Raw genomic sequence first — 62801 nt, 5'->3', positions numbered from 1 at the left:
GTACTATGGTAGTATAAATATGTGTTTTATCTTTATAGCATCAGCCATGCCACATGGCAGTCATGAAGGAAGGATTTACTCACAGGTATAGTAGTAGTGGCAGTGTAGTATACTGTCTGTCCACTAAGTACCAACAGTATACTAGTAACGTGAAGAAGTCTAAGCGCGCGTACTCAGAGCTCTATATGTTACTGGTACCTCTGCACCTCACCCTTGGAGCACAAAAATACCGTCCTAACTCAATGTAGCTATCTAACTACAATATTGGGTAGTAAAGACGATATTCGATTCCTGTCCATCCTACGTAGCTTGATTTGACTGCCACGTGCTCATTCCGTATAGAGCGAGCATAAGAACATAAGGAACTTCGATATTAGCGATAATGACGCATCAGTTGTCAACCAACTCTACACCCACAGCTGTACAATGTCAATGCTTGTATACCATCAGAATTTGCGGCATGTACTGAGCATTGGGACAGAAGTCACAGCAATTTCTGCCTAGCAACAGCACTAAGTATTGCCCAAACTCATAGAATTAGATAGCAGTGTTTCAAATCTCATTGTCACTCGATCAAGCTACATGTGGGCACAACTGATCTACGACCAGATTGAATCCCAGCAAATCCGCTTCAGTCTGAAACTATGGTTGTTCTTGTGGCAATATGACGCACATAAGCAACAAAAGCAATAATAACATTAAGAAGAACGGAAAGAACAAGGCGGCTTGAAAGCTTCCTAACGATATTGTACGGTTGGAAAGAGCCTACACGAAAGAACTTGACCACTCTTTGTCTTTTATCAAGAACGGTCAAAGGATATTCAATCAAATACAACCTGACCGCTGAACTGTGAGCTCGCCAGATGCATGAGACAACGCCACTCTGATAACCTTGGGATCAACACAATGCCTACGGAGTACACCGAGATCGCTCTTGCAGTCGGATACATCCATTTACTGCCCTTCTTCCTCGGCGTGAAAATCTAAGGCGTGGAGTCAAACGCCGCGCGGTGATTCTTGTGGCACAAATACCGATTCTTCATATGAACAAGATTGGACCGACATTTTCCATGGTTATTGACTTTTTCCAGGACCGAAGAATGCTGTTGTTCTCGAAAGGAGAGCGGAAGCAATGCCACTTCAACCTTCACATGTATGACAAAGACTGCTAACCCACAGTAACCAAGCCCAAGACTTCTACCGGAGAGGCCGATATCGCAGGTCCAAGGTCTACTTACCTGCGAAGCTGGGCAATGTGTCTTCCAAGTCCCGTCCATATCCTTCATCTACTACAAGAAAAAGAAGTCAGACCGAAGTGAGCAAGCCACTGAACGTCGTAAGCCTGACACCGCCTGTTGACATAGAGTTGATGATCGGCGTTTAACCCAGACGTTTCTCACATCTACAGACAAAGTGGCGTGTAGAAGTTCCATAAAATTAGGTAGTTTAACCGGGTCTTCTCCATCACTCCCATGGAGTGCTTCTAAGCCAACCTCGGTAAGCGCCAGGCGACAAAGACGATCATCGGATGAAGGAGCATGATTGGCCCGATGGCTGCCTTGATAAGAGGGCGCCTTATCTAACGGAGCTCTGACCTTGAAAGGAGCCGTAATGTATTTGGGCGGGCGGTAATATCTGGTATCAGTTACCGTCCCTAGGCCTTACCTAACCACCTACGCAACCGATCTTTCCTGGTTCAGGAGGAGTCAGCCGAGCAAACCCATGGTTGGCTTGAGCACGCGACTCGGCGTTGCCTGGGGACCGACCACGCTGCTCAATGGCAGGTTTAACATACCAGGTACCTGCAGTACAGTCAGTCATCGAAGGGGAGCTCTTATACATGTATGCAGGGTCATTTGATTCGCGAAAAAAAGGGAGCTATCCCATGCTAGTTGCGGAGGATGCGGGAAGCTCTTCTCCCGTGTTCAAAGACCGGGTTGCCATGACATGCGGTAAGGTAGCATGGCTAGTTACATGATGAGATGCTTAGAGACCGATAGCTACGCACTCCTCCATCGGGAAACGCCCTACTCCTTTGACTAACGAACTAGTCAGTTAGTTTGCTAGGTTCATTGAGTCACCGCCACGATCTTGCTTTCTAAGGGACATTTACAACTGCCATACCGCAGGAAATGCAGGCTGCGCCCTAGTCGCCTCATTATTTTGGAGCAGGATCCGGTCCCTTATCGTCTGCGGGTACCTTGTAGTCTCCTGCTTACGTAGCGACATAGAAACTGTATTCGTTTTTCGTAGGTAGTATTGCCCGCATACTGTGAAGTGGTAGCAAATGGTTTCTCGGGTCTCAGGTACTCAACTTCCGGGAACACGCTACAATCTGTCAGTCCAACAGGGAGGGGAGATGGGGGGCAAACTGCCAAGAGGGGAAGAGAGAGAGACCCGAATATGGGTACATGGCGCCAACATGGATCCATTCACACAGCTTTCCCTGTCGGTGGACAGTCGAGTCTACCCCAGGTCCCAGTTTCTCCGACCGCGCTAATCGGGGACGATCGACAACCAGTGATTCTGCTGTGTCATCCGGGCGTATGGCGTAAATTACCGTATGCCGGTTGCATCATCACCTGCTGCCCTTGCCTCTTGCTGAATACCGTCCGCCATCCATCTGTCCTCCTCTCCTCTCTTCATCTCCAACCTCCCCTTCTTCCCTTCCTCTCCCTCTCTCCTCCATCTTTATCTTGCCTATTTCCATCTTTCTCATCTCTCACTTCCTCTCAGTCTCTTGTACACTCCCTACTCACCCTCTTTTTCACCGGGCTGCTGTGGGTTTCACCTTAAAGCTATCCATCATGAAGGGCATCCTCGGCCTTTCCCTCCTCCCGTTGCTGACGGCTGCGTCGCCCGTCTTCGTTGACTCCATCCATAATGAAGCTGCCCCCATCTTGTCTGCCACCAACGCGAAGGAGGTTCCCGACTCCTACATCGTCGTTTTCAAGAAGCACGTCACTTCCGAGCTCGCTTCGGCTCACCACAGCTGGGTGCAGGACATCCATGACTCTCAGAGCGAGCGGACTGAGCTGAAGAAGCGGTCGCTCTTCGGCCTTGGTGACGAGGCCTATTTGGGTCTCAAGAACACCTTTGACATTGCTGGTTCTCTGATCGGTTACTCTGGTCACTTCCACGAAGATGTCATCGAGCAAGTCCGCAGACACCCCGATGTGAGTTACACCCCTATCTAAGCATACATCGTTATTTCTTAGATAAGCTACTAACCTCGGCCAATGTAGGTCGACTACATCGAGCGGGACTCCGAAGTTCACACCATGGAAGAGACCACCGAAAAGAACGCCCCCTGGGGTCTGGCTCGTATCTCTCACCGTGATAGCCTGACCTTCGGTAACTTCAACAAGTACCTCTATGCCTCCGAGGGTGGTGAGGGCGTTGATGCCTACACCATTGACACTGGTATCAACGTTGACCACGTTGACTTTGAGGGCCGTGCCACTTGGGGCAAGACAATCCCTACCAATGACGAAGACCTCGATGGCAATGGTCACGGAACTCACTGCTCCGGAACCATGGCCGGTAAGAAGTATGGTGTTGCCAAGAAGGCCAACCTTTATGCTGTCAAGGTCCTCCGGTCGAGCGGCTCTGGCACCATGTCCGACGTCGTTTCTGGTGTCGAGTATGCCGTCCAGGCTCACATCAAGAAGGCTAAGGATGCTAAGAACGGCAAGGTCAAGGGATTCAAGGGTAGCGTTGCCAACATGAGTCTTGGTGGTGGCAAGTCCAAGACCCTCGAGGATGCTGTCAACGCTGGTGTTGAGGCCGGTCTTCACTTCGCCGTTGCTGCGGGTAACGACAACGCTGATGCTTGCAACTACTCTCCTGCTGCTGCTGAGAAGGCCATCACCGTTGGTGCCTCGACTCTTGCTGATGAGCGTGCGTACTTCTCCAACTACGGAGAGTGCACTGACATCTTCGCTCCTGGTCTCAACATCCTGTCCACCTGGATTGGCAGCACCCACGCCACCAACATCATCTCTGGCACTTCCATGGCCTCTCCTCACATTGCTGGCCTGCTGGCCTACTTTGTCTCCCTCCAGCCCTCCTCGGACTCTGCGTTCGCTGTCGAGGAGCTTACACCTGCTAAGCTGAAGAAGGACATCATCGCTATTGCCACCGAGGGCGCTCTTACTGACATTCCCTCCAACACCCCTAACGTAAGTCATGCCGCTGTTGATAATTATAAGAGAAACGGGCTAACTCAAGATTTCAGCTCCTTGCCTGGAACGGTGGTGGTTCCGAGAACTACACCGACATTGTTGGCAGCGGTGGCTACAAGGTCTCCTCTGCTAAGAACCGCATCGAGGACCGCATTGAGGGTCTGGTTCACAAGGCTGAAGAGCTGCTCACCGAGGAGCTTGGTGCCATCTACAGCGAGATCCAGGATGCCGTTGTCGCATAGATCAGAACTCGTGCTTTCCAGACGTAGATCGGAAGACTTTGGTTTTTTTGAGGTATGGGATGGTTGATCGGACATTTTGGCGCTGGTCTCTTTTTATTGTGTTTGGTCTCGAAGACGCCGATGCATTGACTGTATCGGCTGTATCACTCCGCCCCTGCTTATCTGTTTGGTTCATTTTTATGGTAGTATACATGTCCGCAAAGAAGGTTTTGTTACCTCACTTAGAATGTTCTGGCTCTATAACAGACTGACAATCTCACTGGGTTATCTAAGAGATCTGCACACCGCTTAGTAGAAGGGAAAGGTGAGGGAGTAGACATTATCAGTCTAAATTTACGTTACGGTATGCCGTAATAGACGAGATTACTTACCTTGCGGTATGTGGATGTGTTAGTCTACAAAGGAGCTAATCCCTAGAACTGGTACTCTCCAAGCCATATCGATCTAACCTCCAACTCTTGTATATCCTATTGGAGATGCAATCAGTCCCATGACAAGCAACTAATGACATCATTGGTCACGCTACGGGGTCATACCGAAACGAGCTGTGCCGAAGTACTGAGTACTCCTACGAATAGCCACAGCAGTGCACACATTCTTTCAGAGAGCAAGAGAATAATAAAAAAAAACATCTATAACGGCTTCTAATGTAGAATAGACAGATATGTAATAGTAGTAGTTAAAGCATACATAGATCCTCACAACGCATGCTAATATAGATAAATAGAGTGATCATCTCAAATTGATTGTTTGTGCTGTATACCACCTCTTAATGCCGCGCCTGCGCTATGCCACGATGAAATATAAATAATGGGGGAAAACTATGTAAGTAGTAAGTAAGTAGTAGTAACTCCAAGCGCCAAAAATATAGGTGTTAAGAAGAGGGGTGGCGACATGATATGGCTTTCTTTATGGCTTGATGGGTTGAATGATTCAAGTAGCCTTGTGTTCGTCTTCTTCTTCCTCGTCACTGCCGGAGTCCTGATCTTCGTCGTCGTCATAAACATCAAGGTCCTCATCGGAGTCGCTACCGCCGAAGACGTCGTCGTCTACATCGCTCTCAGCCCAGAAGTCGGAGTCGTCCTTCTCCACGGGTTTAGAGACTGATGTGGTGGATTCGTGGGTGGGCATGACGAATCCCTCGGGAATGTCGTTCTTCGACTCTTCCACGTGTTTTTTCACGATCGATTTGTATTCGTCGGGGCTCTTGCGTAGCATGACGGAGGCGTCGACGTTGGCGGGGGAGGAAATCTCGGCGTCGTCGAGGAGGGAGAGGATGGAGATGAGCACGGATTCGACTCGTTGAGCTGGTGACCATCGCTCTGAGGCTAACTCGCCGGACATTTCATCCTCGCCTGGGGCGTGGAGAATGGATATGCAGAGCTTGCCGTCTTTGTAGATGTTCGGGTGGTAGAGGGGGCGGACGAAGCGGAATTCTAATAATTGAGATGAGTGTCAGTTATGCTGTTCTGTCTTACTGTGTTGTTGCCACATCGCTATGGGTGGGCAAAAAGGGGTGGGGTGGTGTGATGGAGGGGGGCATGTTGTATCGGGAGAGACGCTCGTGAACTCACCTGGCGGGGAGTAAGGGTAGTTACTCGGGAATTTCATGATCGCCTTAAAGTAGCCGCCATAGTATAGGGAATCCGGGTTCAGAACGATTAACCCGATCGTCCAGTGTAGGAGATTCTGCTCGTCAACCTGGAAGGGATATCAGTCAGCATTCTTGGTGTGACTTGAGTGTGGTCTGCGATGGGGCACATGATGCGATGGTTTTATGGTTTTCGACGTATGACCAGAAGTAGAGTGGTATTCGGAAAGATATACGTACATCGATATTTACCCACGGCTCTTGCGATAGCGTCTTATATTCGTTCATCAAAATGCGTTCCGCCATGGTGATGATCTAACAGGGGCGAACGATCGCGTGCCGTCGTTGAGCAATGATGATGGCTAGACTGGAGGCCCAAAGGGTCGATAATTGACTCGGCAGTCAAGCTAACAGGTATCAGTTTTCCTTTCCTCTTGTTCCCCTCTTGAAGTCGAAGTGATCAGGGCTGGATAGGCGCTGGATCAGGACGAGATCAACGGGTTTAAAAGTGGTTGATGATCACACACTAGTCCCGCTGTGGCAATCCATGGCATCCACGCGCAGCGGAAGGGCCCGGGGTGGCGTTCCGAAAGAAAGCATTTTGCAGCAGAATCTGAATCTTCCTTAGGTTAATTAATCAATACTTGTCATTGTACATGTCGATCTATGGTAGTTGTCTGGGGAAATCTTAAGATAAACAAGGACCAGGGCGAAAGAAGCCAGAGGGCCATTGTTCTTCCACAGGATTGTTCATTATTCTTTTCTTGTCCCGCGTAGCCGACAGTGGGGGGAAAGAACCCAGCAAAGTGGGGAATCCCCTTTCAATAGAACGAGAATAGTTCATGCCGTTGAAACTCTTGCCCCATTCAGCATGGAGTGCTGGTTGTCGGCTCCAACCGTTATAATAACTTACGATATAAGAACAACGACGTTTAATCCGATAAGACAAGGAAGATCCTATCGCAAGCACCAACCACTTCTGCAACAGAAGGATTGTTTCGGCCGTTGTTGAGACACACTGCGACTTCTTCCTTTGCTGACCAATTCAAACTCTACGCGGTTTAGCTGCCTTGCGTCCTTATCTCGGGATACCCGCATCTGAAATAGGCCGGCCAGCCAGACACACTGTAGCGGGCGTTATCGCGCATTGGGCGACTAAATTGGCTCATTGTCTCACAGGCTCCAGCGTCGGACTAATGAAAAGCAAGACCGTCAAGTGATCAAAGACTGCGACCGCTTCTTCTCCGACAGTTTGACATCTGACTCATCGGAATATTCAAAGCTCATAGGCAGGAGGATGACGAATTAGTCTGTTAGATGGCAACAAAGGGTTGACTCGCTTGAAGTTGAGTCGGTGTGACGGGCAAGGGGCATGCAGGATGCACGGACTCTCTCAGACGCCCTAGGGCGTACATCTGGATGTTTCTTGGACCCCTCTCTGCTTCATTGAGTCACTGACAGGGACTTGAATGCGAGGTGGAAGGCCTGGATGGCGTTGGTCATGCGGATAAGCCATTTTCTGCAGGTAGGCGTACAAGCCTGATTGGGTTTTGGGAATGTTGCGACGAGATACTTTGGCACGTCAAGTCATCCTTCCACCCTTAGGAGCATATACTACATACGCAGTGATTGTACAGTCATTAGAAAGCAACCTCGACCCTGTCTCCGCAACGTGGGCTTGGGGTGGGACGGATCTCCAACCAAGGGAAGAAGGGCCCTGTTCTGCGACACTCCTTCACGATAGAGTCGCCAACTCCACACATCTCGTAGTTAGTTTGCTTCCCCAGTAGAATGGTGACGGGTATAAGATCGAAGGATGCCTGTCGACCGTGTAGGTAGCAGATCGATGGTCATGAGGGGAGGGTTAATGAGCCAAGCGTGAGAAATGAACCGGACTGTTTGTTAGTGCAGGGAGAGTGTCTCCGAGATACACTAGGCTCCGAAGTAGGCCATTAGTATCAGTAATGGAATGGGGGAGGTGACTCAGGGTAATCAGGGACGATAAGCACGAGTCATCTTCAAATTTCTCGCTAACCGGCAAAGAAGACCAATGGATCGAGAGGAATAATAAGGATTGACTCCAGCGTAGTAACCCGTTGAGCTCCGCCGGGGGAAGGTCTGGAATCCTTCTGGCTGCGGGCGGTGGATGCGAGAACTAGACAGAAGGCGACGAGGAGTCCACCCGAACTAAACCAAAGTGAGTTCCCGCCTTAGCTTACTTTCTGTTAGGTTGCCAAACCGGCGTGAGTTCCCACTCGTCATCGCTTTGCTGCTGCTGCTGCTTCCTTCTTCCTCTTTTACTTCTTCTATCTCCCCTCCTTCATTTTCTCTCCCTTTTCTTTTTTTTTTTTCGGTTCTCCTCCTTTGTTTCCGACCCTCGTGCTGGCTCTGACTGCATGTGGTGTTTGCCAACTTTTTTCTCCCGGCAGTCTTGGTAGTGTCCCTCAGTCCCCCGTCGGGCCTTTGGTTCGTCTGCCATTTTCTTTTCCTCCTCTCCGCCTATCACCTTGGCGATGCTAGGCTTGCCCTGCATTTATAGTCCGGGAAGCAAATACCAGAGTATCTAGGCTTGAAAAATATTCTATAACTCGATTGGAATTTACCCATTTATCCCACCAGTCTATCGACTGGTCCCGAGTTAGGAGCGCATGCTGTTCCTAAGCTTTGGTGCTCACAACTTCTTCTTATCCGCCCGCCAGCCATGGCGGTCGAATGCCACGGGCCCATCTGGGCTATCGATGATGTCTCCCGTTGCTTCCAACGCAAGTACGTCAACCAATGTCGCCTCTATCATTATTCTCACCTCCGGAGTCGCCAGCTAACGTCTAACCGTCAATCGCAGCTATCTTCAAGTAATATTTCCTCTCACAGCCTGCGGGCTCTCATTACTATTCGTCATTTTTCGCGTCGCATACCAATGCACCGTTTCTCGAAAAAGCGCCTCCTACAAGTTACTAGATCACAATGCGGTTGAAGGCGACTCACCAGTTGCAACTTTGGATGATGAAGGGGAGGAAAGCGACCTAATGCTCAGCAAAGCGGCACAATCCGAGTTACCGACATTCGAAGTTGATCGTCCTCGTGGAGAAATCGCAACTTTAACGCTGGAAATCCTTGCGCTCGTAGGAGAAGTGGCTGTTTTCGTGGCTGTCCTTTCCACAGGCGTTTGGGGTCGCCAGGGTACTCTTCCCGCCATCGCCAAGCTTGTTTCCTGGGGCTACATACTGTTCCTGGCATTGGTTCGATTGCTACTTTCGACGCTCGACCTCCATTCATCTCCCAGGATATGGAACCATACGGCATCTTTGTACGGACTGCAATGGATTCTCACCGTCTTCGTGTTTCGCTCCGCCATTATCCACCCCTTATCGAATCGCGCTGTGATCTTCAGCTCCATTGAGTTTGCCTTATCTACTTTGCTTTTGCTCATCGCGGTCACCACCCGTAGAGGAAACAAAGTGGTTTTGGTATCGCATGATGAGGGTCTGGAGCCTGCGAGGCATCCCACAGCCAGCTTGTTCTCGCTGGCTACTTTTTCTTGGCTGGATCCTCTCATTCTCAAGGGCTACAGACAGCCGTTGGAGCTCGACGATGTCTGGGATCTGACGGCGTCTCAGAAAGCAGCCACAGTGTTGGAAGACTTCCGCCGCAGGAATTACCAGGGCTCGCTGGTGTGGAAATTATGTCGGTACTTCTACGGTACCCTCCTTCTCCAAGGTGCCTGGACGATCTTTTCAAACCTGTTCACCTACCTGCCTACAATCCTCCTCCGTGTACTCCTGCAGTATGTGGAAGATCCAAGGTCGTCGACTGCAAACGCCGCGTGGCTCTATGCTATCTTACTGTTCTGCTCTGGGGCTATTCAAGGTATCGCTGATGGTCAGGCTCTCTGGATCGGACGCAAGCTGGGTGTCAAACTTCGGGCTATCATCATTGGCGAAATCTACGCGAAGGCCCTCAGGCGGAAGGCGGGGTCGTCTGTAGAATCCGCGAAGAAGCAGCCGGAAGAGCCTGCGAAGGATCAAAAGAAAGGCGGTTTCTTCTCGTTCGGTCGAAAGAACAAGAAGGCAACAACCGACCCCGAGACAAATAACGCAAAGGCGAAGAAGTCGGAAGATGATCAGGAGGACAAAGAACACATGGCCAACATTGGTACCATCATCAATTTGATGGCGATTGACTCTTTCAAGGTCAGCGAAGTCGGCGCCTACCTGCACTTCTTGTGGGCCAGTGTGCCGGTGCAAATCATCATTGCTGTAACACTTCTGTACCGCCTCCTGGGATTCAGCTCGTTTGCTGGAATCGTCATTATGGTCTTTATGTTGCCTATCAACCTTACGATCGCCAAACAGTTTACGAAGGTTCAAAATCGAATCCTGAAGGGGACCGATGCTCGAATTCATAGCACCAATGAGATCCTCCAGAATATTCGAATCATCAAGTATTTCGCCTGGGAGCAGCGTTTTGAAGACATCGTCAACGAGAAGCGAAAGGCGGAGCTGAAGGCTTTGCGTTTTCGGTACATTATCTGGTCTACGGCGGCAACCGTCTGGTATGGTACGCCCATCCTTATCACGTTCGCCTCATTCTTCTTGTATACAGTGGTGGAGGGAAAGAAGTTGACCCCGTCGATCGCATTCCCGGCCCTGTCAATGTTCTCTTTGCTCCGCGTCCCTCTAGACCAGTTGGCCGACATGGTGGCTCACGTTCAAGAGTCCAAGGTCTCCCTTGATCGTGTTGACACTTATTTGAATGAAGAAGAGACTCAGAAGTACCGTCAACTCGAGGAGGAGGAGTCTGATGGACAGCCACCCAAGATCGCGTTGGAAAATGCTACCCTTACCTGGGGATCTGCCCAGGGTCAGTACAAGGATGATCCGTCGGACGAGGTTGCCGAAGGTTTCCGTCTGATCAATATGGACGTGGACTTCCAGATTGGCAAACTCAACCTGATTACTGGCCCGACTGGCTCTGGAAAGACGTCACTGCTTATGGCGCTTCTCGGCGAAATGAAGCTTCTGCAAGGAAAGGTTCATTTGCCTGGAGGCACGGCTAACCGCTCGGAACTCCCGGTTGATCCTCAGACAGGTCTCATCGAAAGCGTTGCCTACTGCGCACAGGAAGCGTGGCTCGTGAATGCTACTGTCAAGGATAACATTGTGTTTGCTACCCCCTTTGATCAACGTCGATATAATGCTGTAATCAAGGCCTGTGCCTTGGAGCGGGATCTGTCAATTCTCGATGCAGGCGATCAGACCCTTGTGGGAGAAAAGGGCATCAGTCTTTCGGGAGGCCAGAAACAGAGAATATCACTTGCGCGCGCTGTGTATAGCAGAGCTCGTCACCTGCTTCTGGATGATTGTCTGAGTGCAGTTGACTCGCACACCGCTAAGCACATCTTCCGACAGGCCTTGACCGGTCCCTTGATGATGAACCGGACTTGTGTTCTGGTAACACACAATGTTGCTTTAACCGTGTTCGAAGCAGCCCATGTCATTGCTCTTGATAATGGTAAAATCATCGCCCAGGGTCCTCCAGACGAAGTGGCGGCATCTGGTGCGCTGGGTGATGAACTACTCAAATCCCGACCGACTTCCAGGACTACTACTCCTCGTCCTTCTCGCAGACCTTCGGACCATGCAGAGCAAGATGACGAATCTCTTACGAACGGAAATGCTACCAATGCCCCTAACGGAAAGGCCAAGGAGAGTTCCGACTCTAAGCTGGTAGAGTCCAAGGCTGTCGGCAGTATTAAGTTGTCTACGGTTAAGATGTATCTTCAATCGATGGGATCCTGGCGCTACTGGATCGTGGCTGTGCTTGTTTTCTGCATGCAACAACTCGGGTCTGTTTCGACTAATATTTGGATCAGACAATGGGCCAATTCTTACCAGACTGAGGAAGTCGGTGCGGATCCTGGTGACTACGCGGCGATGGCAGCCTTCAAGATCCCGTCGTTCAATGTTGGTGGTGTTCCTCGCACATCCACCTTCAGCGCACCCCAGTTTGGTACGCAGAAAGTGAACGCCAATGGCAACGGCAATGTCAACGTATCGTATTATCTCGGAGTCTACGCATTACTGGGAGTTTCTTTCGTTGCTATTTCGCTAGTAAGGGAGGGTGTCCTGTTCTGGGGTTCTCTGCACGCCTCTTTCAAGATCCACCAACGCCTGCTGAGAGCGGTCATGCATGCAAAGTTCAAGTTCTTCGATTCGACGCCCCTGGGCCAGCTGATGAATCGGTTCTCTAAGGATGTGGAATCTGTCGATCAGGAAGTCGCGCCCGTAGCGATTGGCATGCTCCATAGTCTGGCATCTGTCGTGATGATTGTTATTCTTATTTCAGTCATCACGCCCGGTTTCCTGATTGCGGGTATCTTTATCACCTTGGTTTATGTCGCCCTCGGTGCCGTCTACCTGAATGCTTCTCGCGATCTCAAACGACTTGAGTCCGTGCAGCGGAGTCCCCTGTACCAGCAATTTGGCGAGACTTTGAACGGCATTGTTACCATCCGTGCCTATGGCGATGGACCGAGATTCATCGTTGACAACCACCGTCGTATCAACGCTTACAACCGCCCCCACATTTATCTGTGGGCGAGTAATCGCTGGCTGGCACTTAGGGTCGACGTAACAGGAGCCTTGGTGTCATTCTTCACCGCTGTCTTTGTCCTGATCAACATTGGAAAGATTGATGCCGGTGCTGCTGGACTTTCGCTGACATACGCAGTCACCTTCACCGAGAACGTTCTTTGGCTCGTGCGGTTGTACTCGGAGGTTCAACAGAACATGAATTCTGTCGAACGTGTCAGGGAGTACCTCGAAGTCGAGCAAGAGGCAGATGCAGTCATTCCTGACTCTAGACCGCCGGCCAACTGGCCCAGCGGCGGCGCGGTCGACTTCGTTGGGTATACAACGCGGTATCGACCGGACCTTGACCCCGTTCTCAGGAATGTCTCGTTCAGCGTGCAACCTGGAGAGAAGGTCGGTATTGTCGGCCGCACCGGTGCTGGCAAGAGTTCGCTTGCTCTGGCACTTTTCCGTGGTCTCGAAGCTGAAAAGGGCCGCATCGTCATTGACGGCGTGGACACTAGCGCAATCGGTCTCCGTGACTTGCGAGAGTCGATTACCATCGTTCCTCAAGATCCTACTCTGTTCACAGGAACTATCCGCAGCAATCTTGACCCGTTCGATCTTTTCACCGACGAGCAGATCTTTACTGCCCTGCGACGTGTGCACCTTATCGGCCCGGGTACCTCTGGCACCGCGACCCCAATGACAACTAGTACGCTCGCAGAGCCCAGTTCCGCAACTCCCACCGGGGTCACTAGTAGCGGCATCCTGGACAACAAGAACATCTTCCTCAACTTGGATACTGCTGTCTCCGAATCCGGGTCAAACTTGTCCCAAGGCCAGCGACAACTCTTGTGTCTGGCACGTGCGCTACTCAAGAACCCGAAGGTCTTAATGATGGACGAGGCCACCGCCTCTATAGACTACAACACCGACTCCAAGATCCAGGAAACCCTCCGGGAACTCCGGGAAAGCACCATCATCACCATTGCGCACCGTCTACAGACAATCATCGACTACGACAAGGTCTTGGTCCTCGACCACGGCCGAGTCATCGAGTACGACCACCCCTGGACATTAATAAACAAGGGCGACGGCCTCTTCCGGAGCATGTGCGAAAACAGTGGGAACATGGATAGTCTTCTGGAAGGAGCCAAGAAAGCCTGGGATCATAAAAATAGTGGTAATGACTCATAGATCGCCTCCTTGCTTTAACTATTCATTCTACTATTACTAGGGACCTCATAAAAAGTTCGCACATATTGAAAAGGCCCTTGTTACACATATTTATCTATCAATCCTGTTTATTATTAACTGTGTGAAAGCTGGCGCATGGGGTATTTCTACCATTGCTATTTTATTTTCTATTCATTTCCCATTTTTCCCTTCTTCTTTTTCTCATACATTCGTTATTGTGCCTGGAGAAAAAAAAATTGCAGGCTTTACTAGTCCTATTTTGCCTTGATTCCGTGTCCCAAAATTTGCTTGACTGTGACTATATAGAGAATAAATACACTATGTTCATATAACCCGCTACCCCTCTATGCTCATAAGCGACTACATACATAAGTACCACCACAGCCACGACGTGATCCATGGACATAAGAATTAGGCAACAGTGAAAGATCAACTTGTACGAAGGGGGAACCCTCCTCCCCGAAAAGTGTAATTGTGAAGAGAGAAAATCAGCATAGAGACACCCTTCATCCACAGATAGACACGCACAAAAAATCGCCACTTCACTGCACAACCGGGCATCATGGATACTTACTGATTCATGGACCCTGCAATTACAAAAGTAAGCCAGTCACTGGACCCATTTGACTTCCGAGCTCCGAACAAAACAAGGTGTGCTTGGCATGCATGCGACCTAACCGGGAAAGGACTAGTTCGGATTAAGTTTATTTTCTTTGCCGCCGAGATCCGATCCGGGAGTGAGTGGATGACACCAGACACACGGGGATCATCATCGATTCATTCCATCGCTAGATAGTTCTAATAGTACTACGACTACGGAGTAAATAAATTGATAAATTGTCTCATCTAGAGATTAGTTCGTAATCTTGGCATTTATGTGATTTTTATCGTGTGATGAAATGAATCCCTTAACTCGCAATACAAGCCACCTCTCCCCGGTGCCAGTACCAGTAAGTAAGTAAATGAGGAAGGAGGTAGGTTAGTTGGAGTACCGCTCTTCTCCGGCCGGGACCGTCCTTGATGTATGTATGCCTGTAATTTCCCTTTTCCGTTCATATTCTTTTTTTCTGGATGATATCATTCGCTACTATGTGGAAGACACAAGACTTCCATGATATCACCACAGCAAGATAAATTGAAGATTAAACGCACAAAAGACCATGGGTCGACCGAACACCGGGTTCGAAGTTTAATGGGGAAGGGATTTCCGCAATGCCCCGGAGGAAACCGACCTATTGAATGAGAGGTAGTCTAGGCGGTGCATTGTTTGGAGGCGAAACTCTTTCTCTCTCTTTTCCTTTTCTCCCTTGTTGTATGTGAGACAAGGTTTGTCAATAGGCTTTGGCCGGGCCATGTCATGATGCAAGTGATGCAAGTCGAGGCTCCGCTTCTGTTGAGATTTTGACAGGGCCGCGCGTTTGGACAGGGCTGGATTTGCATTTCATCATATCGTTGCATTCAGTAGTTTTTTGTAAGCATGGGGTGTTGACGGAGGCTATAAGAGTAGCTCGTGTTGGTTCTTGCCGGCTGAAAGTTTCGCGGTTTTCTCTCTCGCAGGAAAGTTGATCGCGACTATTTTTATTGGATATACTAAATTTCTATCGGCTCTATAAGACAAGGAAACATCACCTGGAACATCCAATCGAAGCCAATTTACTCGGCACAATGCGCATTTTCTCCGCCTTGAACGGCCTGCTCCTGGCAGGAGCCGCCGCGGCTCAGAGCTGCTCTCTTCAGTCAAACGAATCTCAAGCCGTTAACTATGGCTACGCGCTCTCTTACTTCCTCGACCGCTTCTATTCGTCGGTTCCGGTCAATCAGACTTTCTTGAGCAGCTCCCAGAATGGCTCCAACTCGCAGTACTTCACCAACTTCCAGGGTATCCAGAGACAGAATCGCCTGGGCGTGCGTGCTGTGCAACAACTTGGCTCGAAGCTGTCTGGCTGGACCCCTCAGAATTGCAGCTTCACCTTCCCAAGTGCCAGTGACGCCGATTCCTTCGTGCAGAACGCGCTCCATTTGGAGTCAACTGTTGCTGGAGCGTACATTGCCCTGGCTGGTTACACCCAGGCCCCCGAGGCTTCGTTCTTGTGGGCTCGCTTGGCTGCTGAGCACACTGCTCACGCCTACTATATCGCGAGTCAGAACCAGACCGTCCTCTTCCCGACGAACAGCTCTTCGCTGGTGCCTGCATACAGCCCGGGTTACGTTCTTTCCAACGGTACTGGTCCCGGCCAGCTTGGCTCATACTTCCAAGGCTGCGTCACTGCTCCTCCAGTCCCGTGCGGCCAGACCTTGTTCATCGGACCTCTTACTGCCACACTCGGTGCGAACGTCTCCGCAAGCGCAGCTGCTTCAAGCTCGGCATCGCTGTCTGCATCCGCCACTCCTTCGCCCAGCTTTGCGAGGAGGTTTTTCTAGATTCGGTGCTGTATTCAATAGTGGCGCTTGGCACCATCAATGAAGTCTAGGCTTGTGTGGTATCTCGGGACAATCACTGCACTACTCGGTACAACATCGAGGAGGAGAGGTAATAATTTGGAGATGGCGTCTGTTAATAATGCCTTAATGCCCAATCCTGGATTAATGTAATTTGACAATTTATGAACTTGACGTGTAATGTATGATCGCCTGAGTAGTATATTGCCACTATATTGCACTTGTATAAAATTGTCCATATACCATGTCTAATCGTAGCACCAAGTCTCATGAGTTTATATTCATTAATGAGTTCGTAAATTCGCATATTCGGGTACACAGGCAAGCGTTGAGATTCGAAGCCCCGTCTCTCAAGCAAAGCAATGCCTCGAGAGAAGAGAGATGCTAGCGCTGATCCTGATGACGTGGAATTAGCAAGACACATAAGTCTACTTAGCATTGGAAGTGCTATACTCAGCACCTACCTCGCTCCAAATGAGAATCATGCTCCACTTTCACGTTAGTCGCGAAGGCATAGGACAGAACCTGAGGTGCCACATGGTGCAACTTCACACCAGAGCTTTGGGCAACGCACCCGTGGAAAAGCACCCGCTTTTATGTAGGTAAGAGGATGTTTATCCGTTGTATGGTGATTTAAGAGAATATTGGGTTCGAACCGAGAACGTGTTCTTGTCTAACCGGGTTGAATAAATGCGAGATACCGCTCTAGGCTCTCCCCAAGTACGTTGATGAATGGCCACTGGGTATTCTTCCGAAAGAGTCGAGCCCAAAGCTTGATGACAGCCAATCCAAGACTTCCGGGATCCTGGCTAGGGAACGATTCCCCGTCTTCAAGATCCATTGATTCGTAAGCTTCTTGTACAATGCAACGTGTCCAATGTAATATCCGATTCTCGTTCTCTAAAGTCCATATTCATGTTAGCAAGCCCTCGATCGTTGTTGGAGCCTGTATTCTTTGAGGGGGATTCATACCGCTCAAGGCTTGGCTGCTGCCAGTTTCAGCCAGGGACATAAGCCATTTGCTGAGAAGAACAGCGCACTCTAGACTAGCAAGTGAGTGACGCACACTCCAGAAGAAGGCTTGACTGCGCGCCACGTGGTCAATACCCAGGCGTACGGGAATGCTCAGCGCGTGTGCAGAATAAATGAGGGCAGGTGTCAACCTATAGCTCCTTCCTGGTCGCGGCGATCTGTGTATCGCGGTGGCAATACGATATGGATCCCGTGTCTCCAACTGACGATGCGGTCCAAGATTGAGAGACAAGCGGACATATGCCAAACCCAAGAGTGAACTGGATGTGAACGGAATTGGCCCATTCTCATTATGTGGGTCAAGACTAGATTCGGGGGCTTGTTGCCAGACTGAAGTCCAGGACCGGAGTGCTCTCCTAATCAGACCCGTCAACCGTTAGTCATGTTCGGTCAGGAGGGTAGCTCAAATGCGGATTTGCTAGACAGAAGAACTCACTCTAACTTATTCAACTCCTCGGTCGGAAGTGAGAATGACTGATCCCCATTCGGAATAGATAGCTCGCTCACAAGATGAATGCGTTGAAGTAGGCCATGAAGCAGAATATAATTACCCAAAGGCGCAGGGATCGGATCTAGAAGTACTGGATTTCGTGAAGGTTGCAGCAATAGTGCCAAAGCATCCTGAAAAAATAGTTGCTGAGAGTCCACCTCCTTTTGAGCGGCCTCCCAGTCGTGGGCTGTGGCGGCTTTCCATTCCGGCGTGGAACACGGGAGACGCAGATGCACTTCGCTACTGCGGAGTACCGGGTAAATGTTGTATGCGATACTATGAACGTGAACGAAGCAAAAGGATATGAATCGAGTGCGTCTTATGGATTCCTCTTCGGCCCATTCATGCCACTGCAGAGGAGAATGCCGTGGGGCAACTGTAATGTTCTCCATGAGCCCGAGTTCTCGCAAGCACCTAACGAGCAGATTCTGTAGGCCAAACGCTTCTTGAACAAGCTCAGCCTTCTCCCATGTAGAGTACCCCATCAAAGCTAACAGGGTGCGAATAGTCTCAATTCTCCTCCAAGCGTTCATTCCTGCGGCAAACTCTGGCGACGAGAGTAACGGATCCTGGCCCGAGCGCTGAGATGAGTCCCGGATACTGTTCAATGGTATCTGGAGGATTGAATTGAAGGGTGGTAAACTTGACTCCTTCGACAGTCGGTATAATACTATCGCCTTGGCTGCATAAAAGAGTCTCTCAGCATTACGGTGCTCGAAGCGATATTGAGCGCCTATTGTCATGAGAGCTAGAATGAGCTCTGGAGCTCTGTCGTTGACCCGGAATGTCGGTACATGGAGAAAAGGAAGATGCGTATGGAAGCCAGAAAAGAAGGAAGTCAAGTATCTGGTCAACGTATGACGCGAAGGTAAGACAAAATCTGGTATGAGATAACGGAACTCGTCCAAGGAGGCCGCCAGACGCTGCCGCTGCTCCTCTGTAACTTTGAGCGATATTGGACTCTTGCTAATTTGAGGAGGCTCTATATACTAGTTAGTACAAGGGTCCGGCTGTGATGTCTCTTTGAGGTCTTTAAATGCTCATACCGTAGTCAGATACAGATGCGAAGCTCTGGTCTCCTGGAGGTACGGACGGCAACCACGACCGGAAGGGCGAGTCGGCCCGTGACCTCTCAGACTGGCGCGGACGCGATGAGGATTCGTGTTGTTCCCCAGAACTTCTGCTGAACTCGGGTTGTTCAGTTGAAACGGGGTTTTGAATCTGAGACATGTCCCCAAATGCTGGCACCCACTCTGACGGGAGACCAATCGAGTCCAGAAAATGCGTGAAATCCTGGAAATGATTCAGCTCCTCATGTAGGTAAGGGATTGGTTGGGCTGATAGCATGTTAGCCGTGCGCGCTTCCCAAAGGGATGAGAAGCTCATTACCTGGAGGTGGTGCATGTCGGTAATTGCCCGGAAGAAGCAGCTGTGCAGCTTCCAAAATCTCCGCATCGTGACCGACTGCGCCAGCATGCGCACCAAGTTCACCTGCACTACTAGTCCCCGTATTTATAACAGCATTGCGATCCTGCTCAATGTATGGCCCACGTTGAGGTCCTGCCCACTGTTCTGCAATGGGCGGCATGGGGATCGGAACATCTGGACGCGGTGTTGGTTGAACATTGTTATAGTGGGGTGGAATAGTGGTAGGCTCTGAAGTCCCGGCTCTATTGGCATGGTCCAAGGCTTCGTGATCCGGTTGCGAATTCGGCGAAACCAGACCACTGGTACTTTGATGTGCAATGGTTGTGTGTCGCTTCAACAGATCTCGTCGGGTGAATGCGGAGCCACAGAAGCATATATACGGTTTTTCTTTGGTGTCTAAAGGTGCACAGGGCCTGAGCTTAGCATGCGGGATTAATCTAGACAATGCAAGGGATCCAGACACCACTGGACTAGCTGGAATTGTTCAAAGATGATGCGATGCGACTTACGTGTGCGAACATGTCGCTCCAAATGTTCCGTCCTTCTGAAACTGCGCCCGCAATGGACACAAACCCGAGTTTTTGCTCCAGCACTCGAGCGACGAGAGCCCCGAGAAGGTTGTGAAGGAGACTGGGACAGCATCAAGTCATTTGGAGGCGAAGGAATGACCGGAGTATACAGATAAGATGTCACGACCTCTCCAATTGGAGACACCAGGTACTAGGGGAGAGGAGACTAGCTGTGGAGGATGGTGAGGAAAGAAAAGGAAATGAGTGAGTGACTCCAACCGACGGTGCCGAATCGGCTGCCCCCAACGCCACTTTGGGAGAGTTGACCCCACTTGCCCGATAAGCTGTCTTTCTCCAACCCGGTCGGTCAGCTGTTGCTTGCTGAGAAAGGATGTACTTAATATATATTGTCAACATCATCATGAGACCACTGCGCGATGACTGTCTCGACTTCAGTGTCTTGTTTCAATTCTCTTGTTCACGATAATCGTTGCCCGCGGATATGACGCCAACTTGGACCTTTCCGGGAGTTGCCGTTGTCACAGGAGCCGGTGGTACAGGTATACCTTCGTAAAAGTCTATCGTGGGGAATTAAAAAAGCAAAAATTAACGGCTTTGCAGGCATCGGTGCAGCCACAGCAAAAGCGTTTGCTTCGGCAGGATGTGAAAGAATTGCAATTACGGATCTCAATCCTGCCTCTTTAGATCAGACCCGGGAGGCTATCCTCGCTTCCTGCCCTCAGACCCGTCTTCTAGTTAAGGCGGGCGACATATCCGATGAGAGCTTTGTCGAGTCATTCATCAGTGAGGTGGTAGATGCCTTTGGACGGCTAGATTATGCGGTCAATTGCGCCGGAATCCTAGGAGACGCCATGCGAACGACCGAGACATCAACGGCGGTATTTGACCATATCAACAACATCAATTATCGGGGTGCTTGGTTCTGTTCTAGAGCAGAGTTGAGACAAATGGTAGCACAAGATCCCTTACCGAGCCATGATCCGAATCGCGCTCCTCAGCGAGGGGCTATTGTGAACGTTGCAAGTCAGCTGGGAATTGTGGGACGTCCTAGTGCTCGTAAGTCCGATCTTTCTCCTATTGCCCAATTCTTCAGTCAACGCTCTTTGGTGTGAGCTAACTGCGTCGGATTTGCTTCTAGCTGCGTATTGTAGCTCCAAGGCTGCTGTCATTGCAATGACCCGCTCCGATGCGATCGACTATTCTGCGGACGGCATCCGTGTAAATTGTGTTTGTCCGGGTGTAATTGAGACCCCGATGACAACGTACAGCGAGGAAATTCGCGAGCACTTTCAGCCAGCAGTTGAAATTGCTCCGATGAAGAGAATGGGGAAGCCAGAAGAGGTGGCAGATTCCATACTTTTCTTGTGTTCGACTCTTGCCTCGTTTGTGCAAGGGCATGCGCTTGTTGTCGACGGAGGGTATATAATCAACTGAATAAGAGGGGCTTCCTCACTCATGATAATGTCAATAATAAAGAATGAATTGAATTGAACAACATATCCGGTGTCATTAGCATTCCGCACGCGAGAGGAGATCGCAGGGTTTCCCAGCTGCTTGCTAGGTAATGAGTCTCATGTGTTTGAATACTATGACGGACATGACGGCAAGTTTCCTGCAATATATAGCAGTCGCAATGGAGGTTCGTCACCTAGACTAACTTCTATAAAATTCTATCTCTAGTGTACTGTGTTTATCAATTACTCGCCACCTTTTTCCAATCGTTGTTTGTCTCCCATGCATATCCCGCCTTGAGTACTTTGTGTTCCTGCCACAACCCTCCGACGATCTGCATACCGACCGGGAGCTTGATCTGAGGATCATCCTTGGCCGGAGCATACCCCACTGGTATAGACATCGCTGGGTGCCCCGTAACATCAAAGATTGCCGTGTTGATTGTCAAGCCCATGCTAGGCTTCAGAGACTCGACCGGTAGGCCTCGCGCACCATGTCTCGGTGCAACAACAGGAGTGGTCGGCATTACAACCACGTCATACTTCTGGAGAAGATCCTCGTAAAGGTCCCGAAGCCTTCGGCCAATATTTACCGATTTGCCGTACAAGTCCGGAAAGCGTGAGGTAAGATAGAGGCCATTTATAATAACGTTCTTAGTGGCTGGAAAGGCTCTTTGGAAGCCTTCCTTCGTCCACGGGAGTCTTTCACGCTCCATCTCCGTCATGTAAAGCCCCCTTCTACCATGTGCCTGTCCAAGCAGCGTCAAAGAGCCTGAGACACGCTGCTGAATGGTCCAGATAGCAGGCCCATGGTAATGGTCTGGAAGGGATACTTCCTCGACTGTTGCGCCAAGCTCCGTGAACTTCTGAATGGCCGCCATGACCGACTCTTTGACCGCGGGGTCCACGGTGCTGTGTTCAAATCCTTCCTTCAAGACTCCAATTTTGAAACCATCGAGCCTTGTAGCCTCAGCCTGAAGCGACTTGGCGAACGAGGTAGAGCCGTGTTTAGGACTCCCCAGGCATCGATCGTCTATGCCATCATAGCCGGCAATAGCGTCTAAGCAAGAGGCAACGTCGATGACATTCCGAGCAAGCGGGCCCGTGTGATCATCAATAGCATCCCCACTAGCAATACCTGTAAAAGGCACCAGCCCATACGTAGGCTTCAAGCCGACACCTGAGTTGGCACCATTAGCTATGTTTCTGGAAGACAATCATCAAGGCCACCTACAACCACAGAATGCAGAGGGAACCCGAATACTCCCACCCTGGTCTCCACCCAGCGTAATGTCAACCAAGCCAGCTGCAACCAAGGCAGCCCCTCCTGAGGTGCTTCCGCCAGCCGAGTATCCAGTCGCGAAAGGGTTCTCCACGGTTCCTTGAGCACTTGTGAAAGACGCTGTGGAATGGCAGTAATTCTCACAAGTCGAAGTACCATGAATGTCAGCACCAGCATCCAAAGCTCGAGTCACAACCGTCGCATCTGTAATTGGTGTCCAAGAGGGAATGATATCACTTCCAAGCAACTGTGGCACACCCGCAACGGCAATGCAATCCTTCACGCTTATCGTCTTCCCCGCCAAAAGCCCTCCCTCCGCATTTCCCTTGATCAGAAACTTGTGGGCCCAGGCCTGCCCAAATACTTGTTCCTCTGAGGATGGACGGTGAACATTCTGTCGAGGGTATCTATCTAGATCGGGGACTGGCTGATAGTCTGGCAGGTTCGCCACGGTTTCGGCGCAGTCGTGGACGGCCGCCAGGAGGGTATGAAAGTCCTCTTCATCTTCTTGGTCAAGAGATAGATCTAGATTGCGCAGAAGGGAGGCCGCATCCTCCCTCTTGACCGGATTGTTCCTGTATATGATCTCTAAGGTTCAAATTCCTGGCGAAAGAGTGGTAATGAAATAGATAGAGGAATCAGTACTTACGGCGAAATAGAAGTGAACAATACTGACATGATGTGTGAGTAGAATTGGACACGAAGTTCAATTCTACAATGAGAAGAGTATTGACTCCGACGACAGCGAAGAAGAAAAGGCCTGGCATGTGCCATGTGCCAAGCCTTATCGCCAGCAGTTGGAGTCGATTACTGCATTTGGCAGGAACGACTGCCGTGACTCCAACATCCCCTCCCAGGCAGCCGTCCGGGGCGGCCTGAGGGCCTGAAAGGCTAAGGGTCCAGCTTATCAGATTAAGGGATCTCATTGGGTTTCTTCACCCCATTTTCAACCCGCCAAACCCACCAAAACCCATCAGACATGTCTGATTCCTACTTAGACTACACGTTCGATAACTGACGAAATTATCCAAATCACTAGCCTTATCGCATCGCTCACCTACCCCAATACCCCTCATATCGCACCCATCGATAATGCACCATGCCGTCTACTCCAACTGATAGACTCCAACGTAGCACTCCAACGGAGATAATTCTCCGTGGGAATCCTTATCAGCCAGCAACTGAGCTCGACCTCATCGGCCCGTCATACTATCAGTAGCGATTATATTACTGGTGATAATGTTCCGCGGCCTGATCCCTGTGCATTAAATGCCTAGCAATAAAAATGTAAGGGGTCCCGACTTTAGAGGTAACTCCTCTTTCCCTTCACCTGGACACCCACCATGGCGTACATCAATGAGGCCAAGGACCTCAAGGTCGCTCCAGCCCCGAGCGCCAGCGACGACATCAGAGTCGCCAGTTCCTCAGACATCATAACAGGCGATGATAGCCATGAAGTCTTCAAGCAAGCAGATGGCAAGGTCAATTTCCGCACCGTCAGCTGGATCCGTGCATCAGCTATCTTCCTGAAGAGTGTGTCCACAACTAGTCCCCTACAACTTGCATTTTTCTCATCGGACATCTCCAGTGCTGTTCGCAACCGGCATCCTCTCCATCCCATCAGTAATGTATGATCTGGGGGCCTTCCCCGGTGCCGTTAACCTGGTAGGATGGTGCGTCCTCAATGCCTACGGAGCCATAATCCTGGGCAACTTTCGCACCCTATATCCACAATGTCACTCCGTGGCCGATATGGCCCAGCTCATAGGAGGCCCCATGCTACGCGAGGTGGTCGGCTTCATGTTCATCGTGACATATGTGATCACCGCTGCATCAGGGATTATTGGCGTCTCTGCTGCATTTAACGCCCTCTCCCTCCACTCCCTCTGCACGGTGTGGTTCTCATTCATCTCCACCATCATCATTGCGGGCTTTGCTAGCGTGCGCAAATTCTCCCACATCGGGTGGCTCACCTGGGTGGGCTTCGTTAGCATCCTAGCCGCAGTTCTCATCGTCGTGTACGTCCCCTAGCCCCTTCCCCAACACCACCACCACCATCACAAGCCTAACACCTCCCAGCATTGGCGTAACAACCCGATCCCGCCCAGCAATAGCCCCCCAAACAGGCCCCTACGACCTAGGCTACCGCGTAATCGGCTCCCCGACCTTCGCAGCAGGAATAACCGCTTCAGCTACGATATTCGTTTCCAGCGCCGCAACATCCGCCTTCCTGCCCGTGATCTCCGAAATGCGCAAACCCAAAGACTACCCGAAAGCGGTCTACCTGTGCATGTCATTTGTAACATCCTCCTACCTCGCCTTCGCACTAGTAATCTACGCCTGGTGCGGGAAATGGATCGCCTCTCCAGCCCTCGGCAGCGCCGGCACGACCATCAAACGCGTCGCCTACGGCATCGCCCTACCAGGCCTGATCGTCAGCGGCTCGCTCTACGTACACGTAGCAGCAAAGTACCTTTTCGTTCGGATCCTGCGCCACTCGCGCCACCTCCAAGCCAACACAGTCGTGCACTGGGGTACGTGGCTGAGTTGCACGATAGGATTAGCTGCGATTGCATTTATCCTGGCGTGTGCGATTCCTATCTTCACGTATGTGTTGGCATTGGTGGGGAGCTTGGGTTTCGCGCCGTTGGCACTGTGTTTGCCGGGGTGGTTGTGGTTGTATAGTCATGGGGAGTATTGGAAGTCTGGAGGGGTGGTGAAGCGGGTGGTGTATTTGTTGCATGTGTTGTTGATACTCCTGGGTGCGTTTATGACGGTGGGTGGGACGTATGGTGTTATTGTGCAGATTATGGATGCGTATAGGGATGGGGAGATAGATGGGGTGTTTTCGTGTGCGGATAATAGTGGTTCTACCTGAGGATATCTACTAGAGTAAATGTAATATATGCAATTAAAATGCAATACATCATAGGTTTGGTCGTGCATTTGTAGTTCATATAGATTTAGTATGATTGTTTGTAGATTGTCATTGATCATAGGACTCGTCAAAGTAACAGGAAGTTACAACGGTGGCTTGCTAACACAAACATCGCATTCGAAATGAGAAAGGAAAATGAAATGAGGTAGAAAAAAAGCAGAGAAAGAAATAAGATACTAACAAGACCCTCAAGCCTTGACCCAGTCAAGATGTGTCAACGCTAACAGGAAATAGAAAACCCCCGAATCAGCACGTCCCCCTGCAGAACCGGAGTCTGACAGATTCCTGATCCCATAACATCAATAGTCTGACTGCATGTTGTATCGTTGAAAACCTGCACGGAACAGTTCGAGCTGTTTCCCACTGTCGTTGTTATGTAGCCCAAGGAACCGCCGTTGAGGATAGAATCATGGCAGGACAATGTCCCGTTTCCAGAGAAAGATGTTTCTTCGCCGGTACATTGCCGGTTCTGATATAGAGATATCTGCCAGGTGGTGTTTGACGCGAATATTTGCTTCTGTGAGGGGGGGAAGGCGTGAACATGGAATAAGACTGCCAGAGCGGGAAGTAGTATTTTCATTGTGTTTGGTCCGGCTTCGATGAATTGTTATTCTCTGAGAGTGTGGTGTTGTTTTGTGGGCACTAATGGTTGGGTGGGATAAAAGTGTATGTCTGGCCTTCAGTGTAAGCGACTAGACTCGGGTCTCGAAGTCGATGCGAAGGCGGGGAGGATAAAAGAAACACGTTGGTAGGGAAAGGGTTATGGCCAATGGAGAAGATTGAGTCACTAGCTTGCGCTGTTTAGTGGCGCCTGTGGTAGGCTTTAGGCAAGGGACGCATTTGAAAATTCCCCAATTGCCGAATGACCGATCTTCAAAGCCTCATCTGACGAAAGTTTACGAGATAGACGCATGATGATGTCAGTGCCAGCAGCCCTCGCGAGGACAAACGAAACTAGTTCACCGAGCTTACGGCTCTCGCTTCCTTCGTAAGCTCTAAACTGGCGCAGTCTAAATCTGGAGGTACTGCAGAATATCCTGGTCTAGAGTGTCCGCGGATTTGGTGACCATGCTTTGGGTTTGTATCTGGCCAAGCGGGTCAAGGACCTCAGGGCTGAGGCTCGGGTCGGGAGACAAGAAAGGTTCTGTAATTGCTGGTTCCCCGGTAGGCCCAAGATCATGGAAGTCTACAACTTCAGTGTATCTGGCATCCTAGTCAGTTTGGGACCCGGCCAAGGATCGCAAGTGACTCACATCATGATTTTCCATTCATCAATTGAATGTGCTACTTCACTGAAAGACCAGTCGAACTTTTGCTCAGCAACCGGCTCATCAGTGGGATCGTGATATACGCCCAAGTAAGGATGTTCCAAAGCTTTCGCAGCAGAGATCCGCTTGTCGGGATCAAATATGAGCATATTTGCAAGGAGGTCAATAGCTGTGAACAAATCTTGTCAGCATTCGAAAGCCGTTCATGCACTTGTTCAATAGTGAAGGAGGTAGGTACCGTCCTCATCAGAGTCTGGAAACAAAGTCGCCCAAGGAGCTGGCTGGCGCTTTGGCAGCGATTTCACAATATTAAGGGCCTAGATAATAAATCAACTTCCAGGTAAACCAACAATTGTCTCAGCTCTTACGGCTTTTGTACAGATCCTCTCGATGACCTCATCAGGCGGGTTCCCCAGAGCATCCGTAATCAGATAGAATTGGTGGATATGATCCTTTCCTGGGAACAATGGCTTTCCGCGAAGCATCTCTGCGACAATGCAGCCAGCACTCCAGATGTCCACTTGCATTCCGTATTTTTGCCATGTAAGCATGATTTCTGGTGCCCTGTAATATCTTGTTGAGACATATCCGGTCATCTGAGGCTCCTGCAGTCGCGCAAGACCGAAATCACAGATCTTCAAGTCACAGTTTTCGTTGATCAGTATGTTACTCGGCTTGAGATCACGGTGTATCACGCCTGCGGAGTGGATGTATTTGAGGCCTCGCTGGGGTCGTTAGCAAGCTTCTGTCGACTGGAATGTTTCTGCAGGCGTACCAAAAGCTGATAGGTGAAATATTGAACAAATTTGCCGTCCAGAGGCTTCGAGGTAAGGAGGCGGTTGAGATCAGTTCCCAAAAGGTCTGTCACCAGATAACTGCGTCCTATCGTTAGTACTTTTGTAATCAATCCCTGAAATATATCCATTGTAGCAACCACATACACGTCCTCTAATGGTGAGATGAAAATGTCGCTCAGGCCAATAAGCTGTTGAAGGTCAGCAGTCGCATGGTATAAGAACAAACTTCAGGGAGACAGACATTCTCATGACGCAGGTGTTTCAATAGCTTGACTTCGCGGTAGGTCCGTTTGGCGAGGGTGGCGTTGGAGAACGGCTTCATCATCTTCTTGATAGCTACTGGCTGGCGCGTAATCATGTCATAAGCCGAGCTAGTGTCGCCGCAACGTGGTTAGCTATTCTAGTCCGTCTATCCAGTTATGGCGACTATATGGTAAAAGAAAGTGAGCTCGTACCAAACAAGCCCGAAGGCACCAAGTCCAACAGGCTGCAGGTCGGAATATCTGAGCCGGAGATTAGTAGCTACGAATCGACCTTAGCAGCGGAGTGATCACTGACCTGTTGGTGGTTTCGAATGTAGTCCCCAAAATCTGGGATCGCAAGAACTCGGCCATGTTGTCTGACTGAAAGGGAAACCGTGTGAAACAGAAAATGGGTCAAGGATGGTAGATAAAAGATGGTAGATGGCAGTTAGTTGTACTGAGCACTACTGACTTAGTAGTACTAGTATGTAGTAGTAGTAAGTCCGTAGTAGCAACTGTAGGTGGCAAAGCTAAAGTTGAAGACCCTGGTGATATATGTTTATCTTTTTTAGAAATCAGGTAGGAGGAAGCATGCCAGCTGAGCAAAGGCAAGCCAGTTGCATCATGGACGGCCACTAGTGTTAAGGGAAGTTCCCGCTGCGCAGCTGTAGGGATTGTGGTGGTGGTGAATGAGAAATGAGAAGGAAGAGGAGTACGGAGTACTAAGTAGTAGTAAAAGATACTCAAATTAACTATTAACTACTTTAGTTACTGGAAGTACCACAGCGGTGCCTGGGCAGTGCCTGAAAGGCCCGTTACGGCCTGCGATTGGCGGGTTGTCGGACCAGCCACCAGCGCGCCGGGGCTTTTCCATTTCCAAGATTCCTTCCTTTTTCTTGCTGCCGGTAAATCCACCGTCGAACGACTCCAGCGTCACCGAGTCGAGTCCGTCTTCCCTTGAGCGGGTCGCCCATCTGTCCACACCCCACGTTCCGGCCGTCTCCGAGTTTATCCTCACCTCTCCCAAGGGGTATTTCGAACTTCCTGAGGGCACTTCCGCTGGCCCACACCAACGATGCAGCGATGGTCTCGCTTGCAGGGTTGTTACACAAACGACCCCGCTTGGTCGCGTGTGCATTCCAGTATCATCTCTACTTGACTCGATCGGTGGAACCTACACGAGACATCGTGATTGCTCGAGACACGAAGAGCCAGGAAGAGTCGAGAAGGCGGAAGAATCCAACTGAGTAACTGGGAATGCGGGGGGAACGGGCGTGGTAGGAAAGTACTACTTGGGGACTGAACAGGAGCAGCTTATTCTACTCGGTACTAAATTCCTCCATCGTCTTTACTAGAATGAACTATCGCCAGAGGCTCCGGGCCAATCAGAATACGGGAGCAAGCCTTGACATCATCGCCGACTTCCTTGATTGACTGAGAAAACTAAATTATCACACACCACGTAGCAGCCCTATCTACCTATTTTTGGTGCTGGGGCTCATGAAACTCTAAGTCTTTGCAGCCCATGCCTTCGGATATCTTTCCAGTGGGCCGTCAGATCTCCATGAGATTTTCTTCCGACAGGGGAACCGTGGTGTTGCGTTCCTGAGGACTACTTGCCACTTCCGTCTCGGAGAGAAGAAGATCTTCATCCGCCTCTGTTCCTGGTGTGGGCCGCGCTGCCGCGGCGGTCTCGGTAGCCTTCTTTAGCAAAAGCGCGTCGTGCTCCTTCGCACCTCCACTTGCAAACGCCTGGTAATGTCTGACCGCTTCAGGATAGGGACTCGGTCCCTCCAACGGGGTGGTGGAGCCCTGGGCTTCATAATGGAGACGTAAACCATCAAGTTGTGAAGCCACCTCACATGTGCACCTGCAGATATGGCTTATTGCACAGGGTCTACTGCAGGCGTGCTTGCAAGCCATCCGTTTGTTGCAGATGTCATTGCACTCTACCTGGTCATGAGAAAAGCTGTGTTGTTGCGACTTTGTTAGCTTCACCCCGCTCCTTTAGACTAGAGTTATTGCGCCTACCTGTGGCATTTGATGGGACAGGGATGGCCGCAATCCAACGTTTCATCACAATGGCAATCACATCCGCCATTTATCTTGTTCCAGTCGGAAAGACCTGGGTGTCAGGTGTCAGCTAAACATTCAAAATGACACCATAACTTCAACGAAGGATTTCCCAAACCTTGTATTAAAGTTGTCCGCTTGTGTTTTACACATGTGACGGGCAGCTGTGTTCCCAGACGCCGTTGTGGTTCGTTGTTGGCCATCAATGTCAGTACATCCCGCCAGAGCTGATTCTGTTTTGCCAACGAATATGCGTTGCCGAACATATAAAACCCGCGTCTTGCACGCGACAGTGCAACACAGACCCTGTTTGCAATCGACAGGAATCCAATGTCATTCTCGCCGCTCCGAACGAGTGAGAGGATTACGATCTCGTTTTCTTCTCCCTGGTATGAGTCAACAGTTACCACATTCATGTACTGGCCTTGAAGGTACGGATGGTGTCTCAAAACGGTCAAGAGCTTTTTCCTCTGGCCATTGTAGAAGGTCAGAATGGTTATATCTTTCATAGTGTTGCCATTCTGTACCAGGTAGACAACAAATTCTGCGATCATCTGGGCCTCCATGTCGTTGTATTTGGACGCAAGGCTATCTCTGCTCTCTGGCCAAATATGAGTGAAAAAGTAGGAGCGAATGATCCCCATTCCTCTCACTCCAGGTCGTTTGCGTACTGACTCATGATCATTCAGTTCGCCGTATATAGGCTCCAGGAGTTGACGGATCTCCGGTGCCATTCTTCTTTGCCTGTTCAGCATGACGTAGTTCATTCCGTTCTTGACCAGTCGCTCAAACATGGAGACTCCCAGATTGTAGGGCTCGCCCCCGAGCTCCTGAACAGTGCAGTGCCCTCGGAGCTGCTGGTGGTCACCCACGAGTATCATGTGTTGGAGTGAGTCAAAGCACGCAGCAACAATTGGCGCCTCGATAGCCTCGGCGGCTTCTTCGATCAAGACGATCTTCGGTCTAAGGCTGGAGATCAGCCCCCGGTATTTACTCAGACCCGTGGCTGTCATCCCGATCACTTTCGCCGTCCGAAGAACGTGGTAATCCCGTTCCCATTTTCCAACGAGGAGATTCTCACAGTTCTTCGAATAGAGTAAAACCTGTTGCCGAAGACCTTCTGTCATCTTGGTCATCAATTGTTTTCGGAGGACATCATACATAGCCCCCCGAGCCTCTTCTCTCACCTTCCACAGATCCTTCTGCTTCAGGTTATCAGTAGCAGAAGTCTCGGAGCACGAGATTTTGCAGCCACAAACGCCATCCTGAAGATTGATAAATTGTCCTTTGAGGATCTCGTAATCATCCTCTTCAATGCCCTGCTCGGCCTCCAATTCCTTTAGTTGTTCGTACTCGAGGTCTACCTCATCCTCCTCGAATCCGAAACTCTCTCTCTCATACCCCACTTCGAATGGTACCAACTTGTCACCTAGCCAGACTACCAGCGGGTCGGTATCTTCACTATCAGTGGGACGAGTCCAGCCTTCAGCACCTTTCTTTAAGTTGTCGAGCTGCGTCTCCGTCAAGAGGCCATACTCAACAAACAGAGAAGCGGGAAGGGGCGCGTTGGTATTTTCGGCGTTGAAAGGCTGCAAAGTCCTGGCAATGGCTTGGGTCAGGACTTTCTGCTCCTTTCTGGCCGCTCCTAGCACGCTTCCATGTACCGTGACTGCGGGTTCATTTTTCCTGGCGCAGTAGAGAGTCCTTCGTTTTATCTCAGGGTCGTTGCTCCGTGAACCGATCCGGATATAGTTCGTTTCGAAGGTGGCGACGAGCCTCAAAAGTTGATCCAACGCATGGTTCGTCTGGGAGGCTAGGATGATAGGAGAGTCCCCGTGCTTCACGTTTGAAAGGAGGACCCTCAGCGCAACAACAGACACATAAGTCTTCCCTGTGCCAGGAGGGCCTTGTATGAGCGAGAGCCTCTTCGTAAGCATCTCGTGCAATGCTTGCCATTGTGTAATATCCATGGCTTGGCTGGGTTCTCGAGGCCAGCTTTTTAGAATGTCAACTTTGTGTCCCTCGGCAGCCTCGGCAGTCTCGCTGGCTACGGACTGTAGGTCAAAGATAGGATCTTGTTCCACATAGTCTGGGGCTCTGACATTAGGGTCAAGCAGGCAAATGTGTTCAGAAAGAGGAAATCTAGGCTATAAATCAGAATCTAATTGACACAACGAAGAGTGTTGTGCAACTTCGGAAGGAAGCTCTACTCACTTTTCTTGTTTCAACTTCTGGAGCGCTGCCATCGTGTGCCTCACAGATTCATAGTAGCCATCCTTGGCTTCTACCATGATCCATTCCTTCTGAGGGTCGAATTCAAAATCTTCGAGCCTAGCAAGGAAGATATCAATTTCCGGAGGATGCTTTTGAACGCCTTCAAGCGGCCTGGCAGCAACAATGGCAACGATGCACTTCTGCTGAAATGCGTCATCTGCTGGACTAAGCGCAACTATAGAGCCGCTGACAAGACGCTTAGAATATTCCCACGCGATATTTTTCTCCGCTCGGCGAGTGGAGAAGCGGATCCTAATTCCTAGACCTCTTTGCGCGAATGTGATACCGGTGAAGTAAACCTAGAGCAACGTCTTACTGTTAGTAAGTCGAAGAAGGTTTTCGTGTCAGATAACCTACCTTATCATAGATGGACACAAGCTTGGAGTCAGTCATCTGGGGGTCATCTCTGACATATGCAACGGCGTCTCTGAGAGGAGCAATCGCATCTTCTCGAAGGAGCTCATAGTGTGCTTTGAGATACTCATCGGTCGAGTCCCAAGGACCCGTGATATTATTTGGAGTCAACTCCACATACTCATCCTCTGCAGAACCAAAGTTGCCCATTATCTCATCTGACGATGGAATGTCCGGCTTCTTTAGCCATTCCTCAGCAAAGTCAATAGATGGCTGGGCAAGGTACACTCTGATTTCTTTATTGACCAGCAGATGGGTGTCCATATCTCGCTCCGACAGCCGGGGATCTGAGCGAGGAGTCCCGGGCCGATGGGAATCCCCTGAGTCCATATTGATGGGACTTGACGGGTTCAGAAATGATACAACGAGTAAATATCAAAGTCTTGGTTGTGCAAATGGCTATATTGTAGATATCAATAATGAAAAGTATAGAGATTGTAACCACAAGAGTAGTAAAAACTCAGAGAGCTGCTTTGTATGGAAAGAAGGACTTGTGGAGAGATCTCGAAGCGATGAGGAAATGGAGGGGGGGAAGTGAGAAGTAGGAAGGAACATGCCGTGTAATTTATACTGCAACCCCTATAGAACCTATAGTTTTTACAGTGTATAGAGTATGTACAGTGCCTATGAGTTAGGTAATGACTTATCTGCTCACCAGTATTCACTTGAATAACACTTAGCTGATACCATCTTTCAGATGCACTTCACTTGCTTCTTACCTCGCCGTTTGTTTGTGCTTGGCTGCCATTCTCTTCAATTTTTTACTTTATCTATGTCTAAATATAAGCTGGGAGTAAAGCTAGATTCTCAGGTGTGTCTAGTGATTGTAAAGTTGACGTGTGGCCGTGGTGTAACATCAGCCATCTAGCTATAGGTTGAGGAAGTGTAGGTACTTCTCTGTTTGCAGGCCGGACTATGTTGTTAATCCGGCCACAGTAACTCCAGCAAGCAAAATCTTGTAGGAAGGACTTATCTCCTTTCTACTTTCGTCAGCTCATTCATTCGGCTTCTACTGCGTGCGAAAGAAGAAGTATGGTATGTGAACTGTCATCTCAGGCATACGGTTATAAGGCAAACTTTGGAAGTTCCGGAAATCCGCTATTACTGTCACTATGGATAAGTTACGCACAAACCGGATTAGAGCTGATTTCTACGGGCATCTGGATTCTGGGTGATACTACCTTTCATGACGATACCCAACTGGAAGCTGTAGTAGGATGATACCGCTATGTTTTTCAAACCACACCAACTTACAAGATAGTTGTGATATGTGCTCACACACCGCTTGTACGAAGAAAGCAAGAGAGACAGTTTCAGCAAACGCGTCACTTTGTGTCTGAAAAGTTATTCCCAAGATCACCAGTGAAGCTGGAGCCTCGATAGATGCACCCATCTGCGCTAACCGGATATAGAGTGTTATTGCCTGAGGCATAAATAATACCGCGAAACGTGACCGAATCGGGGAAGGCCATAAGCGGGCAGCAAAGGATCAACTTACCCCAGAATCCAATGATAGCTACATGTCGTTCTCTGCATTGTTCTGCGAACCTCTTCTTCGGTGAAGACAGCCTCACGTGTGCGCGATTCCATCCAGCACGTTAAAGTGTGCGAAGCCAAGCTATGCACCCTTAGTCTGCGGGGTTGCTTTGCATTCATTGAAATTGTTGCGCCTTGCCTGTGAAAGGACCCCGATCTCCACCACGCGGTCACAGGGGAGTCGGTACACACGCCTCTCTATTCCCTGCAGTATCCACTCACTTATCCAAATTGGCGTGAAGCCAAGTCGACTCACCGAACAATGGCTTCGCTCGAAGATGACGACGATCGCGACCTTGCAGGTAAGCTTTGTGACTTCCTCCGGTTCGTCTGGGCAACACTGATAAGTTCTCCGCAAACCCAGGCTCTCAAGACGGAAGTTCGGACAATGAAATGGAGGATACACTTCGGGATGCAGATGATGGAGGGAATGACAACGAAGCTGATCCCGATGCGGACGCCGACCAAGATGCGGAAAGTCAGTCCAATGCTAGTCATGCATCTGAAAGCGCTGGGGTAGCGACGCAACCAAACGCGGATGTCGAAATGTCCAATACAACTGCTACGAATTCCGTTTCTGATCCACGATCTGTTTTCCATCCGAGCGTGCGGGAAAAGTGCCTGACAGCGCCTACGTTCGACATAGTCCCAACTACGGCCGCCCCTCACAGTACATCGATCAATGCGGTAACTGCGACCGCTGATATGAGATGGGTATTCAGCGGCGGCTCAGATGGATACGTTCGGAAGTTCAATTGGGTGGACTCTGTCAACAGCAAGCTGATGCTCACTGTGGCGCAAAGGCATCCTTTCGTCGACAGTGTCATCAAGGCGGGTGTACTGATGACGTACTGGGAAAACATGGACGGGAACACAATATCGCCAGTATACTCGCTGGCCAGCCATAGTGAAGGTCTATGGTTGTTGTCTGGCTTGGAGTCCGGTAGCATCCGACTGCAATCAGTCCGTCATGATGAAGGAAAAGAGATCGCTCTTCTGCAGCAGCATACTTCCGCAGTCTCTGTACTGAGCTTGACTTCAGATGAAAAGTCTCTATTATCTGGCAGCTGGGACAAACGAGTGTTTGATTGGGACCTTAACACAGGGCAGACCCGACGCGCATTCGGGTCTAGCGCCGGGCAGATTTCCGCTGTCGAGATACGGCCAGAATCCAGTCTGCCGGTTCCCAGGGACACAACCGAGATTCAACAGACAAATGGCACATACTCGTCCAACTATCAGGCTCCTGAGAATGGTAGCTTCAACTTCATGGATACGTCGAACGACGGTGAAAACGGCACTGGCTCAAACCCGCAGGCGGGCTCTCCGGCTGATTCACTCTTCGGCGGTGCCGACTCGCTATTCGGCGACGAGAACGGGAATGGCGGAGACGAGGCCGGCGCATCTGGAAATGCATTCGGCATTGACGAGGATGATGAGTTTGGTAAAGCCCTTACTAATGGAGTGTTGCCAGATGCCGACGCCCCTGGAGAACCGGAACCGAGTCAGAACGGTGTTGCAGAGGATCCTGCTGCTCCAGCTCCGGATTCGGCCCCGGCTCCGGCAGGTGCTGAAGCTGCAACTGCCAATAGAAATGCCGTCACTCAACCCCCTAGTTCTGGCCAGGCGGAGATGCCTAATGGCTCCTCTCAGCCGATAGTCAATGGACTACCGCATGCCGAAGAGCTGGAACCACCAAGCTATACTCAAGAGAGTGCTCTTCCTGCGCCAGCAGAAACAGGTGCTAATACGGATAATCTTTTCCTGGCTGCGTCCATTGATGGCACTATCCGAGTGTGGGATAGAAGAGAACCGGATGCCGTTGCTCGCATCACTTCTCAAAACTGCCCTCCTTGGTGCATGAATGCCTGCTGGTCCCCAGACGGCAACTATATATATGCAGGCCGTCGTAATGGAACTGTTGAGGAGTACAGCCTTCATAAGGGCCTTCGGAATGCTGAACGGACCTTCAAATTCCCTCAGGGTAGTGGACCGGTTACGGCACTCAAGGCCATGCCTAACGGCAGACATATCGTTTGGTACGTATCTTCGTCGTCAGTAAGGCTCTACTTTCATTGACGTGACTGGCTGACCGTCACTTCGTAGCGCATCGCATGACATTCTTCGATTGTACGACCTCAAACATGAACAAGTGACTCGCCACTCCACAGTGCCCTTCTTGATTATCCCAGGACACCGTACCGGAACTGTATCCCAGCTGTACATTGACCAGGCGTGTCGCTTCATGGTCTCAACAAGTGGTAACAGAGGCTGGGAAGGTAATACGACGGAGGTCTTGCTAGGCTATGAGATTGGGGTGCCTGGTTAAAGGTCTGCCAGCTCCTTGCGGAAAAGTTTGCCATACCATTTGTGACCTTGAAAGTATGTGGGCACTAATGGTTGTGTTTAGACATCAGTTACACCCTATGGGTATACAGTAGAATCGGAGTTCTCCTTGGACCCAGACTTGAGATGAAAGCGATGACTCAGACACCGCTTCTGCCACGAAAAATGCATGAAAGACTAATGTGAATGACATGAATGCAGTCGCTGATACTAGACAACCTGACTTCGATATACGATAGTATTTTGGCATAATACATGATTCATATACACATGACTGCATAAAGTATCGCCGCGTGCCTCACAGGGCACACATGAATATGGACATGATAACCACCAATATTCCCGATATATATACCTCAACTCCCATGGGAACCTGGAATGCCAGTGACTCGCTTTCTTTTGAGCCATCAATACATCCACTTGAAATGAAGCAAACAAACGCCACAGGAACCAGCCAATATGCAAAAGCAAAGAAGAAAGAAAGTTCACAAATCAAATCCATCGTGGACTGCATCATCAAGGTCGAGGCCTTCGCAGACCTCATGTTGCCCAACCCGCCAAGATCCGAACAGTGGATTATGGGCCCATTTAACATGACCATCGTTGTCCTGCTCAAAATACACATAGCCTGGTTGCTCATCAGGATTGAACTCATCTTCGTTGGGCGACAATACGCCATCAGGCCCTGTGACCAGATCACTAAATCCAGGAATATCTGTGTTTGGAACATGGCCACGAGCTTCAATGTGGCCGTTTTCCACGCTGTTCACCGTAATCAGGTATACGGGAGGCAGAACCGAGTCTCTCTCTGCTCTCAAGGGCATAGGCAGCCAGGCTTCATTGTTGAACGATTCGATTCTGTTCTTATCATGTCGCAATGGCAGCGGTCGGGAGAGAAGCATAGCGTCCAACTTGGCAGTGTCGAGCAACAAACCAGGCGTTTGCACATAGAGGACACTGTCATATTGCATAAACTGGATCTGTCCCAGCCGCAGCAGCTTTGTATCGGTAGGCTTGTAGCCTTCAGAAGTGGCTAGCGTCATATCAATGGGCAGAAGCCAGATACCGTACTCCAGACTTGCCGTTCTCAGCAAAGAAAGGGCAGTGGCGACCGGTTCGGTGAGCTCCTTAGTGGGCATCAGGTCCCACTCACGCGGATACATGAACAGCCTATCCTGAACTGCAGTACCATTGGTCGCTAAATGCTTAAAGAAGAGAATGGCGGAGCAGATGTCCGACGGATCGGGAGTGGAGAGCAGCTGGAGGTATGCAAAGTTGCCAGTCGTTGCTTGTGGGGAACCAGCATCATCCCTCTTGTGCTGTTTATCGGCGATACTATCGGAGAAAACCTCTTGCCCCCCTTGGTATGCTCCCACCGGGACCGCCGCCGGGGGTGGTGGCGGAGGCGGTCGGATGGCATGCTGAATGCTTCGGACAGACTGCTGTTGCAGGACATACCCCGAAAGGAAGAGCAGAAATGTAAAGGAACAAATGACAGCTGTGGATATAATGACCGAGACCGTCGACGAAGTAAGAAGCACCATGACTGTCTGCGCGCGCCCCCCAAATTAACCGCTTAGTGCGTGTCTGTGTATACCCGTCGTACGTAGCCTGTGGAGACTGAATTGTAGGCAGCACTGTTTTGATATGCACTAGTAACTGCTTTAGAGAGCCCGGCCTATACAGCAAGTATACGAGGAGTAATTTTCAATTCGAACCAGATGAGAATTCCAGCGATCATGATATTTGATAGAAGCATGAGTTTCTAGTCTGACACAGGCAGATGATCATCACAAACATTCACCCTGGCGGTGCCAAGGCCACACCATGTCTCAGCCTGTTGATTGTTGCCCGTTGGCCGTGCGACTATCGATAAGCTGCTTCTTGGCACTTCACTACGTATCTAGTAGTATGGAGCTTGGCCACTCCATCACCTTTGCAGATATTGGTTAACATGTGAGAATAAAACTTAATATGCGCGTGAGAATATCCCCATCACTCACAAGGATACATACAATTCCTTCATTATCATCAACACCCTCCCGAGTATCCAAGCACACCTCCATCCCCTACTCAACCCTCCCCCAAACACCCAAACCACCCCATGAACACCAATACTCCTGTCCCATCAACGCGGAGCCCCTCCACCGCTACACAACCGGCGGCTACCACCCAATAACACTGGGAAGTCTCCTCCATCAAGAAAGATACAAAATCCTGCATAAGTTAGGATGGGGCGGATACTCCACTGTCTGGGCTGCTAGAGATGAACAGTACTTAAATATCTCAGTTTTCATTCTCCTGACATTGAAAGTTATCTACTAGTATCGGACAACCCGCTAATAGAGATTTGTTTTCAGAGAAGGGAGGTATGTCGCTATTAAGATCTGCGTATCGGAGAACTATAGCAATAAAGGGCGTCAGGAGATTAGTATTTTGAAGAGTCTAAACGACACTAAACATGTCGTGCGCATGCTTGATCACTTCGATGTAGAGGGACCGAATGGGATACATCCCTGTTTGGTTCTTGAGATGCTGGGTCCAAGTGTGTCTGATTTGGTGGAGGGGTGGTTCGCAGATGGGAGACTCCCTGGGAGTTTGGCTAAGGGTGTTGCGAGGCAGGCTATGAGGGGACTTGATGCATTGCATCGTAGGGGGATTGCGCATGGAGGTTAATCTTTCTCTTCATGTTCACTTTCTCTTGCTTACATTGTATAGATTTCCATATCCGCAATCTGGCTTTCAATATACCATCTGTGGCTAACATCCTCGAAGATGAACTCATCAATCTACTAGGGAGACCAGATATCGGATACGTCCGCTGCAATGATGGTGGAAGCCTGGCGCCTGGTATACCGGAGTATATTGTTAGGCCTGCAAGTCTACACTTACAGTCATGGCCATTGTCGAATACTGTCAAAATTGTTGACTTTGGTGAATCGTTCCCACAGAAAGATACTCCTGAAATACTCCACACTCCACTAGTAGTTCGGGCACCTGAAGTGATATTTAAAGACCGTCTGGATCATCGTGTGGATTTGTGGAGTCTAGGCTGTATGGTATGGCGCGGCCCTACCCACCAATGATTAACATGTTATGGCTGACTGGTGTGATAGTTATTCGAATTACTTGTTGGGCAACCCCCCTTTGATAGCTTCTTGATTACTCCCAAGATTCTCGTTGAGCAAATGCAAGAAATGGCGGGCGAAGCATTGCCTGACAGATGGGTACCTTTATGGGAGTCAATGCGTGGAGAAGATATCACTGAAGACGGAGGACTTGGATTGCAAGAGTGGCTAGAGGAGATGTACTTTGATGGTGAGCGCAAAGAAGACTTGTCGAGAGATGATATTGTGGAACTGGGGAGGATCATTCGGAAGTTGCTACGCTTTGAGCCAGGTGCTCGTGCTTCGGTGGAGGAGATCTTGAATGATCCTTGGTTTAGATATTGATATAGTTTTAGGATATACCTCTGGCATGGATGTGCAATAATTTGAGTTATGTTCACCCTGTCAACTGCATCTTCACTGTGATGTTAACATAGAAAATCCAAAAGTAGTAACTATACAAACCACACCGCCCACCACCCCAAGGCGGTACCACCAAACCAACCGGCAGAAAAACAATCCCATCCACCATCTCCACCACAGATAGAGATAGCTAGCTTTCCCCCAGTCTACCTACATACCTATCCAATCATTCATTCAATTACCTTCATATCCCCCTACCCTCCATACCCTTTCCCACCCCTCCCAACACACCAAAATAAAAGAGGAGAAAAGAGAAAAGAACAATGACCTCCCACCGCGCCGACGCCAGCACCTTCCTCGACAACCGGGGCTACAGCGGCCCCCTCGTACGAGGCGTGAACCCAGCAACGCTCTTCGAAAAAGCCGTTCGGGACCGGATCACAGACTCCTACTACTGGAAAGAGCAATGTTTCGGACTCAACGCGGCGACGCTCTGCGACCGGGCCGTGGAACTGACTTGCATCGGGGGCGTATACGGCGTATCCGAAAAGCCCTCCCCGTTTCTCTGTCTCGCGTTCAAGCTCCTGCAACTCAACCCAGAACGGGACATCATCCTCGAGTATTTGAATTTCAGCGATCCCGACAACGAACCCACGAATGATGAATCCTACGAGGAAGGTAACGGGGTAGTCAAAGCGCGCGGCGACTTCAAATACCTGCGCGCGCTAGCGGCATTCTACGTGCGACTGACGTTCGAGCCGGTGGAGGTGTATAAGACGTTGGAACCGTTGTTGTTGGATTATCGGAAGTTGAAGAGACGGGTGCGCGATTCGTTTACGTTGACGTATATGGATCAGTTTGTGGATGAGTTGTTGACCAAGGAGAGAGTTTGTGGTACGAGTTTGTGGAAGTTGCCTGCTAGGCAGGTTTTGGAGGATTTGGATTTGTTGGAGGTTAGGGTTAGTCCGTTGCAGGATGAGTTGGAGGAGATGGAGAGGAGTGATCGGGAGGAGGACGATGAGGAGGATGGTGGTCGTGATGATGAGGGGAGTGAGGAGGGGGAGAGGCAGGGTGATGATTGAGGTTTCGGGCTTGGTGTCTGTTGATTTTTTGACCTCTTTTCTGGGTTATTGGCCCGAGTACACACATGGGATGCTACGTAAAAGCCTGGATCCCTGGGGCTGTCGGCTAGATGGTGTTCGGCTGATGGCTATCAGATCCGTGTGGTAGTCCACCGGTTGCGCCGTTCAGCGCCTCCTCTAGCTGCTGCTGGGCAGCCGTTCGGAAACCCGCTCCGGCGACACCTACGTACGGTGAAACGATACGTGAAGCGACAGGCTACTGCTGCGGCTACGGATGTACGCGCCTGGTGAAACTCGGTCCTCGTGGGATACTATTGAGTAGATTGCTCAATTTTGGAATGCGCTGAGATAGCCTCCATTAAAACACAAAGCATGGCATAGTCGGCATTAGAAGGAATGAAACAGCCTCCCATATATGCAAATCCCATCCACCCATCTGGTTTACATACGTAAGGATTAGAATCCCTGCTGGCGATGCCATTTTTCCTGCCAACCCTGGTACCAAGGACTGTCATCCAAGGTTGACACTTGCCAATTCTTGGGGACCAGTCCCTTCTCCTCCTGCTCCTTGGCCCACTCTTCGAGCTTCGGGATTACAACGTGCTCCACGTGCCAGGTGCCTTTGTAATCCATCAAATTCTTTTTACCCTCCTTCAGGATCTTGACCGTCAATGCAGGCACGCCTGGCTCGTCCTGGAATTCTGACACCGGGGTGAAAAGGGCCTTGAAGTTGAAAACAATGGCGGCGGAAAGAGGGAGACGACGGAGAGTCTGCCAGTCGACACGCAAGTGACAGTTGTCCAACTGGAGGTTCGGGTCCTGGGAAAGGCGCAGTGTCTCGTGAGGGTCCCCTTTAGGCATGTACAAAGGCTGGCCGACCTCGAGTCCCCAAGATCCTCTCTGAATGGGCTTGTCGGCAGGCATTTTGGTAAAAAATCTAGGCATTTCCTATCAGATCATCCCTCTTGTCCATATCTATGGCCAAACGAACTTACCGGTCCATCGAAAATTGCATCTTCTCTTTGTAGTCCGGAATGTCCTCGTGGATCTGGTGCAGCTGAAGGCCGATTTTGGTTCCAACATTCCATCCCAAAGACGAACAGATGACGCCTGCGCGTAGGAAGTAGAATCCCGTCTTCTCATCGCGCATCATGATCCCAAAATCCTCTGGCACATTATTGATAAGAATCTCGAGGGGATGCTTGGACTTGATAACCTCTGTCGTTCCTAGGATCCGATTGTGCAGAATTTGGTTGTTTTCGACGGCAAAGTACTGCGGATAGCGGGCACAGATGAACTGCAATACCATTTCCATGAGCTCCTTGCAAGCCAGTTCAGATCCAGGAAGATAACCAAGCACGGAGCTGCCATGCTTTGCATACAACTCCTTGCGCTGTTTGACTCGCTCTCTGTAGGTGTTCTCGAGTTCGATCCACCAATCGGTCTCTAACTTTGTAAGGGCTAACGCGTTGTAAGCGGTTAGCTGGCGCTTCAGTAAACGAAGTATAAAACGGGAGTAACGTACACATTGTCTGATGGTAGGACCACCTGAATGGGCGATAAGGTCGGGGCAAGGCCTTGTCAATGTCGAACTCATAATACGGCTCCGGCAAGGGCACACCACTGAGTTCAGCATAGTCAGGGAAATCACCCAGTGCCTTCACCTCTGCCACCGAGAATCCTGTTGGAGTATAGCTCTTGTCCGTGCATGTCCGGTAGTTCGTAGTCATAGGCAATGGGTAGTTTGCAACTTCTCCCTCGTCGACACTTTCACATGAAATTGCAATCTTGGACGAATCGAGAACATGACGACGTTGTGGTGGAAAGACGTTCACATAAGATGCAGAAGACGGTCCAGAGAGTTCCTTCTCCTCAGCCGCTGCTGCCCATGGCTGCCACCCATGTTTGGAGAACCTGTTGTTGCGAAGGCAACCTAAGAAACCACTACCCTGCAATCTCCCGGTCACTAGGAAGAACCCAGCGAGTGAGAGCACGGCAAGGCCGACCAGCCATAGATTACCCTGGTTGTTCAGTACGTCCATATTGGATACCTGCTGTCCCACAACGCCCAAAAAGACAATGAGACGAGAAGAGACCGTAGCCGCAGGGTTGTAGCGATCGGGACGCCGAGAGAAACGCCAGAGGGAAACAAGAGCAAATATACCGCACCTGACAAAGTGGAGGCGTTACGTGAATGGAAGTCGGATGCGGTTCCCATAGCATTGACAGGCAGCCATACTAGGAAAGCTCAGCCTGCCCCAGAATTCTGGGGAAATCCCAGCTGATAAATCGGATATCCTGCTGCATAAAGGTGGCATCCCTCGACAGAATTTACTCTGTTTGGTGCGGCAATGCAGATAAAACAAAGATAAGGACAGTATCAGTCAGATACGACGCAGAAGCTTTGATAACCGACGTGCTTCTTCTCCGTGGGCCAGCGGTCAACACGACACGATAACAGGCTCAGGCGCAGACTCATGACGGATCGGCGCAACCTTTTTAGCTGAGAGACGCGGCTGATTCGCCAGCTCTCACTGCTCTTCCATTGGGACGATGCGCCGAGGGTTTTTAAGACGCGCCTATAGCAATGTCATGTCCCACCATCGTCCATCTGGTGCGTACTCGAGATAACGTTGGGACACAACGAGACCGACCCAGAACACTACAAGGGATGAGTACATCCGCTGCAATGTAACCAACAACGTTTGGTTCGTCGGCTTCAATTATATGTACCACATATATCCCTCCGCCCTGTGGTAATCATTAGGTATACAGATAACCGCCGGAAGCGAGTTCCCTGCACCAGGTGAGGGGGTTAGGGGGTTTGAGGGGGTCTGTGGCTTGCGACAGGATAGAAATAGGCCCACGACATCATGATGATCGGCCTAAGCAGGCAAGAGACGCAACAAACCGAGGAATAGCAGGATGCTGGATTCAGCTGACGGAAGAGGGAAAGAAGCAGCGTTGAGAGGCGAAGAGTTGGATTGCCTGGAATGGCAAAAGTATCCCGCAGCGGGGTTAGTCATGTGCCGTCAGGTTGTTTCCCATACTTCCTGCTTGCATCTTGCATCACTTCACCACCGTGCAATGCATGGGATTCGTCGCGGCAACGCACCGGGCTTGACCTGTGCCTGCACAAATCCGAAACGGATCAGCCACGCCGGGATCCTGGCAAGTGACTCGACCGTTATTGGGGCTCTTCCCCGGAGTTGATATCTCGGGCTAGTATGTCGATAATCTTGCCCAGGCTGCCACAAGAGATCCCCAAAGACGTTGCTCAACATAAGATGCCTCTGATTAAGCCTCTTTGGGAAGCTTGGCGGTTATATCTCCGAGGAAAAGGACATAGACTAGCAGTGTTGTGCAGATATTGATACATACTTGTCCGACCCTCTCACACATTCGGCAAAGATCTATCAATTATGAGCAGCTGAGATCCAAGAATGATTGATTACCTGTGGCAGTTGTTCTGGCTAGGTCATTGTCTGCAGATAACTACATGCCTGAAAGGGAAAGCATTATCATAAGAGCACGCCCTACACATATCAGACCTGTTGTGAAACCAGGCAAAGTCAATCACAGTTCCTCCTCATACAAAACCAATATTACAAGAACCACCGACAATACTCACATCCTGACTTCCATGAGCATAAATTCATTCACCCACGGACGACACATTGGCAAAAAACAGCACACGAAGCATGCCCCATCCCTGTCTACGTGTTCAAGAACCAGAAACTAGCTATCTCCACGCAAACCCCATAAACCCGAAACAACTACTAGGTGGCAAAACTTCATTGGCAATGCAGGTACCCGGACAGCATAAGTAGATAGTTCCAGGCCGTGGGTCCGTACATACAGATAGACTAAGGGTAGTTAGGTAGGTGATCGTGGAAGTGGCAAAAACGACGTGTGGCTTAGGCAGACTTGATTGGCACTGGAATAGATCTCGAACTGGGTGCGGGAGCGGGTAATCCGTGCGTCGTAAGGTTTAGCTGTCACTTTATGTTCTGGGCCCGGCGCGACTTGGAAAGAACCGGTGAGAAACCGGTTTGTTAGGGATTCGATTGTTGGGCTGGGCTGGGGTTGGGTTCTGGGGCCCGCTACGATGAGATTAAGAGACCATGGATGGACGGATCATGGTACTTTGGTAGTGGTATGGGGAGAGGTAATGTATGGAAACAGATCGATGCCTTTAGTATTCGGTCCGGTATTAAGCCCATTGCAATACATCAGTAATGTAGATGCACTGCATCTTTCGCTATCAGAACAACTTCGCTCCATCGTGGTAAGATTACAGGTTGAACCCAATGATAGCGACATATCTCACACCTATCAATCTTTCAATGCATTCATGCGAATCTCAAATGACGCTCCATGTCCTGACACTTGTAATAATAGAAACACAGATAATGGAAATGGAAATGGAAATGAAACAGAAAAACAGGGGCTAGATGACAAAGAGGTTCGAAGTAGGAAAACAAGAGCGAGGGGAAGGATTCTGTTTAATCCATTAGAGTATGTACTTCAGCTTGTAGCACAGGTCCCTGTGCTTCGATATACACGGAGGTCGACAATATCAGGGGAAAGAATCGATGGAATCTGAGAAGAGCCGCGCCTGATGACGTGGTTTTGCGTAGTAAGTTTTGTTGTAGCCGCCAGGCGGCTATGTTTATCCACCTCCGAAAGGCGAATGGGGGTCCGTTTTAAATGCTTTTTAGCTTCCCCCGCCCCTCTACCCAACGCACCACCGTGAGGATGCATGACGCGTAGACATCGTGATGATCGAAACACCGGAGGTGGGGATTTTTGTCGGAGGGGTGGGGCTGTCGAGTCCATCGTCTCTCCTGTAGTCGAATGAAAAGGAAGTCAAGGATTATGTGACAAATGGGTATCATAACACCGCTGTTTTCGCCGAAACACGCAAATCGAAATACATAGGAGATGTAAATGCAAAACACGAAGAGAGAGGGTTCTGCGACACCCAACCGTTAATCGGGGTTCGTGAGCTGCGTCACGTGTTAGCGTTCCAATATCAGACATCACGATAGGGAAAACATGGGGACTGACCCGCAACACGGGCCGAGAATAATCTTCATTATCCTGGAGTGAGACATCGCTATCTCGGCGGCCATTCGCGTAGAGGACGGTATCGGTTTTCATGCGGTTGTCCGTAAACGTCGGCAAGCGGCTGGCAGCGGACCCGGCAGACAAGGTATGACTATGATTGTCGGAAAACATGCCCTTCATAAAACTCATCTGTGAGCCTTTGCTTTGTCTTCCATCCAGCAGGATGGACTGTACACTTGGATCTGGGCTGTTCGACCGCGATTTGCGTTTCGCGAAGAACAACACGAATATCAAGGCTAGGATGGCGAGGGCACCACCGACAGAGCCTACCACAACACCAGCGATGGTTCCCGAGCTCATACCAGAGTTGTCGCTACTCTTTGCGGATGAAAGGTTGTCCGCTGCAGACGTTGAGGTTGCTTTTGTGACAGCGGGAATTGTGACCGTTTTGACCACCCCAGAGTCGGTTGTGACTGCAACAGATTCTCCTGTCGTCGTAGCAGCAGTAGTTTCAGATGATGATGAAGTCTAGAAAAGGTCAGTCCTGTTCAATATCATAAGCATTGAGACCTGGCAGGTCATTGCGCACTTCAGCGACCGAAGCAGCGATGGCACAGTTGATAGCAGCACTGTCAACAAGCTCGTTCGCTGTGCAAGGCAACGGACCATACGGGAAACGTTCAGCCATGGAAGGCTAGCATGCCTGGCGAGTCGAGACATCGGCAGTGCGCAAATCACGACCCAAAGACTCCGAACGAGTAGGAAAGGGCTCTACTGACCGAGGTTGACGATGTCGATGTCGTAGAGACGGTTGCTGTTCCGGACGGCTGATGTCCAACGATCTCAACGTAACCGTAAAGGCCCTTTGAAGTACTTCCACAGCTATCATCGGGGTAACCGGGACAATCCTGGCTACACTGCGAAGTGTTCACGTTGGTCGCTTCATTGGGAACAATGTTCGAGCACCAGCAGTCGTATCCCTGAAGAATACCAAACGCATAGCTGCTGCAGTGGTCCTCGCAAAGACCATTGGACTGGTAGGTACTTTCGTCTGCATGAGGTTAGTCACCGGATCATGACAACGCCACGAATATTACATACTTGCTGCTTGCGAGGAGCCTGTATTTACTGAAGAACAGTAGGTGAGAGAGGATGCGACCGACACAGGCCAAGCAAGCAAGGCAATCACACCAAGTAATGGTGGAAGAACGAAGTCGGCCCGCATGGCGAAAATTCCGACCGTATTCGTTGACGAGCTCCTGGCGTTTCAACGATTGTGTGCGAGCGAACAGGGATTATAAGGTGGCTCTGATGCCGGATTCAATTGGTCCACGCTCTCACTCTATGGAGGTGTCTTGATAGATGGCCGAGTTCCCCACCGACGGTTTGAAGACTTTTTTCAGGTGTATCAGAATGGCGAATATCCAGAACGCTGCTATGGCCTGCAAGTCGAACAATTGATCCGTCAGGCCCGTGCCCGAAGCGAGTACTATAACGACAGGAGATTCGGGTAGACGTCCCGCAGGTGAAGGTAGACCGAAGATAGCTGATGCCGATCAGCCACGGACCTCCCAGATAACTCTTCGCAAGCTCGACTCCGAATCAGTACGTACCAGATATCAGATGGACGAATTTAGTGTCGTATTAGGAACGATGAAAAAATTGAATCGGTTCAGTAAAGGGGCGTTTTCAACTGCGAGGGAACGCCGAACCAGACATTGGAGGGAATACGGGATCAACACAGCGCCGGTAGGATTAGAAGGTAGTCGGCATCGTCCCCTCCAACCAAAACCAGGGGAGGAGTGTGAATGGCGAGAACGAGGGGTGGTGTTGCGTTCAGGGCGCAGGTGAAGGAAGTGGAAAGGGGGTAAGTATGGTAGAGGAGAGGTAATAGAGAGAGACACAATTGAGGTTGGAGAAAGACAAATCTTCTCGGGGTGAGTCGAGCAGGCCCGAGAGGATGGGAATGGATGAGGAGAGGTGGACTAGACTACGGCGACGCCAGCGGGAAGCCTGCAAGTGGGAGAGGCCGTAGTGGTAAGGAAGAGTGAGTGAGTAAAATGCGAATACCGAAACGGAATCAGGCTGGCCTAGTCCCGATGTTCCACACCAGCGTGGCCACTGCCAGTAACCGTTCTAGAAAGCTGCACCTGGAAATTTTAAATTATTGGGGCCAGGTCAGTAAGTAAAATATCACTCGGAGTACGTTCTCCGTGGGTGCGAGCAGCAGCAGAGCGAGAGAAAGAGGAGGTATATCATGGTGAAATGGAAAGGAAGGTAACGGTACTAATTATGTATGAAGTATGGGGAAAAAGAAAACAAGAGGAAAAAAGAATAAAAATAAAAATCCGGCTTACCCGCTTTGCAGTGGGCCGCTGGCCGCATCGGGTCTAGCGGGCTAACCAACCGTCGGGTCCATACGCGTCGCTGTACGGAGTATTCCTCCCGTCGCTTTTACCTGTTACCAGCCGATTTTGTGCTTGGTACACCCGGATACACCCTCTTTTTTTTTTGGAGGGGCTGGAGTCAAGCATTTCTTTCTCTATCTCGATGATGGGATCTGCCAAATGCCACCAAGCACTCTAAAAAAGACTTCCGCCAACGTGTATGACAACGCTCACGGGGAATACTGACCCTGTGTTTACTTTTCACCAGGAGGAGCTTGGTCGCAGTACTCTTTACTTCACTCCCTCGCCCCCAGTCAGTGGTATTTTCCCCAAGTGGGCAAGCTGACACTCCTGTCCCGAATCATGTATTTGGTAAAAATCGGTCTACACTCGTACCTGGACAAAATACAAATTCCGATCTGCTAGGAGTCTCCTACAGTATGCTTACGGTATGGCGCCACCACGTTGAGAGAAGAGAAAATATTTGCAAAGGTCAACGAAGCCCACTGTAAAATGGCTCTTAAGGGGGGAGGGAGAAAAGGGCAGAAAGAGTGGAAGATAGCGAGATTGATTAAGAAAACACCAACACATAAAGAATGGACAGGACGGTCAGTCAGTCATGCAAACAAAACCTTAGAATCTAAGAGGTGCTGAGCGCCCTTTAAAGTGACTTGATCAAAGGAAACGAAACAATTTCATTAAAAGAGGCAAACTCTATCTTTGTGATCAGTGGCATGTAGTCTGCCTACTGTGAGTGTGTATGTATGTATGTATCTGTTTCTCTGTAAATTCTAAGCTCAGGACCAACGCAATCCTAGTCTGAAACCGCTATCTATCCTTTGCATGGGGCCGCGATCCTCCCATCCCAGAGAGAGAGATACACATTCTGACTTGGTTGCTTATTCTCCTTCCTTGCCTACTGTAGCTTACTTGGATCGGATTCCGGTACGAAGCCAACCAGGACGGGTTTAGCTGCCTATTTTCTTGCCTGCGTCACTTTGTCTGACACAGCGGACGGGCACTTGGAAAAGCTCCTGTGTGAAGTGTTACTGGCTGTGTGAGGACGCCCCGACCGTAGATATGGAGCAACCAAGTGGGCATCGATGTTGGATATTACAGCGTACCCAAGGAAAATGGATCTACCGGTTCAGCCACTTTGTAACCGAGCCAGGTATTCAGCGTTTGAGACAGGGCCACGGCCGCAGATCCTGAACCGTTGATTGGTTGTGGCTGGGCCAGCACTGCGTGGCCCAGTGTAGCTGTCGTCGTACCTGATACGTAGGCAGTCACCATTGAATTCGTTGAAGGATAAGTAGACGTGCGACCAATTGCTGAATAATTATTGTTATTATTTTTTTCGAAAATCTTCATTATTAGTGCATAAATATTTGGGTATGTAAATGGTGAAAAGAAATTACTCTGTCGTAGTCAAGTGACAACGGTCGCTGCCTATTGAGGAGGAGGAGGAGGAGGTGGAAGAAGAAATCACCACTACTTACTTAGCTACCAGACTAGAGGTGGGGGTAAACAATTCCCAGGAGATGATGACTATTTTAGTGTCTAGCTTGCGATAGTAACTAGGACTATTCCGGGCTAGTGCAAGCAAGATAATACACAAGATACACACTGACTGTACAGTGTACAGTAACAAACCCGATATGCAAGGTAAGATACGTAACAAACAAATCATACGGCACTCGCCACCGCACAGGACAACTCCTGGTCTTAGAATCCGCAGCAAGTGGAGTTGCAACCCGGCAGGAAGGAGAGGTCTAGAAGGCAGGATCGGTGGTGCGCTGACCCGATTCCCGCGTATGATGTAAATTATTCCCGCTGCCTCTGGGCTTGGCTCTGTCGCGTCTCTGTTGGTCTGGCCGTGGCTGGAACAAAGTCGAATCTCGAAGGTAAGGGAAAGGGTCAAAGGTGAAGGTACCACAGTAGTAAACTTGGTTGAATACGTCCCTGGGAAGAGAAAGGAGATAACAAGTGGTGGACCGACGGTTTCAGCCGGCCTATCCCGTCTACTCTCCCAAGGATGTCCACCATAGGATCCACGGATGTCCGAAAGTTGGTCAGATCCAGGTGTTAACTAAACAAGCTAACTAGTAAGTTAATCGAAACCAACTTGCTTTAGGCAGTGACAAATCATGCGGTCGCATCTCCAGCTCCTTCCACGGTTAGGAAACCTCGTGTCATGGCACAGGCACGCCCTGCAATTGGATGCTCGTCTGGGCCGCTGCCATACAAGCTTTGCACTATCATAAACAAACCATGTCGCTCAGATGCTGCCATCCGACATCATGATTACATACTTCTTAATCTTGACTCGGTCCATCATCGTGGGTGCTAAAGTATACTTCCGGTGAAGAGCTTCGGGGAGGATTCAGTCCTGTAAACAGGTGGCATGGGGCCAACGGGCTCCCTCCGGAGCTCTTAGGCAGCAAGGTGTTGCTCACTTGCTCCGTACTTCTGTTGCTTGCAGCAAGGCATCGGCATCACTGCACTCACTTCCTGCGAGGTAGCACGGAGAATTTGTTGCATTTGCACCCTGCGACTTCATCGCCAGGTCTTGAAACGATCGCATTGCTGGGAAGGCTAGGTAGACACTACTCATATATATTGAGTCGTGTCTTCCTCTATCTACAAGAACGATGAGAAAAGATCGACAATATTCGGCTTGGTATCGAAGGGATTCCAAGCTTTGCGATCGATCATCGTGGGGTCTTATTGCGATATATACATAACATGGTGCCCGCGGCCCTCCCGTAATTCTTTGCCCCTGTCAGCAAGCCTCATTAACACCCAAGCGGACATGAGATCGCCTTTCTTGAGCCAGATCAGAAGAATATGCTTGGGACAGACACGAGAAGTCTGGCTGTGCTCTCTATCCAGAGTGATTAAACCCCCGTCCTTCGATAGCATTGTTTCCGACTCTGCTAACGGTACGGAACAGCACATGATAACGCGCTAGACACATTCTTGCCTGGTGCTCCGGACATGCATCCATATCCCTGGAGTTGCACTAAACTACTGCACCGTCGATAGTGCTAAGCTATTGGCATTTTTGTCATCTGGCCAATGAGCTGTGCAAAGCCCATCTACCCAGACAGGCGATGCGAGGATGACGCCAGTAACTTAAATTTCTGAAACCCCGCCTTTCAGGTTCTACCTTCCTATCACACTACTATTTTGTGGTGCCTTCGATCGAGTCAAAACTCCCGGTCATATGGTTTGCAGTTGGACTACTGTCCGCCTACCTAGCGGGGCATGTTCAGCACTCGTCTAAATCACCCTATGGTATTGATAGGGACCGTCTATCTGTACCCAGTACTTCCACTATACGGTCGATCAGAAGACAGACTATTCCTTTTTTTGCTGGAGCCGCATGATGATGGCATGAGCAGCTGAACAGTTTGGCCTAGAGTTGACTCGCAGCGGAATGCCCTTCGTTCTTAGCCTTTCAAACAGATATGAAGGGGTACCCTCACGGGAACTACGGCAATGCCGACCGGGCGACAGCCAGATCGCTAGCCTTATCTGTGAAGCCATCCGCAAGGGGGTGATAGCATTGATATCGCGGTACCAAGGGGATATAGTGTGCCAGTGAACCATGGAACCCGAGTGTGGCTGGTGCGGCCATCAGAAACAACCCGGGACACGATCAGACTATCGCAATGTCAGCAAGGTTACCAAATCACACACAAACAGAATTTGCCGGGCCGTAACTAGCCCAGTGCCCATCGCACTATCCTTAATATCGGCATTTGGTATTACTTACTCCATGTGGAGGACTCCATCACGATGATCGCTCTTCCCGCAAAAGCAATGTGGCTGAAGGGAGCGAAGCAAAAACCGGAACGGAATCCAGGGCGTGAGCTGATTAGTCACATGCCGATCCGTGATTCGTAAGCGGGGCGCGGTCCTTCTGAAAGTAGTTACTCTCACTTCATCAGTCAGCAGGCATCTTTCCATCTCCCCTGACCTCAGTGTGTGCACTTATGGGGAAACTGAGTAGAAAGAACTCCCTAACATTGCTAGATAATTCAATAAACAAACAACACTATACTTCCATCTACCACACCAAAAACGAAAAACAACAACAAAGACCCAAGCACAAACAACAATCAATCAATCAACTATGAGTCCACCCATACAAAAATAGTAGCACATCGGCCATCCCTTTGGTGGACACTTAATTTACTCTAGCGGCGTATTTTTCATCTCCTGGCAATTTCCTCCGTCCGGTCCTAATTTTGGTCAACGGTAAACAATAGCAGCACCACCATTTCATTCCCTACGATGGAGCCCGGAAGGGCTGCCTCGCTTGACTAACTATTTACAATCTACCAGACCAGTCAAGAATAACTCTCAGACCTACTAAGAAAGTGGAGATATATAGCTGTCATTCGATCCTACGTACACCAGTCTATCTATGCCTGCTATTCACAGTATGCAGTGTCATTCTACCCGATTCTTTATTAGGTTATTTATAGATGTACTATCTACTCATGGGATACTCATCGATGTTCACAGTTTACACAGACGCACGCATACACAGTGCACTGACACATGACATATTTAGAAGTACTACTATATCATCCTAGAAGTAAGGCCAGAGCAAGACAAGAGAGCCCTATAGCCAAGTAGTCACACCCACACCCACACACCCATCATCCCTAAATATACCACTCGCTCAATTAATAGCAACAATAGAGTAAAAATAATAGACACATCACATGAACTCCCCCCATCCTTCCCATCCCTCGAATCCCCATCACTAATCACTCCTTATATTCAACTAAACAACCAAAAATCCACACACATAACATAATATACTTACACACCAAGTACCTACCTAGACCATAAGACCATACAGTATATTCCCACAAAGAAAAGAAAAGTATATAAAAAAAATAGAAAATATTATGTGACTCGTCAAATTAACGGGGGGCCGAAACCCCGAAATTCTGAAACATAAGGTACATAGGTACATTTTCTCATCCCTGTAGATACATACATACATACAACACAGATACAAGTATGTGTGTGTTATAACTGCGTAATGCATGATCATCTGCATGGACGGGTTGTGAGGCTGATTTGGGTATATGCTATGCTTTTGCTTAGGTTTCATTTTTAATCTATTTTTTCTTTCTGGTAGTAGTAGACGGGTTGCAAGCGAGAATGGTAAGTACTAGGGAATGGGGATTGGGATTGGGGGCTGCTACTACTTACTGCTTGTTGTTGTCGTTGGCGTGGCTTGGCTTGGCTTGATTCGATTCGAATTGTGGATGTGGGTGAGGCGCAGCAGCAGCAGCACGGTGCGATTGTGTTGGTTAATTTTTATTGCTTGGTGGGTTTGGGTTGGGGCTGTTGTTGGTTCTCTATTGATTAATTGTTGTTGTTGTTATTGTTGTTGTTCTTGTTTATGGTTTACTGTCTTTGGTTTAGGTGGCTAGTTAGCAACTAAGCAATTAAGCAAGGCACTAGATACTATTCATGTATTGCTTCATCCAAGGTGAGGGTATATAGACAAGTATGATGTGGTCTGGAACCTGACAACAACAACGGCAACACGGGTATCTGGGAACCCAAACAGACTCGGGTCTGCATCCGACCAGGGTATATTGGAGCTGTAGTATAAGTCCAACAAAAGAAGAGTCCGCTGTTTCACCACCGCCCTGGGCGCTGAGGGCCCCTCCAGCGGTTGCCCTCGACGACCATATCCCGTTCCTTCTTTCTCCGCTCATCCCGAACGAAGCGGGGAGGTGGTGGTTGATTGTCGAGAAGCAGGGGCGCTGCTTTCTCGGCTGCAGGTATCAGAGGTGGTGGAGGAGGAGGAGCAGCTACACGAGGCAGAGATGCTCGCTCACGGTGGATCTCTTGGATTCGACGACGGCGTGCACGCCGAATCTCTTCCGAGCGCTCAATGAGTGCGTCGACGTCGTTCTATGCGGGTCTGTCAGTAGGGGATAGACAGGTGGCACACAAAGAAAAGTGAAACATGCCTGCTCGAGGTAGGAAAATATGTAATAGAAGGACTCGGTCTCTTCATACTCATAGCCAGACCGCTCAAGGGCCTCTCTCACTATCAGGTCCTTTGTAATCTCCGTCCAAAGGCCGTCACGACGGTCTTTGAGTCCAACGTATCGTCGTCCTATTCGCCCAAGTTGTCGTTCCGGGATATTGTCAGACTCTTTCACGTCTTTAACAACAAGCTTAGACTCACGATCTCCGTATCGTGAAGGCTTGATTTCTTGTGTCACTATCTCAGTCCGTTTCTCTTCCTTGGGTTCGGCTCTGACAATATCCAGCTCCTCCATGGTCTTAATGTCCTTCCTAGGAGGAGTGCGATGCCCACGGAGCCTGTAGAAATCCTCTTCTTCAAATTCTTCTTCGACGAGCGACTCTCGGCTACCATCCCGCCGTATCACTGTAAGCCTTTCCTTTTCGCGCTCCACTGACCTAGGCCTGGGAGGGTCGACGATAGGTACAACCTTGTCCCGCCGAGGTTGAGGGAATTCCTCCTCCTCCCGTCGAAGAATGAGGACCTCTTCCTTGTCCCGTCGTCCTTTCCGGCGTCTCTCACTATGCAAGGGTGAGCGGCTTATAGTTGAAGATATGGCTTGTCCAGACATACCGTTCGCGAAATTCTGCTTCTGTAAGTGTGATCTCAGGGCTATGAGCTCGAGACATGCTAGGCTTTGTTCTGAAGCCTACAAATGAATGTGAATGAGCACTGCTGGGATACAAAGGGAATAGAACAACTCTCACCATCACGAATAGGTCTACCATGCCCCGGCGAAGGAACTCTAGGGATTGCAATTTCTGGAGATGACGACCTTTCCCGTCTTTCGAAGATAATCTCCTTTTCCTCAACACTTCGCTCAGGTCTTCTTTCCCTAGGGTCCCAAAATGAGACTTCCTCCTCATCGACCTCTTCATCGAGCTCGTCGTCAGCATCATCTATACTTTTGTGTCGGTGTGATCTGTGCCTGTGTCGCGAATGCGATGACCTCTCATAGAAAGGGCCACTGCGGTGCCTCCTATGGTGTTCCTCCACCTCGGGCCTTCGAAGCCGCACGTCACCTTGCTTAAAATCCATTTCTCGCAGTCTTCTTTCCTCCAGAAGACTCCGACTGCGTGGTTTAGGTGCGGCCTCTGGAATATCATACCTGCGGCGATGCACCGGTCGTTCTTTTCTCGGTACGAGAACGATATCACTGTCAGACTCGCTATCAGTGTATCTTCGGTCTGTTTCCTCGCGAAACGTGATCTCCTCCTCTATATCCCGGTCCCTCGAACGAGGCCGTCCGCGAAAAAGGGGTTGTTCATCCCAGTCTTTTTTCAAGCGGCGCGGTCTCTCACGAGGTGGTTCAAGGTCTTCTGGCTCACGCCTCAGGATTGGTGGCGCTAAATCACGAGGATAGCCATGAGGCTCACGTAAAATCTCCGGTTTTCTTTGAGCTTCCAGGTGTAAGCGTTCAAGTTTGTCAAGCGGTAGTCCCTCCGATCCTCGACGTTTGTATCTTATATCTTCCTCGAAGAAACGCTCATCCCTGCCTCGTCGTGGATACACATCACGCTCAACTTCGTACATGTCCTCCTCGTCGTATTCTCGAGCACGACCTCGTCGAGGCATGGTGTGTCGTTAAGAATAAAGGAAGGCCACACTGGCTAAAGATATGCGCACTAAATGTAGTTCTCAAAGAGCGACATGTAAAAGGTAAACAGCAGGTTCTCGCTATGCGGTTAAGACTGGTGTGCGACGTTCCTGAGCAGCAGCTGTATGAGCGACGGAGCAGGCAGGAGACAGGAGCAGCTGCTATGCGACAGAAGCACGGCACTAGCAGGAGACGATCAAGTCATTCCACCGTAGGAAAATCAGCCTGACGATAACGTTATTCCTATTATGTCAGTGATGGTAAATCTCTGGTTGCAAGATGATAGGCATCCGAGCGAGTCCAGCCTGGAAGCGACCCCGCGGCTGAGTCGGCTGATGTCATGCTGCAGCACGGGTTCTCTGCCCGAGAAATCTTCCCAATGCTCGTTGGATACGAGCCACCACATTATCCTTTGAGCTGGTGGAATGATTCAAATGGCTTGTATAGATCTTCAAGCCATGTGGAAATGATGTAGAGAGTTGAATACTAGTGAAAGCCTAGCGAAGTCGTGGAACCGTGGTTCAGCTGGCGGGATTGTATGTTGTTGGCTGAGTAGTTAGTACGATGATGATATATTATTCATCGCCACAACTCAAACAGGGTAGATCTGGTCGATGATTGGCGAGATGCTAATTAGCACCATTGATGTTGTTGGTATGGTAGTAGTAGTAGTAGTATTATTATTATCTAAAAGTGAGTGGGAGCAAATGTATTCCGTGGCTCGCTTACCACTATATATTGTGCAATCATGGTTGGTGCCTTGAGTTTAGACACAATTGGGAAATCGTGACTTGAGGCTACTAGTAATCAGTGACAAATCCTGAAAACGTGACATACACAGCATTCAATTATTTTTTGATTCCCAGAGTATCTGGATTATATACTATATACTGGTATCTCGCTACATACGAGGTTAAGCCTTACCCGAATTTGAGACGAGTCTGCCCCTTCTCGGGCTTACCCCGATTGCTACGATTGGCTTTATTACGAGCATTAGATGCTCCGGGTTTGCTTGTGGGTACTGGAGACTGTTGAGGGACGCTGGATGCCTGTCGTTCTTCATCTGCCAGGTCTTTGGCAAAGTGCCAATCATCATGTTCACCCCTCTCGTGCTCTGGTAGTACGCTTCCGCAGCGACTGCAGGTATAACCCTCTGGCAACGTTTCTGTTAGCTCAGATGAGGGGTCCTTGGCCTGAAGGGCTGAATCCGTATGCTCGTTGAGCTCGGTTCCCATATCTTCTGCTTCAGGATCATCCTGGTCAGGGTGTAGGTCAGTCTCCGGCGGCTTGAGGAAAAACCGCTTGATGCCATTGTTTTCCAGCTTCTGGCGTTTCTCATCGGGTTGCTGAGCATCCGACGACTCTTCAGCCATTAGATCCCTCTTCGGTTGTGAGGCTTTTGCCTGTTCACCGCGAAGGAGGAAAGAGTCTATTGCCCGGTTCTTCGAGACTCCGTCTTCGAACCCACCAACACTCAACGAGAGATTGGCGCAGGGCCATGCACGTCCGTCTGCTATGACCTGTCGGAAGAGTGTTTTCCCAAGCTCAAACAGTAATGTTTCATCAATGGGTACTGATCCGGGAATGGGAAGTTGACGGGAGCGAACCTGAGCTCCTTGACGGTGATGCAAAGCAACTGTTTTGGGGCGGCGCTTGTGCTCAAGAACGCCATCCTCAACAAGGCGGCCAAAGATATCGGCCGCAAAAATACTAAGCCATTTGTCTGCCTGGTCAACCGAATTTATGCTCGGCCTGAACGACTTGGCTGAAAGCATCGATTTGATTTGGGTCCGCGAGTTGACCTCACTTTTGTCTTCTCCCCGGATGATTCCATAAAGCCAGGTAGCAGTATCGTCATCCAATTTGGCGCGAAATTGCTCGAGAGACACCTTCAGAAGGTCACTCACTTGTTCTGTTCCAAACATTGCGGTAACCTGGTCACCAAGTTTACCCCCAAGCATCCTAATCTTTGTGAATTTGTAGCCACTGAGAAATCGTTGTACAGCACGGTTCCGAACAATGGTCTGCTTATTCGGTTTGTTGCAGGCGCTCCCTAATTTGGCCATCATTTTGTTCTTGGCCACACCCGCAGAGCAAGTGTATTGGAGCTGATCCCAAACAGCTGCCCTGACCGACCGAATGATTTCAGACCCTATCAGCATAGCAATGTCGTCCCAGTCGGGGTCATCAACTTCCGTCTCATTTTCGTCAAGATCGATCAAACAATCCTCAAAGTCCCACTCAAGCGCAGTCGTAGGCGGGACAGGAAGTGGAGTGACTCGGTCATCGCCTTGCAATTCAGCTCTCAGTTCCGGATACCGTTGAAGGAGGACACCGTGCACAAGAGGTGACAGATCAATGAAGACTTCATCAACGCTAGCTTTCTCAAGACCAGCGTGCTGTATGGTAGACTGAGCGCCAGCCCCATGTTCATCACCAACCAGCTCCCTATGCCATCTCGCCAGTTCCTCCTTCATCACCTTCAAAATTTTGCGCGATTCCGCCCGGTATGGATCGAGACACACCTTATCGGTGTTCATCCGCTTGAACGCATCGTTTCTGTATGCCCATTTCCCACCTTCTCCTTCCCGGAACGTGGCCACATGTTGTAGGATAATATCCGGACATAGCTTCTTAGCCTCTGCTGCCGATATCATTCTCGTTATACCGAAGGATCGTGCTGGATAGTTTATCGCAATGAGCGAGTCCCATTGTCGTACAGCTAAGGGCACCGTGCGGGGTGTCCTAAGGCGCACCATTTCACATTGTGCGTAGAAGGCATCGAGATCGACATGAGCAATCACTCGCAGGGGTGTTGCTGTTGAACTTTGACGGAGAAGCTGTAGGTGTCGATAGGTGTAGCGTGATTCGGTCTTCAAGGAATCGGCGGACGTAAAAGTCGACGGGACGGGTTCCGGGGAAGAGCGTGACATATTGAAAAGGGTAGTGCTATAGTCATTGCGGAACGTAGAGTAGCGACTTCACGTCAACTGAGATCAGATTGCTGTAGCTTGGATGTGACACCACCTTCTGTGAAGAAGTCGGGCTGAAATCCGCGCTGGAAGCCATGATCTGAAGTTGCAACCGTTGACTCGGGAAGACCACTTCCCAAAGAGGATTAGCTTGGATTTGTCGAACGGCCGCATCGCGATCGAGTCAATCTAATCGACACTGCAACGGGAGTATACTGGTATGTCTCCTTCTTCTGGATTCATCCTTCTAGTGTGCTTCAAACGACCTATGGAAAACCGTTTTTAGCTTGATGACGCTAGGTATTGCTTCGAGTTGGAATTCGAATTTGCTGTTTATTCACTTTGCTTACAATGTACTGACGACACCGCTATGGCTACAGGAAGCAGTAAATGCGTTTATGCGTGTTCCCGACCACACAAGGAAGGATCATTTAGCTAATGCAAATAAGGCATCAATGAAAAGACTTTACTGATAGAGATTTGATTTCATCCCAAAGATCAACGTGGAGTCATGAGGTGCATGTCGGACCTCTGATCAGATGAAGGGGTGATATCATCAAACTCAGATTTTCAATAGATCTCAAGCTTGGTCGGTCACATGGTCCTCGCCAGTGTTTATTGGCATGATCTTCCCATTGCAAGCACAAAGCAGAGTGTCGGGCACCCATTCTCTTGCCCCCTCTAGATGTCTTACTCAAGGCATCTGCCGAGTCAGTTGTCAAATGAAGGCAACAATATCATTCGATAGCCTTGAGTTTTCCAGACTGCAAGACCGCGCAGACTGTAAAATTGACTGAGAATGCAATATCTCCATGGCGCTTCATACTTTTCAAACTATTAATGTTCATGCATGAGTCTTCGGTGAGATTAATTGTGATCTGATTTGAGCAGGCAGCATATGCATGATCATTAAGTACAGCATGTATGCCTTCTTTTTCTTCACCTGCGAACTCGATAGGGTTGATGCAGCCACTATGGAGACCATGCGACAAAGAAGACACCTGGACGGATGTCATTCGAGCAAAGGATGGGTCCCCAAAACTTGGTACATGGGGTCTCACCGCCATGCTGATACTATACTATACTATTGCGGAACGGTGACCCCTCGGTGGTGGGAAAAAACGCCTTGTCGGACTCTGAAAATGGGTCGGGAAAGTGTGTGACACTCCATGTCGGGACACAGTTGGCGTGATGGGAGTTTGGTGTGTGTGTGAAGGAGGGTGACAGCCGCGCGAAGCAAAGTTAAAAAACCCCAAGAAGGCAACAGGGAGCATCTGATGGTGTTACAGAAGCCAGATGCCATGCTTCGAGACCGCAAAGACCGGTTAGTTAGGTCCGTCGGTGGCTGTTCACCTCTTGAGGGTGTGGTCGCGAATCAAGGAACATCCGACCAGTTGCTGTAAGGGAACCGAGATGGTCGATCATGCAGCTGGCCAAGGATGGTCAAGTGTTCTTGCCAGATTGCTTTATGAAGAGGGGGCTGTGGGTGTGTGTGTGAACTGTGCAGACGTACTACGTACTCTCCTGTCTACTATCCTTACAGTTCGGAATACCCAAGAGGGATACGAAGTTGTGGAAGGAGAGTTACGAGATGCTGTTGCTATTCGCTCAGTTTCTGGTACTCATTCCATATTTTTCTTTCTTCCCCTTTGAATAAAAAAAATTGTTTGTTATCTTCTAGATTCACCGAGAAGTCTTCTCTACTATGTATTCTTCATCTCATTTCGATCGATACCAAAGTGGGATGATTCCCACACCCTTCTCCGCTTCCCTCATTTAGATCCCTGTCAGATAGACTCACAAGTCACCACGTTAGATTAGTAGTAGTACCAAGATTGGAATTCCCACCGGGAACCAAACAAGCGAGAGAGCCATCACAAGAAACGCCCCCCCCATCCAGCGCTCTAAGCGGGATGAATGGAAAGTTCTCATTCATGGGTTTTGCCCATCCCCAGCCCACTTGAATGGAGGATCGAGGATGATCCTGAAGGAGGAGAGTGATGATTGAGTGAGGAGGGTAACCTTCCTTGGGTGGGAGTGGAGAGCGGGCAGAAGAAAGAGAGAGAGAGAAAGAAAGAGAGATAGATTACTAGTGGCAGGGACACAAACGGGCGGATGAGTGCCCAAAGCCGCCACGCATTCCTGCCCAACCTGTAGTGTCCACCCCGGGCGCCAATTTGACTGGCTGGTGACAAGGGCGGGTTCGGCAGCGACAGATCCTTGGGTTCTTTAGTTGCAGATTGAGCGGGAGCACAAAGTACCCAGTGGACTAGTTGTACTTTTCCTCTCTGCGTGAACAAGCTAGTCGCTACCTTGCAGGTACCAGATGCGACCGATTCGACGTGAAAAACCCTTGTCTGGGCTACGGAGTACTCCGTGCCTAGTCTAGTTCCTTTTGCTACTAACGATGGCGTTGGGAGTACTTCCGTTGTCGTTCTGCATGGGTATAGGGAAGTAACAGTTCCGTAGCAAGCCTCTTTACTTTGTGGTACTTTGGTTTGGTTAGTTACCCAGCCCAGCCCCCTCCCCATCCCCTCCATCAAGCCGATCAAGCTGGGGGTGATTCCCGTAAGGCAGGCAGCCGCTAACTACTTACTCAATATGTGCAGCAATTTAAAAATATATGTGGTCAAAAAGGTAGCAGTAGCTTTGAGGTTCTCAGTCGTGCAGGTGCACAAAAGCAAGAGCGCCCAGTCAATGTAACAATTTTAACCAATAACTCTGAATGGTTCTGATATACTACCCCGTACATATCCCTGAATGCATTTTGATGCCTCGCAGCAAATAGTTTCAACTGCAGCCTCCTGTCATCATCATCACAGTCACCGCAATTGACAACATGGACGCACAATTTATTATTTGTGCCGGTACTCCGTACTCCGTACCACTGGGAATGAACCCTTTCTGTGTGTAGTTGCGGCTGAGTCATCCAACGCTGGACAGACCGACGAGAGCCGGGGGAACCGTTGAGATACATAAGTGTGTAAGTAACTGCAAGGTTCTTCTTCTCCGTCGTGCATCCATCTGGTTGGTGGGTGGAAGCAAGCATTACTTGTGCAGTGCAGGAACAGCAAGAAGTAGGCTGAGAACTATTAGCTTACTATTGAATAGGAGCATACAATAATGAGGCTATCCAAATATCGTATCATGTTATATCGCTGCCCGCAATTTATGATACTAACTAGTAGTATTACCGTTGAGCGGCTATCCATGGATCCATGGCCGGACACCCAAACGGGCAGAATTTCTCCGCGGTTCAATCAACCGTGGCTCGTGATTCTTCGGGAATATGTAGAAGTCTAAGTAAATAGTAGGGATCTATCTACCCAACTATGGGACTGACTGGCAACAACAACTATGAGCATAGTTAAGAATAAAATACACAGATAATGGTGCTATAAGGCAATGTTCATGTTGTTAATTTATTGGTTAACGCTTTTAATTAATTATCAGTAGAAAATATATGATTATTATCATTCACTGAATCAATGCCCTCCATTAAGAGAAATCAAATAATCATCATAAATCTATTCAAAATTGAAAATAATAATAAAAAATAATTATTTTCCACCCGTTCGCCGCCCTAATAGGGGAGATCCTCGAACGCCATCCGCATCATCATTGCCCATGGGTCAGCGTCAGCATCCCACCAGCTGCATCAGCAATAATAATAATATTATCCATCCATACTATTCACAATCAAGCCGCACGGGTAGGGGCAGGAAAATCGTCTGCACCATCGCCTTCCATGACCCCGGCGGCTACGCCTCATTAGTCGATGCAAGTTTCTAGTGGGAGTCATCGCGCGCTCATCGTGCTGCCGGAGAGGG

General features: G+C 49.7%; 18 protein-coding genes across 18 annotated transcripts; 8 read left to right on the top strand and 10 right to left on the bottom strand.

Moving 5' to 3' along the window:
• Positions 1-2452: 2452 nt before the first annotated feature.
• On the top strand, positions 2453-4844 carry BO88DRAFT_404356 (S8 family peptidase). The gene is made up of 3 exons (XM_025706590.1): positions 2453-3176; positions 3246-4181; positions 4238-4844. Exons 1-3 carry the CDS (start codon positions 2808-2810, stop codon positions 4424-4426), a joined length of 1494 nt encoding a protein of 497 aa, XP_025563811.1. The 5' UTR covers positions 2453-2807; the 3' UTR covers positions 4427-4844.
• Positions 4845-5205: 361 nt separating this feature from the next.
• BO88DRAFT_404355 (putative ubiquitin conjugating enzyme (UbcC)) lies at positions 5206-6397 on the bottom strand. Its single transcript, XM_025706589.1, has 3 exons — positions 6258-6397; positions 6001-6127; positions 5206-5862 (listed from the first exon to the last, which is right to left on the bottom strand). Exons 1-3 carry the CDS (start codon positions 6321-6323, stop codon positions 5360-5362), a joined length of 696 nt encoding a protein of 231 aa, XP_025563810.1. The 5' UTR covers positions 6324-6397; the 3' UTR covers positions 5206-5359.
• Positions 6398-8345: 1948 nt separating this feature from the next.
• Positions 8346-14112, top strand: BO88DRAFT_487461 (putative ABC bile acid transporter). The gene is made up of 2 exons (XM_025712541.1): positions 8346-8783; positions 8860-14112. The coding sequence occupies exons 1-2, from the start codon at positions 8719-8721 to the stop codon at positions 13784-13786; spliced, it is 4992 nt and encodes a 1663-aa protein (XP_025563809.1). The 5' UTR covers positions 8346-8718; the 3' UTR covers positions 13787-14112.
• A 1009-nt stretch (positions 14113-15121) lies between these two features.
• Positions 15122-16481, top strand: BO88DRAFT_404352 (uncharacterized protein). Its single transcript, XM_025706588.1, has one exon. The coding sequence runs from the start codon at positions 15452-15454 to the stop codon at positions 16205-16207; it is 756 nt and encodes a 251-aa protein (XP_025563808.1). The 5' UTR covers positions 15122-15451; the 3' UTR covers positions 16208-16481.
• A 108-nt stretch (positions 16482-16589) lies between these two features.
• Positions 16590-20062, bottom strand: BO88DRAFT_387147 (C2H2 type zinc finger domain protein). The gene is made up of 8 exons (XM_025704811.1): positions 19685-20062; positions 19137-19571; positions 18794-19084; positions 18419-18729; positions 17694-18361; positions 17198-17613; positions 16690-17125; positions 16590-16621 (listed from the first exon to the last, which is right to left on the bottom strand). The coding sequence occupies exons 1-7, from the start codon at positions 19815-19817 to the stop codon at positions 16899-16901; spliced, it is 2481 nt and encodes an 826-aa protein (XP_025563807.1). The 5' UTR covers positions 19818-20062; the 3' UTR covers positions 16590-16621; positions 16690-16898.
• Positions 20063-20066: 4 nt separating this feature from the next.
• BO88DRAFT_443358 (SDR family NAD(P)-dependent oxidoreductase) lies at positions 20067-21139 on the top strand (the record flags this gene model as incomplete). The annotated part of the gene is made up of 3 exons (XM_025710013.1): positions 20067-20244; positions 20306-20761; positions 20799-21139. The coding sequence occupies exons 1-3, from the start codon at positions 20187-20189 to the stop codon at positions 21137-21139; spliced, it is 855 nt and encodes a 284-aa protein (XP_025563806.1). The 5' UTR covers positions 20067-20186.
• Positions 21140-21340: 201 nt separating this feature from the next.
• Positions 21341-23137, bottom strand: BO88DRAFT_404350 (putative amidase). The gene is made up of 3 exons (XM_025706587.1): positions 23088-23137; positions 22391-23013; positions 21341-22336 (listed from the first exon to the last, which is right to left on the bottom strand). Exons 1-3 carry the CDS (start codon positions 23114-23116, stop codon positions 21399-21401), a joined length of 1590 nt encoding a protein of 529 aa, XP_025563805.1. The 5' UTR covers positions 23117-23137; the 3' UTR covers positions 21341-21398.
• A 644-nt stretch (positions 23138-23781) lies between these two features.
• On the top strand, positions 23782-25316 carry BO88DRAFT_443357 (putative neutral amino acid permease; the record flags this gene model as incomplete). The annotated part of the gene is made up of 3 exons (XM_025710012.1): positions 23782-23986; positions 24027-24456; positions 24518-25316. The coding sequence occupies 3 exons, from the start codon at positions 23782-23784 to the stop codon at positions 25314-25316; spliced, it is 1434 nt and encodes a 477-aa protein (XP_025563804.1).
• Positions 25317-26171: 855 nt separating this feature from the next.
• Positions 26172-28180, bottom strand: mpkC (mitogen-activated protein kinase mpkC). Its single transcript, XM_025702368.1, has 9 exons — positions 28000-28180; positions 27897-27944; positions 27683-27812; positions 27586-27629; positions 27420-27519; positions 27013-27369; positions 26883-26961; positions 26630-26813; positions 26172-26579 (listed from the first exon to the last, which is right to left on the bottom strand). The coding sequence occupies exons 1-9, from the start codon at positions 28053-28055 to the stop codon at positions 26387-26389; spliced, it is 1191 nt and encodes a 396-aa protein (XP_025563803.1). The 5' UTR covers positions 28056-28180; the 3' UTR covers positions 26172-26386.
• A 1046-nt stretch (positions 28181-29226) lies between these two features.
• BO88DRAFT_443354 (putative DEAD box helicase involved in nonsense mediated decay) lies at positions 29227-32845 on the bottom strand. Its single transcript, XM_025710011.1, has 5 exons — positions 32388-32845; positions 31971-32329; positions 29875-31898; positions 29715-29808; positions 29227-29652 (listed from the first exon to the last, which is right to left on the bottom strand). The coding sequence occupies exons 1-5, from the start codon at positions 32772-32774 to the stop codon at positions 29238-29240; spliced, it is 3279 nt and encodes a 1092-aa protein (XP_025563802.1). The 5' UTR covers positions 32775-32845; the 3' UTR covers positions 29227-29237.
• Positions 32846-33951: 1106 nt separating this feature from the next.
• On the top strand, positions 33952-36522 carry BO88DRAFT_404343 (WD40 repeat domain-containing protein). The gene is made up of 4 exons (XM_025706586.1): positions 33952-34282; positions 34345-36019; positions 36087-36311; positions 36391-36522. The coding sequence occupies exons 1-3, from the start codon at positions 34243-34245 to the stop codon at positions 36307-36309; spliced, it is 1938 nt and encodes a 645-aa protein (XP_025563801.1). The 5' UTR covers positions 33952-34242; the 3' UTR covers positions 36310-36311; positions 36391-36522.
• A 78-nt stretch (positions 36523-36600) lies between these two features.
• On the bottom strand, positions 36601-38068 carry BO88DRAFT_272799 (uncharacterized protein). The gene has a single exon (XM_025702367.1). The coding sequence runs from the start codon at positions 37868-37870 to the stop codon at positions 36812-36814; it is 1059 nt and encodes a 352-aa protein (XP_025563800.1). The 5' UTR covers positions 37871-38068; the 3' UTR covers positions 36601-36811.
• A 232-nt stretch (positions 38069-38300) lies between these two features.
• Positions 38301-39772, top strand: BO88DRAFT_364223 (kinase-like protein; the record flags this gene model as incomplete). Its single annotated transcript, XM_025703970.1, has 4 exons — positions 38301-38599; positions 38675-38997; positions 39045-39385; positions 39443-39772. Coding segments are annotated over 4 exons (1293 nt in total), but the record flags the coding sequence as incomplete, so codon positions are not given.
• A 209-nt stretch (positions 39773-39981) lies between these two features.
• Positions 39982-41304, top strand: BO88DRAFT_387128 (PRP38 family protein). Its single transcript, XM_025704810.1, has one exon. It carries the CDS (start codon positions 40120-40122, stop codon positions 40876-40878), a length of 759 nt encoding a protein of 252 aa, XP_025563798.1. The 5' UTR covers positions 39982-40119; the 3' UTR covers positions 40879-41304.
• Positions 41107-43306, bottom strand: BO88DRAFT_272766 (heme-dependent oxidative N-demethylase family protein). The gene is made up of 3 exons (XM_025702366.1): positions 42404-43306; positions 41874-42339; positions 41107-41815 (listed from the first exon to the last, which is right to left on the bottom strand). Exons 1-3 carry the CDS (start codon positions 42918-42920, stop codon positions 41335-41337), a joined length of 1464 nt encoding a protein of 487 aa, XP_025563797.1. The 5' UTR covers positions 42921-43306; the 3' UTR covers positions 41107-41334.
• Positions 43307-45869: 2563 nt separating this feature from the next.
• Positions 45870-47173, bottom strand: BO88DRAFT_414469 (WSC domain-containing protein; the record flags this gene model as incomplete). Its single annotated transcript, XM_025708168.1, has 5 exons — positions 45870-45887; positions 45949-46476; positions 46538-46642; positions 46728-46999; positions 47050-47173. 5 exons carry the CDS (start codon positions 47171-47173, stop codon positions 45870-45872), a joined length of 1047 nt encoding a protein of 348 aa, XP_025563796.1.
• A 6615-nt stretch (positions 47174-53788) lies between these two features.
• Positions 53789-55977, bottom strand: BO88DRAFT_364212 (uncharacterized protein; the record flags this gene model as incomplete). Its single annotated transcript, XM_025703969.1, has 5 exons — positions 53789-54284; positions 54344-54923; positions 54976-55051; positions 55110-55306; positions 55352-55977. 5 exons carry the CDS (start codon positions 55975-55977, stop codon positions 54006-54008), a joined length of 1758 nt encoding a protein of 585 aa, XP_025563795.1. The 3' UTR covers positions 53789-54005.
• Positions 55978-56721: 744 nt separating this feature from the next.
• BO88DRAFT_272561 (DNA-directed DNA polymerase eta) lies at positions 56722-59320 on the bottom strand. The gene has a single exon (XM_025702365.1). The coding sequence runs from the start codon at positions 58930-58932 to the stop codon at positions 56920-56922; it is 2013 nt and encodes a 670-aa protein (XP_025563794.1). The 5' UTR covers positions 58933-59320; the 3' UTR covers positions 56722-56919.
• Between the last annotated feature and the right edge of the window lie 3481 nt (positions 59321-62801).

Source organism: Aspergillus vadensis, assembly GCF_003184925.1.
Source record: "Aspergillus vadensis CBS 113365 unplaced genomic scaffold BO88scaffold_9, whole genome shotgun sequence".
In the NCBI taxonomy this organism is placed as follows: Eukaryota; Fungi; Ascomycota; class Eurotiomycetes; order Eurotiales; family Aspergillaceae; genus Aspergillus; species Aspergillus vadensis.
This window is presented reverse-complemented; position numbering and strand designations above follow the sequence as displayed.

Bases quoted from the DNA above. Each gene is read 5' to 3' on its own strand.
- BO88DRAFT_404356 (XM_025706590.1), top strand. From the start codon at position 2,808: ATGAAGGGCATCCTCGGCCTTTCCCTCCTCCCGTTGCTGACGGCTGCG. The intron at 3,177-3,245 runs GTGAGTTACACC...CGGCCAATGTAG, and splicing joins AAGTCCGCAGACACCCCGAT to GTCGACTACATCGAGCGGGA. The intron at 4,182-4,237 runs GTAAGTCATGCC...TCAAGATTTCAG, and splicing joins TTCCCTCCAACACCCCTAAC to CTCCTTGCCTGGAACGGTGG.
- BO88DRAFT_404355 (XM_025706589.1), bottom strand. From the start codon at position 6,323: ATGGCGGAACGCATTTTGATGAACGAATATAAGACGCTATCGCAAGAG. The intron at 6,128-6,257 runs GTACGTATATCT...TATCCCTTCCAG, and splicing joins AGCCGTGGGTAAATATCGAT to GTTGACGAGCAGAATCTCCT. The intron at 5,863-6,000 runs GTGAGTTCACGA...CTCAATTATTAG, and splicing joins CTACCCTTACTCCCCGCCAG to AATTCCGCTTCGTCCGCCCC.
- BO88DRAFT_487461 (XM_025712541.1), top strand. From the start codon at position 8,719: ATGGCGGTCGAATGCCACGGGCCCATCTGGGCTATCGATGATGTCTCC. The intron at 8,784-8,859 runs GTACGTCAACCA...CGTCAATCGCAG, and splicing joins TCCCGTTGCTTCCAACGCAA to CTATCTTCAAGTAATATTTC.
- BO88DRAFT_404352 (XM_025706588.1), top strand. From the start codon at position 15,452: ATGCGCATTTTCTCCGCCTTGAACGGCCTGCTCCTGGCAGGAGCCGCC.
- BO88DRAFT_387147 (XM_025704811.1), bottom strand. From the start codon at position 19,817: ATGCTGTCCCAGTCTCCTTCACAACCTTCTCGGGGCTCTCGTCGCTCG. The intron at 18,730-18,793 runs GTATGAGCATTT...ACTAGTATATAG, and splicing joins CGCATCTGTATCTGACTACG to AGCCTCCTCAAATTAGCAAG. The intron at 17,614-17,693 runs GTGAGTTCTTCT...GGGTCTGATTAG, and splicing joins GAGGAGTTGAATAAGTTAGA to GAGAGCACTCCGGTCCTGGA.
- BO88DRAFT_404350 (XM_025706587.1), bottom strand. From the start codon at position 23,116: ATGTCAGTATTGTTCACTTCTATTTCGCC. The intron at 23,014-23,087 runs GTAAGTACTGAT...GATCATATACAG, and splicing joins TTGTTCACTTCTATTTCGCC to GAACAATCCGGTCAAGAGGG. The intron at 22,337-22,390 runs GTAGGTGGCCTT...GTGCCAACTCAG, and splicing joins TCCCTCTGCATTCTGTGGTT to GTGTCGGCTTGAAGCCTACG.
- mpkC (XM_025702368.1), bottom strand. From the start codon at position 28,055: ATGGCCGAGTTCTTGCGATCCCAGATTTTGGGGACTACATTCGAAACC. The intron at 27,630-27,682 runs GTCTGTCTCCCT...GACCTTCAACAG, and splicing joins AACACCTGCGTCATGAGAAT to CTTATTGGCCTGAGCGACAT. The intron at 26,962-27,012 runs GTAAGAGCTGAG...TTTATTATCTAG, and splicing joins AGAGGATCTGTACAAAAGCC to GCCCTTAATATTGTGAAATC.
- BO88DRAFT_443354 (XM_025710011.1), bottom strand. From the start codon at position 32,774: ATGGACTCAGGGGATTCCCATCGGCCCGGGACTCCTCGCTCAGATCCC. The intron at 32,330-32,387 runs GTAGGTTATCTG...ACGTTGCTCTAG, and splicing joins TTGTGTCCATCTATGATAAG to GTTTACTTCACCGGTATCAC. The intron at 29,809-29,874 runs GTTTGGGAAATC...CCTGACACCCAG, and splicing joins GCGGACAACTTTAATACAAG to GTCTTTCCGACTGGAACAAG.
- BO88DRAFT_404343 (XM_025706586.1), top strand. From the start codon at position 34,243: ATGGCTTCGCTCGAAGATGACGACGATCGCGACCTTGCAG. The intron at 34,283-34,344 runs GTAAGCTTTGTG...CCGCAAACCCAG, and splicing joins CGACGATCGCGACCTTGCAG to GCTCTCAAGACGGAAGTTCG. The intron at 36,020-36,086 runs GTACGTATCTTC...GTCACTTCGTAG, and splicing joins AACGGCAGACATATCGTTTG to CGCATCGCATGACATTCTTC.
- BO88DRAFT_272799 (XM_025702367.1), bottom strand. From the start codon at position 37,870: ATGGTGCTTCTTACTTCGTCGACGGTCTCGGTCATTATATCCACAGCT.
- BO88DRAFT_387128 (XM_025704810.1), top strand. From the start codon at position 40,120: ATGACCTCCCACCGCGCCGACGCCAGCACCTTCCTCGACAACCGGGGC.
- BO88DRAFT_272766 (XM_025702366.1), bottom strand. From the start codon at position 42,920: ATGGACGTACTGAACAACCAGGGTAATCTATGGCTGGTCGGCCTTGCC. The intron at 42,340-42,403 runs GTACGTTACTCC...ACAACGCGTTAG, and splicing joins GTCCTACCATCAGACAATGT to CCCTTACAAAGTTAGAGACC. The intron at 41,816-41,873 runs GTAAGTTCGTTT...GGAAATGCCTAG, and splicing joins ATGCAATTTTCGATGGACCG to ATTTTTTACCAAAATGCCTG.
- BO88DRAFT_272561 (XM_025702365.1), bottom strand. From the start codon at position 58,932: ATGTCACGCTCTTCCCCGGAACCCGTCCCGTCGACTTTTACGTCCGCC.